The sequence below is a fragment of the Monomorium pharaonis genome, chromosome 3 (assembly GCF_013373865.1).
Source record: "Monomorium pharaonis isolate MP-MQ-018 chromosome 3, ASM1337386v2, whole genome shotgun sequence".
In the NCBI taxonomy this organism is placed as follows: domain Eukaryota; kingdom Metazoa; phylum Arthropoda; class Insecta; order Hymenoptera; family Formicidae; genus Monomorium; species Monomorium pharaonis.
In genome coordinates this window covers 20,763,415-20,835,503 of record NC_050469.1, presented here as the reverse complement: position 1 = coordinate 20,835,503, position 72,089 = coordinate 20,763,415, and the positions used below count along the sequence as shown (strand labels likewise).

General features: G+C 33.8%; 2 protein-coding genes across 4 annotated transcripts; both read left to right on the top strand.

Moving 5' to 3' along the window:
• The first annotated feature begins 13,590 nt into the window (after positions 1-13,590).
• Positions 13,591-48,742, top strand: LOC114254240. The gene is made up of 4 exons (XM_028189996.2): positions 13,591-13,803; positions 27,267-27,440; positions 46,623-46,715; positions 48,296-48,742. The coding sequence occupies exons 1-4, from the start codon at positions 13,684-13,686 to the stop codon at positions 48,338-48,340; spliced, it is 432 nt and encodes a 143-aa protein (XP_028045797.1). The 5' UTR covers positions 13,591-13,683; the 3' UTR covers positions 48,341-48,742.
• LOC105834511 (homeobox protein abdominal-B) lies at positions 46,710-65,574 on the top strand. Of its 3 annotated transcripts, XM_012677051.3 has the most exons (3): positions 46,710-48,336; positions 53,252-54,271; positions 59,511-65,574. In XM_012677051.3, the coding sequence occupies exons 2-3, from the start codon at positions 53,293-53,295 to the stop codon at positions 60,002-60,004; spliced, it is 1,473 nt and encodes a 490-aa protein (XP_012532505.1). In that variant the 5' UTR covers positions 46,710-48,336; positions 53,252-53,292; the 3' UTR covers positions 60,005-65,574. The 3 variants fall into 3 exon arrangements, with proteins under 3 accessions (XP_012532505.1, XP_012532504.1, XP_012532503.1); XM_012677050.3 differs by lacking the exon at positions 46,710-48,336 and having other exon boundaries at positions 50,945-54,271; positions 59,550-65,574; XM_012677049.3 differs by lacking the exon at positions 46,710-48,336 and having other exon boundaries at positions 50,946-54,271.
• The last annotated feature ends 6,515 nt before the right edge of the window (positions 65,575-72,089 follow it).

Below are 72,089 nucleotides of genomic sequence, written 5' to 3'. Positions count from 1 at the left end.
AGCTTTTAAACAGGAATGTATGAAATCTTTATTGCCATCAGTGGAATAATAAATGATTCGCGGTTCGTGATGAAAATTATCTTTAATCTTTGCACGCGATGTCCGTATGCAACTCCATATTTATATTTAGGCGTGCAACAAGAAGTTTGTACATATATATATATATATATATATATATATATATATATTTCTATGTTAAACATTCTTCCTCCTAACCGAACAATAATTATGTCACATAAAGGTATGAAATCGCGCGATTAAAAGAGCCGTAAAGTGTTTTGCACAACATCAATTATACTGCTCACTTGTTGATGTCATTTCGGGACGAACAACATGTTGCCACCGAGGTCCCTAGGTCTCAAAGTTATTTCATTCAGTCTTGTATTTTTGTGTCCACATGATAAAGTGATTTGCACGCTTCAGCCATTCAGTATAGTGCACACACCTATTTAGCTCCCCGGTATCGGTAATATATTTGTAGCTTCAATCTCCTATGGGGTCATTCACGAGGATTTAAAGTCAATAATCTTGTTACAACTCACTACCGTTCACTTTTAAGAGAATAGTATACATAACCTCGTGGTAAGAGACACGATAAACCTTAAGTGTCGGTTTGCACGGTAATTCCTTCCTCCGCAACCATTATGAACGGTCGTTATCACATTACCTATTGACCTTATGAACAGGTGAAAGATGATTCTTGTCTCTTGTATTCGTTACATTGAAATCTCATAATAAGAATTTTAATTAATACAATTAATTAAGTCTTTGACAATATATTACTGTAAAATTTTTCAATGTTACTATATTACACAGTAAAAAATATTTTGTTTGTGTTAATATCTTTCAGTGTACAAAATTTTGTGTTAAATTTCTAATACAGTTGTGTATTAATTTAACATATCGTCGTTATGTTATTTAGACTTTTGTAAGTTAAATTAATACTAATTATTTTCAAGAGTTTAAATACAATTAACGTGTAAATTCTTGGTTACACACTTTATATGTTAAAGTGAACATATGAATTGTTACTTTTCTCTTTCAAACAGTTATCATGAGTTAAATGGGCATACTTCTTATGTTATTAGTCATAAAGAGATTACTTTCTTCTATTGTTTGATTCTCGCCAATGTTTTTAATGCAGAGATGTGAATTTAATATTTTAATCATAACATTTTCATTATAACTATAAATGACTATTTTATTCAAATATTAAAATAACATTTATTTAAATTATATTAAACATATGTTAGTTTAACATAAACTTTGGTTTCTGACTCTGTCCAAATGTTATATTTCTATGTTAACTTACATAACAGACAAACAATAGACAACTAAAATTGTTTAAATATTTTATTATGAAGCAAAAATGGATCTATTTTTAATTCCAATGCATTTTTAATAAAAATTTATTTTAAATAAAACATATTATGACCCAATTGTAACTTTAATTTAGCTAAATTTATTTATAAACAAAAAATGAGCCTTGATTATATCTAAAACTATTTTGTTAGGGTAAGGAGATTATTTACAGTGTTTAAATTGAATTATAATGATTGTTTATATTTTTTAAATAATATATATATAATACACACATACAAACAACAGAATTACAAAATTGTAACAATACTTTACATTTATTCACTTTGATTTTCATATTTTTCAGAGAATCGTAATTTTAATAAAAATATTTTAAGAAATGCTTAAATTACAATAGAGATTAAAACTTTTTAAATTAAAATAGTATTGAAATTATCAGCATATTACACATTATGTACATCTACTTTAATTGTTCTACATTAATGTGTCTTACACCTTACTTTTTCCAAAAGTAATACACGTAGTGAAACAAAGTCTAGTATAGCTCACTATCTTATAGCAGCCATGCTGAAATCCATGATGGCTGCCTTGCATTTTATGAATGCCGCACCCCCATGAATCCTACCAATAGCGTTTGCGAAACTTCCATTTGCCCATCCCTACTCTAAATCTACACTTTAGTGGCAACTCCCACTCTCTGTCTCCGTCTTAACACAGCCTCTTTTTTCATCAGACCATCTTTGGCGGCCATCATGGATACGTGCGCGCGCATATCTGATTCACTAGCTTCAGAAGATAGTGTCAATGTATAGGATTTATAAGTAGACTTTATAGGTGTGTGCATTGAGTTAAAAATTTTTAATTATATTTTTAAACCAAGGAAAATATAAATTTTAAAAATGAAACATATATAAATATTAATTCTCATTTTATACATTGCATTACTAATCAATATTGATTATTTCACAAAATAATTTTTATTGATTAATAATTATTTGCAAATACTTAATATTTGCTATATTAATAGTAAATTTCTTGCTTTATTGATAAGCATATAAATTCGTTTGATTAGTTTTGATAATAATCTTTTTATTATATTTTTTATTATTAACGTAATTGCTATATACTAAAAAATTATTATCTGGAAAATCTATATATTTGTATAAAAAATAAGCTTATGAGGTAATAAATTAGGTCTTATTTTCTATATAAATTTTTGTTATCTATTACTATTATTTTTTTCTTTTAATTTGTAAATTATTTTATGAATAACGCATAATTTATATAATTTGCATTTTACTATATAAACTTAAATGTATTAATAAGAATAGTATTTTAAAATTTTTAACTTTGTTTTTTAAATGTGATATTAGTTTAGTATTATGTTTATTTAATAAATATTAATTATTTTATTACTTAATAAAAATGTAAATGCATAAATGGCATAAACAATATTGATATTCTAGATAACTAATTTATCGACTTATCATATATGTAACATATATTTCCAAAGCATAAGATATTCATATTTACACTCTTATAAAGATAAGTAAAAGTTTTTTATAGCTTATTTTAAATATTATGTTTGATATCAAATCAGCAATAGGTAAAAATGCGTAAATATTTAAATTATAAAATTATACCTGCTGGTAAAGAAGGAAATAATATTCGTAGTCTCTGTACCGACATCACCAACTTCTCATATCAACTGAGATGTTTGTCATTTAGTTACGAAATGTACCACAAGTCGCTAGGGTCATATTATATATAATCACGTTATACATATATGAGACATACATACTCCGATAGGAAGATTTTGCAAACATTGCACAATAACGGCATCAAAGATTGTGCTAAGATAACTCGCCATAACGCAACAGTTTTGTCGGAATATAATTCTTAAATAATATTTGTCAAAGATTAGACAAATATAATTTAAAACAAATATTTTGCAATTATTTCAACATTTAAAATTATTAGGTACATTATAATATTCAATATTTTTACAATAAAATGTAACAATAATGTAGCAATAATATTGTGCAATATTTACAGAATTTAATCTTTAATATTTAATTCAAAATTAATATGAAAAAGTATTACAACAAATTTAACAAATATTGTTTATTTAACATACATTTAATAAACAATAAAAAAGGGGCACTTTATTTGACACATTATGTTTATCGGAAGATTATATCCATCGGAAAGTTAATAGTAACGCAAATTCTCGTAAGGGTAGCTTTAAGTATCTTGTCATTAGTATTACAATAGCGTCCCGAAACTCTTAAATTATTTTTATATTATAATGCACAAATATTACAACATAAAATATTACACATCTCATGTTTCAATAATTATGTATCATAATTTAAAAATAATTGTGAAATAATTTGAGTCTTTCGTGCATAATTATATTTCTAAATGTTTTAAACATGTTACGACGGAAATATTTTTCTCAATTATTGCACAATTTATTTCTGAATTTAATTTTGCAACTGTGCTGTTAAGATGATTCGCCATATCAATATTATTATGCCAACATACCATTTCAAAATTTAATTGCGCAAACATTTATTAATGTTTTATAGATTAATGTTTCTTTTATACATTTTTTATGACATTTTTTTTCTTAAATATATCCTTATAATAACGGATTAAAATTTTTTAACAATATTTTGTCATATAATTTTATAAATCTTTTTCTCTCAGGGTATGCAAACATATATATTAGTTATGTATCATATACATTTGTAATATTAAATAAAAAATATTTTTTGTTTATACAAACTTATCCATAAAAAATTGATATGCTTTATAAAAATGATAAAATATAATTAATAATAGTATTAAAAATAGTTTTAAAATTGCAATATCTAAAATAATGATATATTCATTATTAAAACTATAATAAAATTCTATAATAAAAATTGTATGTAAAATAGAAAAAAATATAGCGTCATTCTATGGAAATTATAATGTATTCTTTCTGCGGCCACTTTCTTGTACGCAGAGCTCAGGCATACGGAAGCAAAAAAATCCTTTGCTGCGTTTTTACTGAGAAACTCGTTTCTTATTAGCTTACAACTTGCGCATTTCCATCCTGTATAATTTCAGCATTATATAACGCGCAGAGATGCAGCTGGCAACTATGTGCGCGTCCACGATCTTAACTAGTGAACGTAGCAAGTTTTCAATCCATGCGACGTACACACAGGTTGTTAGACGTGTATAGCAAACTGGCTAACTAACCGGCATGTGCGAGGATAATTATTGAGCTCGTGGAGCGCGATGTGGCTGACGTTATCAGGCATTCGCCTGGTCGATGGTAGCATGTGTACATGAGCGTGTCCACGTTCACATACGTACATACGCGTACACATGCACACACCGTACGTATCACATTCGGAAGAGTAACGCGGGGGGAAAGAGAAAGGCATGGTATGTTCTCTGGTCCCTCATACCGCTCGTACACCATGTCTGTGAAGGAGGGAATAGCACGGGGAATGAGAGATGTGATGTCGAGTCGCGGAAGGGTATGAGAGGGAATGTGAGGCGTCGGCTTGAGAAGGGAATTGGTCGGAGGGAACGTTGGGGTGAGAGAAAAAGAGAGAGAGAGAGAGAGAGAGAGAGAGAGAGAGAGAAAAAAAGGAGAAAGGGAGACGGAAGATTCCAGCGAGTCCACGGTTAATTTGTAGCAGTGCGCACCTCTACATCTCTTGTATATATATTTTTCCGGCGGATCGTGCATCCACGTTCACGCGTGCACGGGTGTTTGTGATTCCCACGTGTTTTATGCTCCGTGGTTTCGCGTTTGCGCGCCGCGATTCGTCGGGAAGCAACGACTGCGGGGGTGACGGCAGAGTGGGAAAGAGGGAAGAGGGGACCACCCAGGAACCGCGAGCCTTTCCTATTCGCGCATTTCCGCACGACGATATCTCAGAGTGTTCACGTTCTTCCCTCGGGCTCGTATCTCACCCTCCTGCCAGTCTTGTAACTCTGATGAAACCGACAGCTCGCCGAGATGAATGTTGATGCTTAGAAATTGATGACTAACGGTACTTTGGGGAATAATACATACATTATCCTATAAATAATAATCATGCAATGCAAAATTGAAAAATTAATCTAGGAACGTTATAACTTGGGACTAGAACGTGAATTATTCACAAAAATTGCATATGCGGTTGACGGTTAAAAACAATTTATTGCCGCCATTAAAATATAAAATACTAAGAGAGCAGCGTTTTTAATTAAAGAAAGAATTGTCTAAGTATTTTACAATTTTTTAACGGATTATTATAAATATAAGAATCTGCTATAAATTCACTACATAAAATATACATATATATGTATATAGAAATTAATTAATGATTACAAGATATACTAATATGATATTCTTTAAAATATAATTAATATAATATGATTTAATCTTATTATTTAATGAAATTTTTTTATACGAAATGTAAATCTCCTTTTTGGAATTTGTGTTCACAATTTTGATAGTTCATAAGTTTGAAAAAATATGCGTCTCACTATAAATATTACGATTTTCCTTTGCTTTTTTTAATCCTTTTATCGTTTAACTATATCGTGACTGGAACCAGGCAGCTAGCTGCTGCCATCGATTTCTGGGCACCATAGGCGCGCACGCGCAAGTAGGGACTCTCCTGCTTAGGTATTCTTGTCTTAACATCAGTATTGAAGTCACCAATATCTGCGCGAGAAATTGAAGTTGTATAAATTATGCCTGATGTATTTAATATTTACGATTTTTTAATTTAGATTTAAATTTAGATATACGTGGATAACATTGATAAAATTTAAATATGTACACGATTTCCAATTGCTCTTCCTATAAATTTTTTGAAGAGAGACTCTATTGAATATTAATATCTTTATTAATTATTATTCCTCAAGATCGATTGTAGAAGTGATAAGTCTACGTAAATATACGTATATATTGTACTATCTACTAAATATACATATAACACCATATTAAAAGAATATTAATATCAGGTTATTTACGTATCCATTTTAAACAAGCAGATAAAATTTTTTGCCTATTTTAGCTTACATAGAGATAGGAATGTACGTGATGTTAAGACTGTCCGATCAAAAGCGGTATCAATTCGAACTAGCCAACCCTTTTAACGCTAGTAATTCCTGTACCCTCCATGCGGGCGTTCCATTATCTAACCATCTTTATTCACCTCCGCACTGGGATCGGGAACCGAACAGAAGTGTAAGAGAGATAAAGGGAGCGTGGGTGAGAGAGGATGAGACAGAACGAGAGAGTAAGAGGCGGAGGATGATGTGAGGTGGGCCAGGATCGAGGTGGGTTTTATGAGCGCGCACAAATCTCCTCATCAAGCTCCCGCAGGATCCAACGCCCGACATGGGGGCTGGAAATTGCAGGGCGGGTTTTGCCATCGTTTCGGGGGAGGAAGAGGGAAAGAGGGAGGGAGGGTCGCCGGGCACACAAATGAGGCAGCTTGATTCCAATTATTCAGTAAATTAAATACGGGGGGAGTTGGACTTTACGGGCGTTCCTCTGAGTTTCAGCGTTATTGTACAGGGTGGCGAATTCTGACGGGGGTGGAAAGAAAGGGTTGAAACCGCACGCCGCTATTGTATCTCGTCGCGAGGGTTACCCAGGACGAGCTGCAGTTATCTATGGTTAATACCCGCCGTTGGGATGAATATGCGTAAGCGAAGGGTTTTAGCCTTGTACTGTTTTCATATGGGGAAAACTTTCGGTAATTTACCGTAACTGTTTTTTTCACATTGTTGCTATGTTCTCTCCAAATTCGTTTATACAAAGTTGACTTCGCGATCTTGCATGCTGAAGTGCATGATGAACTAATTAAAAGTAAATAATTACTTATTTCTTAATTTTTTTATCCATGCTTACAAAATTTCTATATTATTTTGTTAATAATATACATATAATGGCAAAGGATGAATAATGTGAGAAGTATGCAAACCAATTATTACAACTAAAAATATTTATTCTACTGTTCGTGATTATTTACAAACATAAATATTGCCGTTTTGTTGCCATTTGCGACGTCCACTCGTCATTTTTCCGGGCGATTATATAAAAGTTTTCTCGATTACCGGCTAGCTGCTTTAATTCGTATTTTCTTTGGGGACTACGCTTCGTCTTTTACGAGCGCGTATTTCTCTTCCCTATCCTACAGTTGGAAACGAGCTGAGTTTTCCTCCTCTTTTTCCCCTGCTACCTCTCGCCTTTACTCTACCTTCTTCCAAATCGCCCTTGTGCAGTTCCGCCGAGCACTCATCATTTTCGTTCTTCTGTTTGCTTCCTGTTATTTTATCAGCCAGACATTTTAACAAAGGTCTTAGAATTTGTGGAGCAAGATGCGATTAGGATCTACAAGACATAAAAAAAAGGTGAATAAATTGTTGGCAAATTGTAAACGCCTAAATGTTTCACAAATCGGCAAAATTTCTCTCGCGTTTTGTTTTACATTTTAAATATGCTTATATAAATTTATAAATGAATATTTTATGAAAATGCCTTTGTGCAAACGTTCACATATATATGAGCACAATCCTATTACGTAGTAGGCTTTATTTTGATGGCAGACATAAATTTAAGTGCGTAGCTTCGGATCGCGGAAGCATAAATTGTTTCGTAAAGAGGGATTGCCTGACAAAATTCTTCAAGCTCGAGCGGACATTTTGTAGGAACGCGCGTAAGGGACGAAGGCGTGTTTAACACTTGTAAAATATGAGATGCAACTAGAGACACAGTTGCTCGGCCCGACGTCCGGAGGGTGACGTTTCTCCAAACATCGTATAATCGTATTCACATGGACCCCCACGACAAAGGGGAAGCGCGATCGAAGTCGCACGGGAGAATTTCGTAGGAGAGGGCGTCCGGGGCGGTTCCGCGGTGACTGAAGAAGTTTATAATCCATGACGTTTCCGGCTCTGCGAGGGAGCGAAGGGACTCTCTCTCTTACATCTCCCGCGAGCTCGGGCAACGAAGGACAACGAAGCGCCTCGGATTATGGCCAGCTGCATCCGCGTGCATCCTGAGACGAGAAGCGCCGGGCCGCGGAGTACGAGTTAGGATCATTTTTAAAAATGGCCACCACAACCCCCGAGATGCCGTTTGCGTTCGCTGGGAGTTTCGTCCTTTTCTTCGAGGACGGGAGCGATAAACACTGAGATTATCTGCATCCTCCTTAACGATGGGACATCTTTCGTTGGAGCTGCGTGTTGGTCGGGCCGGCTGAGAAATGCGTTGCATTCCATTCGGAGAAGCACTTGTACACCAACACACAAGCCGTCCGATGTGACATGCGTACGAGCTGGCAGCGTCGTATATTCGGAAGAATATTTCCGTCGGTGCACGCTTATGCCAGCGGAATCGCCGACGCGACGCCACGCTGCACAAAATGAATGCTGCACCTAGTACTGAAATATGTTATCCCTTAAAGATAACCGTGCCTGTTTTTCGTTTCGTCCAGATTCGGTTATGTATTTCGTCCGTATGTTTCGTGAACGTCTGGATTGGACACTTGGGCCGATAACAGCTAATTTCTTCTTATCGAAAATACAGGGTGACTCCGACGAGAAAAAATTTGGACCCGTCGCTATCTCCATAACGCTATCTCAGTGTCAGGACATAATTTAGCGTCAGGTTTCGAAGCTACTAAGATAATTGTGTCGGAACTGAAACCTACATGTATAACTGTATTTAAAGAGAAATATATTATTGTTGGATAGAAATATCTAAGAGAAGATCTCGCTGAAAATTCGCGCGCACGCGAACGAAACTCAATTTCGCGAGTTCTCGCGGAAACGTTCGTTGGTACATTATATGACTACACACGATATCCTCGTCAGGCGTTTCCATACTCTTCCTACCGTCGGCGAGGTTCTCGGATTTTTCGAATATTCCATCAACGTACGGAAGTCGTATATTACGAACCGAGAAATGTACGCGCCGCCAGGGTTCGAGGCGTGCTTCGCATGCTAGCGATTACTTTTACCTTCGTCCTTTCGTTCTAGCAGGCGGCAAACGAGCAAGCGGTCCTACCTTTGGCCTGCCCTCCGTGGGGCTCTAGGTCCTCCCTTTTTCGTTTCCTCCTATCCAACCGTCGTTCTTTTCCTTTCCCCGGTTCACGTCTACCTGCATTCTTACTATCGAATCAACGGATTGGTGTAGTCGATTATTGATGCCTCAAGCTTATAGTAGGTGAAAACAGCTGACAGCATGTCTGCTCGCATTATAAATTTCATATGTGTAATGTGCAACAAAGTGAAATTTTATTCATCATTATTAGTGCCAAAACATAGCAGATGCACGTCTCTTCGCAAATCCTAAATTTTCTTTGAAGTTTTCCTCCAAGTCGCATTTTAACAGTTCTGAAGTAATACAATTTAAATAATACACGTGGAGAATTTAAATAATACATCGGAGAATGAATAAATACATAAAATAAAAATAAATTTTAATTTTTGAAAAATTAACCGTAAATTATTTTAACATTTTTTTGAGTCTTTAGTCGTCTACTTCATTACACTTTTTACAGAGCATCAATTCGCATTCGATTTACTGCCCAGTTTCTTTTACCTGCCGCTATTACACAAACTAATCCCGCAATCGCGTAGATCTGGCGCCAATAAGTAGACTAAAATGAAAGATTGACATAAAAGTAACGTACGTCTCAGGCGCCGTCTACTGTCGCGATGGTATTATGGCCTTTCGATTTATGACGTCACATGCGAAAGGATGATTGCCTTCTGCGATGAGTGGATGTGAGGGGAAACATTGAACGGAGTGACAAAATTTTTCTTCATTTTACGAATCAGACATATAAAGTAGGAAAATAAGTAAACCAAATGATTACTTTGTTATGAAAATACGTGAATATTTGATTAAAAATATACATGTTTTCTTAAAGCTGAACAATATTTAATTTCTTTATTTATGCAATTTTTTACGAAAGAGTTGCTAAATGCGTACTATGTAAATTATTTCTTATTATATTTTTCTATTTGGTATTGATTTGTACGTAAATGAATATTGAAGATTGTAGCTTCATGTTTGAAATACCTATTACTGCAATGTTCAACCCTTTACAATAACAAATTAATTTATTATAAGTCTTTTAGCAACATGCTACCAAGTTTGATTCTTGACGGTCAACTAGTTTTTGTAATTAACATATTTTTATTCATAGTAATTATTAGTTTTACTATAGTGAATCAGTAATGCCTCTTTCAAAGAAAAGTCAATTATTATTTGGAACGCAACGTATTAAATTTTAATTAAAAAATTTTGAATATATAGTCACTCTTCTCCTATCGCGTAATTATTTTTCACTCACATCTCTCTGGCGTTATTTAAAAAAATGCTGAAAAATAAAATAATATATAATAAAACAGTCATTATAATTTAAAGACAATTTATTGTTAAAAACATTTATAGACACAAATACATTTCGTATATCCATGTTTTTGGATATACAAAATAAAATAATCGTTTGGCTGTGATGAACAGAATTTTAATACTATTTTTTCATATTTTAATTGTCTTGTCAATTGAAATTTTTGATACAAAAATCTGGCATCGGATATAATTTTATTATTTAATATTTTTGTTAAATCTAATTTCTTTAATACGACAAATAATCAAATATTAGCAAAAATTGATATGGTTTTAATCTAAAATGTAATATATTTAGTTAATTTTTGTCATAAATGTACTAATTGTTACGACAATGCCAATTTGTTACTTTGCTAGTATGTAACTACACCAATTTTCGGTAGAATATTTTCTCTTTGTATTATTAATTATCAGTTTTACGTTATAATATTGTTTATTATTTACATAATAAAATTTAAATAGTATAAAATTTCATAAATTTGATAAAAATATCAATTTAATCTCATAATAACTGCAAATATGTATACATAGTCAATGTAAAAATTTAATAAACTTATTTTAATAAAAATATAAAAATTTTGTGTAAAAATGTACAATTACATTTTATTAGCTATATAAATTAACAAAAAATCAAAATTAATTGTATCAGATTTTTAAAATGTTATTAAAACAAGGTATTAATCTGTTAAATTTTTGTCTATATTTTTATTTTTTATTTATTTTACAATTTTGTCATTAAATGTTACTTACATTGAATAACACATTGATAAGGTACAATTTAAGCGATGTATTTAGTTTTATATTTTCTATTTTATTTGTTATACCACTGACGTGCTTTACTAATTTTGTTTTATTAACGAAGCATATTACACTTGTTACATTTATTAATACTTTATAAAACATTTTTCTTGATTATAAGACATATTCTTAACATTGTTTGATGGCTACATTTATTCTATTAATATTTAAATTTTACATTGTAAACAATTTACAAAATTATTTACACACGTTGACAATAATTTATTGTTTTAAATGTGTTCAAACAATTTACAGTAACTTTGTAAGCTTACAATATAAATTTTGAGATAATTATTTAGTTATATATTAGTAAATTATTAATAACTATAATCTATAGAATTTCAATTAATAAGTGTATTTGATTGCATTATACGGTCGGAATATTAGCATGAGCGGCACGTAACTCATGTCCTTCCGTAATAAATTCCCGTAAAAATATCTTACTGCAAGTACATTATGATATATTCCAATTAGAAACGCAAATAAATGTTAAGTTATATATACAATAGCAAACAGCGCGTGCCAATCATTGTCCGTCGGACAACGTTAAAATGGCGACGCGCGAGACTCAATTAAAAATATCCTTACTTTCCTTACATTATTTATCTTAGATTTTGCGATATTAATTTAATATTGCTTCTAAGTTGCAACATTATGCTATTACTAAAAATATACATTTAAAAAAATATTAAATAGCATATATTAAACTTCAAAAAATTAAAACTAATATTATTTTATAAAAGAGAGAGAAAGAAAGAGAGAGAGAGAGAGAGAGAGAGAGAGAGAGAGAAGTACACGTAAGTAACTTCAAATTTTGTGTACTTTCTCGTGAGTAATGTAATTACATTATGATATAATATAAACAACAATAGAATAAGATATAAAAGTAAAATTTAAATTGTTAATGACATTTGGCCGACGGTACTTTGTTCCGAAAGAAATGTGAGAATTAAACTTAAATTTATTTTAAAAAATTTATTTATATTATATATTTATATAAATATATCTATATATTTATTATATCTATATAAAATACAGTGAAAGTTTAATTGTTAAGTATGGATGCAATAACATAACTACAATCTAGTCGATTATACGTTTAAAAAAAAAAATTATTTAATAATAATTATTAATTTTAACCATTGTATTATGGAATTTAAAATGTGCAACTATCTGCAGTTGGATGTCAAATCTACAGTGTTTGTCAAGAATATTTCAAAAGACGCGTGCTCCGATGAAGGAAGTTGTTCTCATTAAATTCTTCGTGCTGAAGGCCGAACAGGCCATCGAGAAATCGCCATAAATCACGAATTTTTTCCACTTCTACAAAGAGGATCCTTCCGCCAATACTCCAATTTTTTTCTAATAACCCGCGCTTACCGAAGCGAATAGAGATTCAAGGACTTTTCGCAGCAACATTGCGTTGATTCTTTCTGTCGTCATGTCTCATCGACTTGTTTTGAAAAACAGTTCTCAGTTTTCGTTTTGGCAGCACGGCACGCTGACGGATCTTGACATAAGCTTTCGATAAAATATTGTGAACACGTTTATGTATAAATAATAAAAAGCATTTTTGTGTCTTGCTATGTTTGTGAGTGCTGTCAGGTTCCGACGGCTTTTTAGTTCGTCGATAATATTTGTTATTCAGGTAATTCATTTATCATTAAATTAAAATATCTATGTAGGCTTGTACTTAGTTAATTATATGTTATATAATTAATTTTAAAGATAGATATTGTAAATCAAAAATCTTATGCAAAAGTAATAAATTATTGAAAATAAAAAGAGAATATAAGTTTATAAAATTAAGTTAAAATTATTTTTAAACAATAAATATAATAAATTATACGTATATAAATTGTTTATTAAAATGTTTGTAAGCACTTTTTATTGGTTAGTAAAATTAAATTTGAATTTGAAGTATAAACATTCTATGACAATTATATATTTCCAACAAATTTGATGTGTTTTTATATTAATGTATCCTACAATAATAGTTACAATAAATAGTTATTACTTTGTGAAAGAAAATAGTCAATCTTTTTAATAGTTAAGATGCATTTTTTATTTTTAGTCAAACATTATTTTTATTAATTAAAGTTTAATGTTATCAATGTGTTTGCGGAATTTATTGATGAATGCCGATTAAGCGTGGAGAACATTCGTGTATTAATACTCAGTTTTTATTGCAGGATTCCTCATGTGGCGAAGAAGAATTATCGCCATTGGTTCACCACCCCACTTGCGGCTTATCAAAGGTAAATGTATATAAGAAATAATTTATAACTCAGCCATACAAAGTAACGGAGGGTGAACTAATCGTAACTAATTACAAAAAAGAGTTAAATTCCCTTGTCGATCCTTACGAAACAAGAATTACAGTACGTTATAATGACATGGAAACATACTATCTACGAATAATACTGATATACTTATTAATTAATGATTATTAATTGGAACACTATGATCATATCGATATAATTGATTCAATACTTGTTACTTTCAATTATGTGAGTAACAGTGCATGTAATTAGAGTTTTATATATTTAATTATATATAAAAGATTATGAACAACACAAAAAGAGACACAAAAAGAGATAGATGATAAGAGATAGTTTATTACTAGATTTATTAAACACGTGTAAAAAAAATTTATTTTGCTGCATGTATTTATACATATACGTATGAAAATTTGATAGACATTATTGTTATGATATTATTTATGACTGAAAATAATTCTGAAAGTGTATATTGAGATATATGTTACAATAGAAAGTGCAACTTGTTGTTTGCAAGGAGAACTTGCGGCGCAATACAGGATAAGACGATTATTCTTTGGAGGAAATTATAGTAATAAAGAGATAAACACGCGCACAAAGATAAAAAGAAGAATCATTATTTCTGACAGCAATTAGGCAAACAGCTAGCAAAAAAAATGAAACGAAATTGAGAAACATGGACGCTCACAATAGAAAATTTCTAACAAGCGCATTACACTTTCTAGCTAACGTTATACTTTCATTATATTCCATTAAGGTATTCCATAGCAACGCATTTATACACAGAAAAAAAGTAATATAGCCAATAACATATGTAATTGCGGGCAACTACATAAAATACTCAATACAATAATATTTATTGTTAATGCAAGTACAATGTTGATACTGCAATAGCATACATTATTGTATTGAGTATATCTGTAGTTGGCAGCCCGCAACTACATATCTTATTGAATATATTGCATTTTTTTTTCAGTGTACAATACGATACAATATCTTTTATTGTTGAAAATTCGAATAATCTTTTTCGAATAAATATAATAATATTTCTATATTTTTTAGTTTATAGACATTTCTGAGGAAATAGTTATAATAGTAAAAAAATTTCAAGTTTAAAAATAAATTGTTATTTATACAATTTTTTCATTTTACTTCTTTTTAAAATTTTAATACGGAATTTGGTCATAAATATTTCGAGTTAAAACTTGAATTTTTTAAGAAACAATATTTAAGAAAATTTGTCCACTTGAGGAGAAAAATATGATCATCTTTACATCAAATATTGCAATGTGTAAAAACATCATAAAATTTTTGGAGCAATCTCGAAATTATCCCGATAAGCGGATGTGGCTTATTTATAGCCGCATCTTTCCACCAGTCATATCTTTCCTTCCCTTGGTACTAAAATCATTAAATTAATCCGAGGAGGAGAAATATATGACGCATCGAATTGCACTATTATATTACGGGGAGAGAGAGGGATTTAATAATATACCTTGAAGGCATATAACGTTTTTAGAAAAATATTGCATGTATTTATACATAAATGCATTTATTCTAGTAAATAACAAACCTGAAACTTTTTTTATTAATGCATTTCTTAATTTCCTAATAATTTTTTTAATAATTTAATTTTGTTCCAATTATTGAATCTCAATAAAATCACAAAGCCATACAATTCCCTTACTTGACGTTGATCGTATAATCGATAACTTATAAAATAATGAAAAATATATTGCATGCACATCATGTCACATTCCGTAATGCATCAAATAATTTTTCTAAAACTTTAGACAATAGGGATGTAGTATATATTTATGAATAATTGTCTTATCCTGTATTGCACCACAAGTTCTCCTTGCAAACAACAAAGTTGCACGTTCTGTCGTAAAACATATCTCAATATACATGTTCAGAATGATTTTCAGTCGTAAATAATATTATACAAAAAAAGTATGTTTTTTTTATCATGCTATTATTAATGTTTGTCACTTACTTAAAAGAGCATCAGGAAAGGTAATAAGTCCCGTTTCTTAAAAAAAATTCGATCGTGCTTTGATTCTCCACCTCCGGGGGACGCTAAAGGGATCTTATCGTCGACTGGACGCGTCGGCCGCGATCAGAGTGCAATTTCGTTTCGCGGCACACGCGTATCACGTTCAGCACGTTGTGTGTCTCTTCCTCGAGAAAGACCGTCGACCATTATTTACGCCCGCGCGCGAGAGAGTTGCTCGTTTTATAAGGTGATAAAGGCGAGTCTCTTCAACGCGGTTCTCTTTCTCTCTCTCTCTCTCTCTCTCTCTCTCTCTCTCTCTCTCAGGCGCGCGAGAAGCGATGCTGAAAGTGGTCCGAGACACGCGAACCGACGTGCAAAACTCAGCTCCGAGTATATGCGCATATACGAACCGTCGGACGTTGGACATCGTTCCTGGCGCACTTGCACACGCCGTAGGAGAGGACCGCTTAAAGTGTATTCATTACGGCGGACGACGCGGCTCTCGTCGAGTCTTGCGAACGCGCGGCAGTCGGTTCTGCTTGTCCCACGAATGGCTATCATGAAGCCATTAACTTTATTATACCGAGCCATTAACTTAAATATTACGACTCGCGTGTCGCGTAGCTTTGGGCTCTCTGATTTATCGCCCGGGGAAGATCGTGATGTAACCTAAACGCCCGGTACGTTTTTGTCGCGCCCGCCGTCGCCGTCGTGTTTCACCTGTCGGACGCTGACGAGAGGTGGTGAGATCTAGGCGCTCGCGCGGTGCCGCGACGTGGCACTGCGCGATCGATTGAGGACGGTCATGTTACGTAATATTTCATGAGAAACCATCATGCGGGAATCAGTGATTGGTTCACTTCTTCGATTCAGATCGGAGGATCTTATCGGTTGTTGCATGGCGGCTTCAGCACCATGGGACTCTTGAATACCCAACCCCGTCGGTTCAACCGTTGATATCGATCTCAAGTTTGAGAAATTTTTCGAGCATGCGATAGGAAAGATTCGATAAGAAAGAATAAATTATGGATGCATAATACAAGTGTTATAATTCTAATACGAAGAGAGAGAGAGAGAGAGAGAGAGAAGTCGACTGAGATTATATCAGACACAGTCAACGTGAACAAAGAAGCGGGTACCTGGTCGGAGATGGAGTCCGTAAAAGAAAAAAATTGCAAAAGAGGGTGACATGTTTCGCTGAAATGGTGGGGTGTCCAGCGCGATGGGATTTTATATGAGAGTCAAGTCAAGATTCGAAATGAGGATTTACGAGCGGGACGCGAGATACAACATTGTTTCAAATAAGACGTCTTCGGCCTAACCTTCGAATCCTATCTACCTACCTACCAGTAGTGATCGTTTATACGCCGCTTGGAGAGAAGACGCCACCATTACATGTAAAACTGCTTCACAGGAGTGGTGTGTGTGTGTGTGTGTGTGTGTGTGTGTGTGTGTGTGTGTGTGTGTGTGTGTGTGTGTGTGTGTGTGTATGCTGGGAAGAGAGATAGCGCAAAGATCAAGAGATAGTTGGTAGAAAAGACGCGCGTGAGAAAGAATAAAAATGAAAGAAGAGAATTAAGGCGGGGATAAGGAAGGCAGAAACCGTGCGGGAGAGATCGAGAAACGAAGAGGATGGTCCCTTAACAAAGAACGAAAGGGAGCCTGAAAACAAAGAGGACGATCTGTGAGAGGAGGACAAGAGGACAGAGGGGGCGAGCCAATGAATATGGCAGAGGAACGATGGGAAGGGTTTTCCTTCGTGACCATGCGGGGCCTATAAGTATGTAAATGGACTATATTATATTCCAACCGACGTGTGCCGGTGTGCATCATTCAAAGATCCCTTCGTAGCGGTGCCGTGCGTGTGCGCGCATGCGCATCAACATCTTCATGAACTTGTTATTATACCAACCAGGATAATCAAAGAGCGGCTCCTATGTGCGGCCGCTCGTCGTAGTTAGTGGCCTTTCCTTGTTTCTTCGGCTTTCTCCTCGCCATCCTGTGCGCCACCGCTCCTCCGCCGGTCGACCGATCGCGGTGTATCATTTTATCGCGGCTCTTCCGCTTGCAATTTACATTCTTGTTATCCTCTCTCGAATACTTTTCTCTGCACTATAAATTCTTAAAAAGTTGAATCAGCGTTTACTACAATTCACTCACGCTAACGCAATCTTTGTTTTCCATTAGATCCACGTAAAAGATTTGTTAAATGTAATTACCGCGAGAAGAAACCATTTGAAATAAATCTTTTATTTATCTTAAGTCAATGCAAAAAGTTACATATACATGTTTTCATTCAAGTTTATTTTGCCGCTAGTTGTAGACTGAATAACTGTAGACTTATTTATAACTACACTGTTAAAAGAGACTATTATTACTTATGCAAGTATATTGTACAAAATATCAAGTTCATTGTTTGATTATTTAAATCTATACGGAAAACGATCGTTCGAGATAACACACACGACAGAATTTTTTGAAGTAAGAAACGGAAATAATAATTGAGTGGAAAGTACTGCGAAGAATTTTGTACATCTTTTATTTAATAGAAACAATAAACATTTTTTATTGCAGCTAAATCAAGTAGCTAGTTAAATTTGGCATAATCAAGTGTTTTTCATATATGACGTTTTGTAAATTTTCCAACAATAGTTTCAATGCAGCAATTTATAATAGAAACTCCCCACTCTTAGCTTAAGTTTGTTGCACCAAGTGTATACATCACTTATTTGCTGACTTATTTACGGTCCGCTTGGTACTACAAACGCTTCGAAGTGTTTTTTGATTGATCAATTTATAACGCTTTTTATTCCGATTGGTCAACAAAATGCTTCAAAACGTTTGTAGCGTCAAGTGAACTGCAGTCTTAATAACAAGGCCTGCAGAACAAAACAACTCATGAAATCCGTATTCATTTCATACGTGCAAAAGAGTATCAAATTCTACAGATTTTATGTTTCAGTAAACATTGTCACTGTTACATTTTGCCTTGACGCATTAATAGAACTGTTTTTTTTTTTAATTATTGAGACAAGATTTATTTGACATCGATTCTTGCAAGAAAAATTTTTCTTTTGTTTCAACTTTGTATAAAACTACAAGTGCATTTCTATCATGGTTCTTCACGATCACCTTCACGCTTATCTTATCATCGGTAACTTTCGATAACATGATTACTTTCCACGTTGCATAATTTTTGATGTATAAAATTAGGAACCACGGTACGCGTTGACATAATATAGTAGTTGAACTTTGAACACTTATTTGACGGCAAGATGGCGCGGCGCATTAATAAGGAACTGCTCTTGATGAGAAAAGTTTTCATTACAGTGAGCATTTAAAATTAAAGTGGTCTACCTGTCCATACATACACCTTGCTCCGCTAAGGTTTCTTACCCCGACGGGATTCCGTGCTTCTCATGCTTCCACCACTCCGTGTCTTCTCGTTCCTATATCGACCTTTCGAGGTTGGCGTTTGGAGGCCGAGCGGCGGCCATGTTTTCGTCGACTAACAGGGAAGGTTGCAGGAGTATAAGTCGACATCTGAATTTCATCTTATGACCAAAAGGAGAATGCGCATTATTCTTGATTCGTGGAATTTCATGGAGGCGTTTTCACATTTGCAATCGATTTTTCCATTAATGTCCATTTTTCAAACTACGCATTTACGTTGTCTAAATAATATATTTAAATATTCTTATATATTTAATCTTTCTTATAATTGATTAAAAAATTTATTTGCGATATTATTTGTATTTATAAATACAAGTTACAGCTTAACTATGTGTAATTTTAAATACATTTTTTTAACTTTAATTAGAAACAAGTAAAGAATCTTTATTATAAAAATTTTAATGCATTTATTTTTGAAAAATTACGCAAGATGTTTGTAAAATTTATAATTGTCGAATATTAATACAAAGAATTTTAATCGTGTTTAGAAAACGATTAGGAATAGTTAGTCTTTCTCGTAAATTCTAAGTTTGTTTTTCTCAACATTGTATTTTCTAGCTTTCCCCGGCTTCTAGCTACGGTATGGCTGTTGTTAGGGATGGCTCGGGATATTGATCGGTTCGAGTAGAACTCGGGGTGGAGCCGCTTCGCCCTAAGGGTAGTTTTTACCCCACCACCGCTCAGGAGTCTCCGATTGGACGAGAAAGAAAAGATGGCCGCCTAGGCACGTACTGGAAACGTGATGCCCCGATATAGTCAGATGAGGGCTTTCCTTTGGCTTTTCTCTCCTTCCTCCTTCGTTCTGCAAGAAATAAGCTCTGCAACCAAGACTGGACCAAGCGAGCGAGAACCTTTGCCGTATCTTCCTCCCTCTCCGTCGGCTTTTTGCGAAATTTATTACAGCGATATATTCACATCCATTAGATACCTCACTTCTTTCGCCCGCATCTTGCCCTGCGTCTTTTTCCTCCCCCGCTCCGTCCCGCCCTCCACCCTCTTCTTTTTTTTTCCTCTTTCCCAGCCTCCATAACTGAATGCACTCTACCGAGATCCGAGCATCCTTTTCATTCCAGTCGGCTGCATGCAAAGCCCTTTAAATCATGGCCAAATGCTCTTTTAGGGCTTTGTTTAAATCCGATTTAATATTTCGTCTAAAATGCACGTCAGACGAAGCGACTCGTTGCCGACAAATTATGTCGAGACGTAATATTTCATTTTGCACGTAAAGTATAATTTTCAATTAACGATTTTTTGTACTAATTTGTGTTAACAATTTGGTCTAACTACTGTTTGTTTTAATTGTGTCACATAGTCGAATTAATGATGATGATGATAATGATGAATTATATTGCGTTATTCTTAGTAGCATTATTTTAGTTCTAACTTGATTGATTGATTTGTAATTTGTTTAAACACAAAATTACAAAAAATTTATAAATATTTTATAACATTTCAGTATTTATCCATTATATTTGTTTGATACATCTGTTTTTTTTTATTGCTTCATTCAGCATTGCTGTAACTATCCAAAATACATTTGCCTCGATTTTATATCCCGCAGCGTTTCGCTTATCGTGTTACTCGCTTGAGCTGCGAAAGGGTGAAGGGGTCGTGAATCCTGAAGGCTGTTTGAACTATAGAAGGAACAAGAAACTTGGAGGTTGAGACGGTTTGGCCTCTGGGAATCGCGGTCGATACCGCAACTCTGCAGGGAAGGCAACGTTGCCAGTCGGTTTGCTTGGAATTTGCACTTTCTTAGCAGACTACAATTTTCAGTGTAAACCTATGTTTTGAAAATTTCTGAAGATATCCATTTGTTGCTCTAAATTAAATTATTAAGCATCCTAGGCAATGTCTAGTATATTTCTTAAATATCTATTACTAAAAATGTTATAAACTAAACGTCCATGCAGAGTTTATTATGTGTACATGTTGTGTACATAAAAAGTTTATTTTAATCGAAATTAATTGCACATAAGAAATTATAAAAATTTTTTTTCTTTTGAAGACGGTTGATTAATTAATGTTTTTCCTCTATTCTGATTAATATGTCTGCAATGAAATATCTTAATTTGAGTTTAATATATTTCGTTTCTTGATAAAATATTTGTGAATTGCAGATTAGATCGCATAAAGTTTACAAATACAGACATAATGAGGAATAGAATAAAATATCAAGGATGGATGTCAATAAATTGAAGAAAATTAATTTTAGATATATCAAAAACGATTCACCATATCACAGAAGTCTGTCTACTCAAGAGTGTTTTTGCAGACACCAATAAACGGTTTATGGGACTTTTGACCTTTCGTCGAAACCTTATAGCTTGAATCATTTCGGCATTTACAGGCAGGAGAAAAAAAATTGTATCGTGACGAATTCAAGGAGAAACATTGCCTAAAGCAATAAACAGATCTTTAAGAACGTAATTTTTTTTAACTCTTTTTTTTATATAATTTTAATAATGGGAAAACGAGGATACATTGAAAGGTATTGTGCCTATAGCTATAGGGTTTTAGGTACTTGTTACTAAATAGTATTAAATCAAATAAATACGTTGTCTCAAGATGGATTGTGTAAAGCAAGGTTTCAAAGGTAATGAGAGGGAAAGAAAGAGAAATCACTTTTGTTGCAAACTTACGATCCGGCACGTTTATTCGGGAAAATATACGGTTACGTTACAGAATGTGCAATGATTACAGAATGTATAACACTGTAGAAATTTTGGTGAAATAAATGCTAATAGAGCTAGAGCAGGATAGTTTGCTTATAATATTATAATATGTATTTCGTAGAAAGACTACTCTAATTATAGACGTTTCGGCGCATTGGTTTCGGCCATCTTCAGTGCATAATAATTTTCAACTATACATCAGTACGTGATTGGAGAATCGTTATTTTGAATGTAGAGTCATTTGTTTCAATTTTGTAAAGCTACACAGAAAAAAAAGTAATATAGTCAATAACATATGTGTTTGCGGGCTGCCAACTACATAAAATACTCAATACAATAATATATGCTATTGCAGTATCAACATTGTACTTGCATTAATAGCAAATATTATTGTATTGAGTATTTTATGTAGTTGGCAGCCCGCAATAACATATCTTATTGAATATATTACATATTTTTTTCAGTGTACTAAAACTGTCGTGCAACGTATAAATCTGTAGAAATTAGTAGTGTAAGTAAAATATTATATAATAGAGAGAAAACAAGAAAGAAAGACTGAACATTTTTTTTTCTATTATTTAATCACAAAAAGAGTATTTAATTAGTAAAAATTAACTGGAGTTTACTACTTATTTTATGCCAAGATCAACTTTAATTTAATCTTAAAAATAATATGCTTTAATTAAAATTACAAATAATAAAAAAAGGAGAGAAGTAAGTGTAAAGGGATTAGAAGAAACGGGATATGCACTTTTTATCGATAACGCACTCGCAAATGAGTACCAATGTGACGAACAAAATCTCGCAGTAGTTGAAGCACGTGCTTCCGCTCGTTCACTCTCGATTTCAATGTGTTTTTATTGCGTCTCTTAAATTCGCATTTATGAGCTCTTATGTTCTCCCCCGTCTTCCCTTTTCTTCTATCGGTGTGACTGGACCGAGCTGTAAAGCGTTGCGCTATGTCGAAGACAAATCGTCCGGCGCGAAGTTAAATAGGTGATAATTGTGGCTGATATCCCATAACAATTGCAATCATAAATACTTTAATGAGCGAAACGACCTTGACGATTTTATTGGCTCTTCTTATAACACATGATAGTTCAACTCGGTGATCAATCACTTTATTATATAATGTCTATTTATATAGCATTAAAGGCTGCAGGTCACACGCAGTAGCTTTAAGAATACTGCGAATAGGCCGATACTTTCAGCGTACAGAAGAAACACTATTATATTGCCGATTTAAAAAATCGGTAATATAAATTTCACAATATTTTAACATATATTTAAAACAATGATTCATTTTTTATTGTTTTATAAATCCTATGTTAATTAGTTATTATTTAACCCACGTATTAAGCTGGTTTTTGCTTCTGTAGAACAATGTGCAATATTGTCAAATTCCCATAAACAAAATTCTAATCTGTTATGTCACAAAATTATAAACTTTATGTCCACTGTCATCATGTGTTTAATAAGACTTAATTTATTTTTCCTTTAATTAGAAAAGTTAAATGCAACTTCTTTTTGCATATATCTTTAATTTTCTTTTTCTTTAAAAAGAAATCATCACTTATTTTACTTTAGATAGTACGACTTAAAAAAAAATATCGGCACGTATATTTTATATAAAATATAAATAATATGAAATGAAATATACGCTATGTAATTTACTTGAAGACTATTTGTTAAATATCCTCCAACAATAATAATCGTAAAAATTTTGATGAATGAAAAAGTTTTGTTAATTTTATTAGCTATTTCTACATAACATTTAACGCTTAAGTTGATGACCTTATCATCTCCGTTTCTGTGCATGATTATAGCCGCTTGAAATGACGGTATACGCGGATTAACCTAGTTTCACGCATTATGTATTACAGGCGAAAAAGCGCGTAAGAAATCGCGAACGTAAATCATTATGACGCCGAAACAAGCCGAAAGTGCTGCGCTCTCGGTGTTTTTCTTTTTTTTTTTAGGATCGAGTCATAATTTGTGTAGATAATAAATTCTCTTCGAGGACTTAGTTCATTAAATAGCAGACATACATAATATTTCCATAATGAAAGTTTCTAGCGCGGGTTTCTGCCGTCTGATCCGAGGTCTTAGAGATCAAAGAATATACAACGATACGGTTACGTGGGTATATCCTTATGGATATCTGTTACAAATGTACGTTATAAGTTTTATGCTTTGGTTTTGGAGGTTGTAAATTTATTGCCTCGCGTAGGTTCGAACTTTGTGTGCCCGATGGCCTTTTTGATGAACGATGATCAACGATAAATTACGACTTCACAAACCCATCGAGCGCCGTTATTTAAACACGGTGGCCGCCTATTTAAGTCTAACTGCCTACAGATTACATCGCTATAAAATAATAAACATAAAAGGTACTAAATGCACTCGAACAGAAGTGCCTGATCGTTCGCTGTTCCTCGTGCTAAGTTCTTCGGTTTCGAATTTCGAACTTGCAGTCGCGACGTCACGTGATGAATCTGTTACGTTGCAACATGATGACGGGATATAAAACGTAAAGGCTAGTAATTCTAACGAGGAATAATCGTTACTCATGCGTCGGAAACCGTTGTGAAACCGATAAATAAATTTAGATAATTAATTATAAAGCCATTCGCAGTTTTTATGTACTTTACAACTAGAACTAATTCGAGAATTCGAATTGTAGAGGCGTATTAGTATTAATAAGAACAGTGAGATTCGCGTTGTGAATTATAACCGCCGGCATAAGATGGTCGTTCAAAACGAAACAGGATCCCTACGAGCAAACAGACGGCCATGACGCGATTCAAGTAGAAGGCAATCTATTAAGATATCGTGGGCTGGACCTAAGATCTCGAAACAACCCGAGTTAACCAATCGTGGACATCAACATCGGATCTGCTCCTTCCACGACGCCGCTATTTTAGAATTCACGCCGCCATCCGCTTCTTTCACGACGCACGCTTGTTGTGTGCCCGAAGTATTTTAATTAAAAGTTCTTAAAGCCCCAAAAGCCGCGCCGCCGTAAGTGATAAAGATACTTGACGTTTTTATCGTCTGTCCTAAACGCAGTCGATGAAGATGAGCTGCCGCGACTTAATATTACGCGAAAACCGGATATGTTTATAAATTAGTGTATTAATTCGGGGGACCTAAGTGAGTGGATCGAATGAGACATATTATTATACCTGCAAATACGACTAACAATTGAGTGTAAATGTGACGAAATCGCGTTACCGACTTCAATATAAGGCCAACAAATTTTTGTTAACGTAACAATTGTGCAATTAACAATTCTGCGGATATCGTGCGGATATTCTTATATTTATAAGTGCAATCAGATATCTCGCTGAAATGTATAGAGCGACATTGTTTCACGACTGAATTGCAGAATGTTCATTTGTAGCGAACGTTTCCGCGAAATTTTCACAGGCTACGTTAGACGAGCGTACGCCGTACATTCTTCACGCTAGCAATCATGAAGCTAGCAATGAAAATGATGACGGCAGGGAATAATGACGGGAGATAATGAGAGGTTTTGACAGGTTCGCTAGTACCGCGAGAAAACGCGGCATTTCTATCGCTAGGGATGCCCAAGTGAACGTCTTAAATGTTTCCAAGAGACTAGCAAGTTTAATCAATGGCGGACCTTTTGTTTCGCATTTGCGGGAGAGCGTTAAGAGCCAATAACAGGTACCGAAATAAAACCGGCTAGTGACTCAATCTGCGGTACTCCGCTTCGTGGCATAGTGACTCGCTTCTTTCCACGGTCATCTTGAAATTCCAAGTGGGAGATGGAGCGTCGACAAATTGTCTTCACGGATTCGTTGGTAAATTGCCTTTTGCGCGTTACCTCGGCATGTAATGATGTCAGCGTTTTGATCAAGGTAGAGAAAGAAAAGAGAAAGAAAGAAAGAAAGAGATTTTGATATTAGTTCTGTCGACAAGTGCTGCTCCCCAGAACCATTATATTCATCTGCATGCTGTTTGTGTGCGCCAAAAAAACTTTTTGTTGATGTACCGTTGATAAATTGACTTGGCAATCGCCGTGCGTACAACACGCGAATACATCAGGACCAGCCAGTTGGCTTCGCGTGGTAAGCCAATCTTGGCGCAAAGAAACGCAGAAGCGGCGAAAGAGGAAAGGGGTTAGAGCCAAGGCGGGCCGCGGACGATCTGTCATCGACGCGAGCCGGCATTTTACAAAGTATAAGGCTGAGGCATATTGCCTGCAGGTGCTACACAGAAGGCAGTCCGCAGGTAGATACGCTGGGCGCCTGATTGGCCTGCTTCGACCTGACTCCATCCTACGGTTTTGCGACGGCAGTGTGCGAGGTAAAGAGGCGGTCGTTGTTACGTGTCGCTTGCAACAACTCGTCTTGCTGCGCTGGCCTCTTGTGCCTCAACCGACGGAGCGAGGAAGAGAGAAGGAGAGAAAGAAAGAACGAAAGAGAGAGGGAAAGAGAAAGAGACAGAGAAGTAGAGAGAGAGAGACGGCTGGTACAGTTCAAGCATAGTAAATCCCGTTGGCCGGTACCTACGGTCTCTCTGGTCTTGGCTACACGCGTCTGTCGCGTAGTGCTGTTGCCAAGCTTTGGCAGCGAGCTAACTCGTTCGGTTCGTGGTGTATATTTCCGTTGCGTTCACCAACATTTGCCTCGCCTTAGCCGCCGTGGTTGCCAGCCGTGGTCGAAATCCCGACGACGCGATGCGTTTTGCCTACGATCTCACGTGTCGACACGATTTGAACGGTCGTATCCGATGATTGCTCTCTTGTTGTTTTCTCACCCGTTTTTTATGTGTCGAACGATCGATATAGAACGTATTGAACGATCATTGTGCGCAGTATAGTGTGAGCGTTGTTGTGTTAGCATCATCGTTTCTTCTTGTGTACTCGCGAAAAAAAGAAGCGATGAAGAAAAAACTCTTTCATTAACGCATTTCACATAATATGTTAACATAAACTGTAAAATTGAAAGCAAGTTTTCAATAAGCAGACTGTGAATTATAGTTGAAAATTTGTGCTTCTTCTGTCTCAATATCTCGTTACCGTGAGTGTCTTAACGAAAGTTACTGCGGAAATTCGACTGGCCGAAAGTAACATGGTGATTTGTGTTTTGTGTCTGCTCCAAGAACAAATTTCACCGAAACGCTCATCAGTAACATTGCAATCCCTATTATAGCAAGGATTATTGACATTTTTATATAACCCTCGTGCCGAATAAGAACAATGCTCGTGAAATTTCGCACAAATAACATATCCGATGTCCCTGTTTTTTATCAGCTGTGTTAAACGCGAATCCAATGTGTGGCTGTTTCAGCAGTTGAAAAACGGATCGGCATGGAGTAGCCACTCGGATCACAGAGACCCTTGGAAGGGAAAAGGGCAAAAGTGTCCTCTCCCTACGCCCTTCTGCCGCCACGACGCACGACGACATTGGATTGTCGTCGTACCGCAGCGACCTCTGCGTCATTATTATTATTATAGCCGCAAGGTGAGTCGAAATGTCACTTTGCAATTACATTAGAATAATCTTTCTGAGTCGATTGTGTGCGCCTCAGAACGGCATTAACATGTATCGCGTAGGTTTCGTGCAAAAAGATATACGCAGAAGGAAAGATTTCATCGAATTTGTTCAAATCGTTTCGTCATTTGAATTTTATTGAACTAGATAAAATTTTAGCTTTACGTTCGTTGCATGTTTTACTAATCCTGCTATATGCACACCAAAGCGCTCTTGCTGTTGAATGTATTAAATTCTTTATTTCGTTAATACGAGAAAATGATATGAAATATAATGTTTAACACAGCACTAAAAATTTTTTAATGAACATAAAAACAACTACGGCCCTGGAAAACTAATAAAATTAGTTAAAGAGCCCAATTGTATAGAATTAATACGCGGCACATAATTTTTACTTTTAGGACGTCACATGCTATATTATCGCGATGGTACTCTAACGTAATTTGTCCGCTCGTATAGATACGATCATCATTAGACTATCGAGATTTCTGCGATGGCAAGACAGTCTCATTAGGCAATAGTGCTGCAGAAAGAAACCCATGCCAGGAACTCTTGCGATTCGATCCCCTTCGTTTTACGACCCTCCAATGGCGCGCATGTTCAGCATTATTTTGTTCTTCCCTGCACGAATACCTACGCTTTTTACCCTTCCATCGTATCAACGTACACAACGCATCCATATCTTATGACCAGGCAAACCTGTGGGCCCGAGAGATATAAAGTATATAAAGTATATAAAATAATCGCTATCTAAATTACCCATCATTGATTATACATTTGAGCATCGCTAAGTCCGAAAATTTTATCTCCCAACATGTATATTTGTGATCTTTGCGAACATATTTTGATATATTTTTATAAGTTTTGTTTATAATAATTATTTAATGCAGTTATGAATATTATTAGATGTAAATTGTAGCCCGTTTTTCAATTTATTCATTTTAATGTGACGGTAAAAGTAAACCTTTGATATGAATATCTGATTTTAACGTTGGCAAAAAGACGCTAGATACATATAAATAGATCTTGTATTGGACATTAAAAAGTTTAGACGTATGTTTTTTTTTTTTAAAGAGGGAGCTAGCACAATTGCTTTTGTTAAGATAGGATTTACTCGAAATTAGATGTTAAATGGTATTATTCTCTCACAATCAGTTGAATCGTTCACGTCTATAAATTCTGGAGAAAATGCATCGTGATCGGAATATCTCGTAGAATGCAGTGGCATGCTTCTGATTTTACCGCATACGCACTTCAAGCGTGCGGTATCTTTTCGTGATAAAACGGACAGGGATCTCTCGTATTCGGTTCCGATGCAGGTAAAACGCGTAGGTATAAAGACACGAAGCAACGGCACGGTGCGAAGCGGACTAAATAAAATTCAGAATTTATGGAAAGCGAGGGGGAGCAAAAAAAAAAAAGAGAACGTGAGTGCGGCGAACGGGTGGAGAGGAGGAGCGCGCCGGTAACGGGCGGACTGGGAGTACCTACTCGCGCGGAGGAGCTTCCCAATGAATTTGAATAAAAATGGGATGGAGAAAAGGTGGAGATACACGAGGGAAGAGAGTGAGAGGGGAAGAAGAAATAACCGGAAAAGAAGAGAGAAAGAGCGAGAGAAAGAGAGAGAAGAGAGAGGTGGGGGATGAGGCGAGATGAGAAAGATGCAGTATATTCTCGGGGTGGTCGAACGGGTAGGCGGTTATGGTGCGTTGAGTTTCTGCTCGCATGAGAAACCTAGATACTGTAAATATTCGTAGTGTGTAATTCATGATTGACTCGCACGATTGATTGGTTTTCAATTGAAAGCTTATCGTTTATTTAATACATCGCTCTACGTGCAGTAAACTCGGGTATGATGGCCATAGTTTTGCAAAATGCAAAAAAATGTACTCTTATTTATATTATTTTATAATAGCGTTTGGTATATTAGTTTACTAAAATTTAAAGGATGTAACATTATCGATGTGATATAATAGCCACAATATTGTAGTTTTGAATAGTATATACACATTAATTACGGCGAATATCGGTTATCTTTGAACATAATTACAAGAACACATTTATTTAGCAATTATTGGAGAAATTATGGCCATTGGTCATCTTTTCCATATGGCCATTATAGCCTAAATCAGTAACATAATTCTTATAGGTTCGGCCATTTGTCTAGTTCTGTTAATGTAAACGTATTTCATTCGCCAAATCGTACTATATTCGATAAAAGTTTAGATTTAGTTTTACCATTCTTCGGAATAGAATGGCTGATAGGAGGAGAATATCGAAGTATAGAGAGAGCATGGCTGCCGTCGGACACGATGGCGTGGAGCGCGGCATGGCCGCTTGCAAGTCAGCAGTTTCGATTTTCCACTTTTAAATATTTTATTACTGTATGTCGTATTTGAATTTTTATTTCGTCATTGTATTGAATTTTTAATTCGTGATTTATATAATCGTGTTTTAAATGTCGCGATGTACATCTGATAGAGTATTAAATATTATGTCCATATATAAATATTATTTTAATCCTGAATGGGTTTTTTGAGACTTATGCATCTCAACATGTTTGTGAATATTGTTCTTTACACGTAAAACATGAAATAGTTACTTTAACTTTTTGTTTTTACTCATTACTGTAATAAAAATTATTTTATTTTTAATTATCAATAATTGTCAATAATTTTAGTCTTGTTTAATAATTATTGAATTTATAAAATAGTTTTTGATTAATGGTTTAACTTTATCTGAAATATTTAAATTAAATTAAGAAGAAAATAAAGAAGAAAAGGAAATTATCTCTTTTTATTCTATCAAAAAATTTATTTTCTTATTTTTTATTTATTAAGATATTTTTGTTATAAAGATATCTTTGTCATAAAGAACACACTTTCATTATTTATGTATTAGATGATTATCATAAACAGAATAATGTGACACATAGATTTAACATGTTTAATATGGCAGTTAAAATTTATGTGTTTTTAACATATTTATGTGTTTATATTATTACATGACAATCAAATACTTTTCTTGAAAAGTTAAAGATTCCATCTTAAGAGTTAATTAATACACAATTTATTTCTCTAATAGAGTAGTTAAATTTTAATTTTCAAACTAATTTAGAACCTGGAGAAAATAAGAAGAATGTAGTTTCGATTGTTCGATTTTGTCGAGTTGGAGAATCATGATGGCCGCAAGTGACGCTCTTCAGCGACATACACGTGCCACGAGCGCGAGATGGTGTTGCCGATGAATTGCCCACGCATAGCGGCTCGCGCGATCCCGCCGACAGCCATTTTGAATTCCAAGACTCTTTCTGCAGCAAACTCGCCGGTCTGGAGAGCGGAACCCCGCCAGAAGGATAGGAGAACCTTCTGCTGCGGATACCGTCCTCGTCTTATTTTTCGCGTGTCAAAAGACCGAGACCGTGAGCAATATTGTTGATACTTGATGTTGCAGCCGCATACCCTCGTCTCTCCCGTCTCCTGTATATTCCGCTTGGCAGGAGGCCGCCTGTATTTTTGTAGATTTTTTACTTCACATGCCTTGTGTTTCGAGTCTCTCTCTCTCTCTCTCTCTCTCTCTCTCTCTCTCTCTCTCTCTTCTCTCTCTCTCTCTCTCGTTAACTTTATTTTTTCTTATAATATATACAGAGTATTCATTTTATATCTTGCGATATATACAGAGTGTTCAAGAACAAACGGATGCTGTAAAGTAAACAAATATGATAATTTTTCAATGAAAACGGATAAATTCAAAATAATTTTTATTAAAAATTATACCTTTTTTTTTATTTTTTTACGTTTACACTTTTTTCCTAATTATTTTAATCTTTAATTTGTTAGGAAACTCTTCAATGCACACACAGATAATCTGCGTCTCGAATCTGCAGGGATTATTTGTTTTACAAGAATAGACTTCTATATCAACTTCCTATGTGTGTGTTTAGGCTCGCGAATACAAAGTCGGTGGATCGTTCCGGTGATATGTAAACGTTCTACTTTATGACTGACGACAAGTTTATGTTGATTGCTCGTTATAGTCATTCTTCTTTTCTTTAGTTAAATCTGTTCATTAGATCCAGCTTATCCTATTAATACCTAATCTTAATTAATTTTGTTTCTTGTTAATTGTTTTTTTTTCTTTTAGCATATAAGTATTACTATTTAATATTTTTCTTGTATATTTTATATTACATTTTATATGATTATCCAACTCTTATACTTCATGCCGACTATATTGACTTGATATATTTGTATTAAATTTAATAATAATTGAATAAAAAGAGTTAATCACTCATTATAATGAGTTAAATTTAAATATATTATGTATGTATTCTCTTATGCATTATAATTATTGAGTATTAATTAAATTTATTTAGATAAAGAAAAGTTAAATATGAACAATATATCATATTATATATATTAAAGGAAGTTTTTCCTCCTTTTCTGATTCATCATATAGTCTTTTGAATTCATTCAATAAAATACAAGATAGGGCTGATGTCATGTTTGACTAATGTAATCTCAACTCCCTTTTGAACCCTTCTTTGTTTATGCTGGACTGGCAGAAATTTATGAAACCACTTACTCTCCGCCCGGAAAAATAACTTTTCATATTCCTAGCGGCATCACCCTCTTGTATCATCGTTTCTTTCATCGTCCCCTTACCCATCCGCACTTTTATATGTTCCGTAATTTTCCGAGGTAGAAATATTCTCATTTCAGCTTGGAGATTATACCGACTCGCCCTTTTCTGTTTTATCGACTTAGTCTGGTTTAACCTTCAGCAGTTTTACAGAGATGGCGTCCATATCAAACTAAAATTTTATTTAATCAAAATTCGTTAAAAAATTCTTAGAAATAAATTTTAGATATATTTTAAATTTTTAACATTAAAAAGGATAATCACAATTTAATAGTCATTATTTTTAAAACTATTATTTTTTGAACAATAAAACTAATGAGAATATGATATAGTTATAAGTGTAAAATATATAATTAATTGCTATGATCATGCAATAATTATAAAAAAATATTTAATAATGATTAAATAAAAACAAATATGTATATTTACATAAATAAGGAAAATTTTTATTTCTTTCTGTATTTATTTTAATATTTTATTTTATTTATTAATTTTATACATTACAGTGAATTTCTTTAAATTGTTACTACGTAATAGAATATTCTTTATATAATATTTTTTTATATTGTTATTATTTTTTGTACGACAGGTATAGTGTTTTTATTTTTATAATAAAGTCAACTATGTAAAATAAATTTACAATAGTAAATTTTTAATAAAATTTGATATTTGAGAATTTAGATTTCTTAAAATAATAATAAATTATTACGCGCGAAAGTAATATTTTTATAATTTATTTTAAATTATTGAAATCTCCGAATAGTACGCTATTTAACATATGTTGTATGTCTTGTATGTTGTCTCTTTTACATAGTTTATTTTTTATGTTTCTCATTTTTATCTTCCATTCCATTTGCTTCCTGAAGATTTTAACGTGGATCCTCATCTATTTTCTGTAACAATAATTTCAAGGGCTTCTCCTTCTAGGACCCTTACATTACCTACCACCCTAAATCCTTTTTCCAATAGAAGTACCCTTCAAAGAACTATTTCGTCTCACTTTTTCGCCGTGACCGATCTACCGACAAAAAATGCGAAGTGGTGTGCTCGACATTATTTATCACCCACTTCTATCTTCTTTATTTTCTTCAAATCTTTAGTTAGATCTTAATTTCAATAATCTTATTTCACAGTATTAAAATATGTTTCACATTTTTTTATATTTTGCTGTATATTTTTTAAAACAAATATGCATAGTTGTACAACATATATATATATGTTTATTTATTGTATAGATTATTGAAAGTTATCGTAAAAAATATATATTTGTAAAAAATAAAGCGTAACTTGTAATTTGAGAGCCTTATTGATGCACACACATATCTATTAATATTGGAGCTTTTTGAAGATAATCATTGTATAATTACCGAGTATTCGTTAGACTGTCTAAAATGTTTCTATTAAAGCTGAATCTTAGATTAATTGATCGAAGCTTGAGTGATTTACAAGCACGAGAATGGATGTTATAAAATCTTTTAGGTTCGAATCTGTTTTATATTTACTTCACGATTACTACACGAGATGATTTGAAAAGAGTATTATTAATTTGAGTTGTGTGTAAATGATTTAAATCAATGTTTTAATGTATTATTTTGTACAAAATTAATATTTTAATAATTTTGTATATTGAAATAAAGATAAAAACAATTAATAAAAAATATAAAGACAAAAAATATCTTAGTAAAAAGATTAACTAGTATTATAAGCAAGTATTAAGCAATGGTTATATTGAGATTCCAAAAATATGAAGTTACAAAAATCAAACCAGTTATTATCGTATATAATACAAATCTACTTGAGAATTTTTCAGGCTAATTAAGAACTACGAACAGTTAAGTAAACTGTGCCATTTAATGCAGCTGACGAGCAAATGTAGTAATATAAACACAGATTCGCAATACATAAACGAAGATTTCTCGACAACCAAGCGTAAACGTCGACATATGCGTGCGATTCGTAGAATCTGGTTTGCCGCCACAAATCTGGATCAGGGGTCTACAGAAAAAAGTCATCGTTTTTGTAAATTGTGACTTATATTAAGAACGAAGTGAAAAACATCGTAACTTCTTGGACTTTTTCCATCACGAGGGATAAAATAAATATCAATTTCGGAATATTTTTTGACTATTGTAGATTAGAACAGGAACTATATATAGTCTTATCTGGAATTTTTATTATAGCGTTAGATGGACCGAAGGGGCGGGTTTTTAGAAAGAGCAGATGTTAGCCGGGCGAAGTCTAGGAAAAGTGGGGAGGGGAAATATGGAACTGAGTGAAGAAGAGCGTGGTAGTATATGCCGCCCGACGAGATGGAGGCGGAGAATAGGACGAGAAATACCAGGGGTGGATCAGACTGCCTCTCATTAAGTTAAATTGTCTTTTAGGATGAGCTTCCTTAATTACTTAGCTTCCTCTACGGTTCTCCGCACCTCATATACCTTTCTAGTGCGTGTAACAATCAAGTGATAAGACATTATCCATTGGCATTTCGATAAACAATTGAGAATGTTATAATTCTATGATGATACATGATTGCGTCACACTGTGAGAGAGAGAGAGAGAGAGAGAGATTAATTATGAATAATCTCTGAAAAAGTTATGTCAAAAATGTTTTTCCCGTCGAGATAATGTATTTACCTGCACCGTATTCTACCTTATGAGATACGAGGGATGCGCAACGGTTGACAGACTTTAGAGTGGTGGAAGACAGGGAGGATGAAGTAAGGGATGATAGGTGGGGCTAAGAGAAGAAAGAGGGGAAAACAGTCTCTAAATATGCTAATACCCGCGCCACGGAGTAATGAGTTTCTCGCGCTACCGCGATTCACCGGATTGCCATGCATATATATTCAGCTATAAACACAACTTAGATTACTATATGTAGCGTCAACTGCCGCGACACTGGCGTATCAATCCTTTTATCCCACGTCTTTTGATCTTACCGTAAGACACTTAACATATGATCTAACATGTCAAATATAAAACTCAAAATAGAATTGAAAATTTCTTTCATCCAAACATTACGTCATGTAACGTAAATTTATTTTTACGTTTACGTATACGCATGTGTGTAAAATGCTGCAGTAAATTTTAGTTGTAATCGAATACTTGTAGGCGACACGTTGATTCGCGAATGCAACTTTCTTAATTTCCGTAAATTTCCACCTCCATCCCAATTTCCGGATCACCATCTCCATCTCCTGTGCCCCGTCGTCCATCACATTTTCAATTTCCACCACGTTTCCCGTTTCCTGCTTCAGGACTGCTTCGGCTTACTTCGATCATAGCTGGGTACCTTGGCGGTGCCGTTTCATTGGCCGTCGAAAAGCCATCAGCCTCACCGTCGGCGGTGGTAACTGATTCAGTCGTGGCAATGAGTTTCAAGTTTCGTTTCAAGCTATATAACTTAACATTCAAACAAACTTTACATATAAATTCTTCGAGAAATTCAAGACCAATTTTCGTCAACGAAGCTCCATGTAGACATCATCTGTCTTCATCGTTTTACAATTGTGAAATACTTTAGCGATAATAAATATTCTACAAGTAACATTGCAGTTATCCTATAATCGCGTCGATTTCGACGAGCAGCCAACTGCACGTTGGTTGAACTGACGTTCCAAGTAACATTGCGCGCGTGTTACGCTTCACGGAGGTTAAAAAGACGTAAATCCGAGCATGATGGAGCGATGTTTAGGAAATCGTGGTCATGAAATGTCAAGGAGGCGCGTGGCCTGTGCCGACGACGGATGACGATGCCCTGGGAAAAACTAGACTAGGCGTTTTTATGGGCCATCAAATTACACCGACCACCCCATAAAATGTTTAAGCGGGCTTCCGTGTAAGATACACAAGCGGCGACTAGGATAATGCTCTTTGGTAAAAGTGCATCTACTCACCTGTCCAGTGTAAACCTGATTTCGGGAGGATCTCATTGTGTATTCTTTCCGTTTATACTCAGCTTATTTTTTTTTTTAGTAGCCGTCTCTCTGCTGCTGCATGTCGACTCGCCTAAAACATTTTGTCCGTCTATTAAGAAAGTCCTTCATCAGTTTTTGTCTGTCATCTTAAAAAGAGGCGCAGATCCTGTATAGCCTTTAATTTTGCATGCGAACTGTTTCATGCGACAATTAACGTAAATTCTTACCTAAGCGTAACTACGTAACTATCAAAGACCCGACAAGTAATGATACACGGAGAAATTTATTGCGTCGCGTTTCTCTCTTTCTCTTTTGTAATATTTCCCTCGTTGTGACTCGAGAGAATGAAGACATCAAAAGTACAGATGGATTTGTTCCCAACGGAAGCTTTACGCATTTGACTTTTACTAATCCAATGTCTGACTTTGTGAATGAACGCATAAACGGCAACAGGCTACGTCGTTAATATTGCGTGACAAGAATAAACGTCGCCCATAATTCAATATTATAATTATACCCTCGTAAGAGGCTTTATTGTCCTAATTAATATGCATCGTTAAAGTAATTGCTGGTAGTGTAGATTAATCCTCCTATCTATTATGAACATTTAGTCATCTTAAACGAATGCTACCGTACAGTTTTGTGATATAAAGATTTGTGATCATCATACATTAATCTTTCGAAAGAAATTATTTTTGATTTAAACGCTTATAAATTACTTCCCGATTTTTCTAAAATATTTAAATAGTTATACTTTTATGTATTACTGCATTCACTGTTTTTGCTGAATCATGTCTGTTTTAATTTACGATGTATTATCGTTTCAATGATATATCCCAGACAATACCGTGTCCAAAAAGGCACATTAAATGCCTTAACTACGACTTAAGTCATATAATGCTGAAAGACGTAAAGATTTTCCGACTTTAAACATTCATGCTCTTTGTCTAGGACATTTTTTCTAAGTAATTATTTTTGTGCACATAAACAATTTTTAATTGAACACATCATAAAACCACGATCAGAAAATGCGCGTTTCGATAGAGACGACCTTTTTGTTAAGGCACAGATCTTTTATTGCGGACATGTAAAGATAAGTGTAAGTGAAAAATCGATGCGCATACGTGTACGTGCACATTAGCCGGCTCTCACGTCCGTCCCTCCGTAAGTATCATCGATGATAGCGCAACGACGACTCGCCTCTCCACGTTCCGATGACACGGCGGTCATTTTAAACGGGGATTCACGTGTCGGGACCACCCACCTCACGGAATTGGCTGATTACACATTCCTTAACTTCGGTGTTTTCGGCATCTCGTTTTAACATTCGCCAGAAAAATTCGAATAGAGCCCGCGCCGGCTGATTCGTGAAGTTCGTTTCGGAGATTACCGCAAGTTTGTGGCTTGGCGACTTCTTTCTTCGGGTTTTTACCGGTCCTTTTTTTCATACCGCAGGGTAGGTATGTTTCTGGATCTACTAATTGGTCGTAAAGGGAATGATGTTCGGGATGAGAGTCGTTTCAAAATGTTCTTCGCGGGACGCCTTTGCAACTCGGGTTGTACTGATGAGTGACTTCTTTATCGAGGTCTTCTGTTCTAGAAATTAGCATTTAAAATCCTATTATATATATATATTTGTTTCCAAGAGAATATATTAAATATATTAAATTTGTAATTATATATATATATATATAATTTTTTCTCGTAATGGATAAATTATTATAGTAATGTATAATATAATATACTTAATAAAAAAATGTACTTCCATATGAATAGCAGATGACATTTATGAAATATGGAATTCCAACAAATAATTTATTACTAATAATTTTTATATTATACTTCCAAAATATTTTGATACAGCTTTGATTGTATCGATTAATTTGTGCACCTCAATTTTTCCTGGTTAAGTGGATATTTGAAGAAACGGTGATACTTAAATTTTCAAATTTAACAAAGTTTTTACATAAAACTTAATTACCTACTTTCTGATTAATTGAATGTAAACTGTGTAGCCCTTTATGATTTTACCACTTTTTTAATGATAAATCCTCAGACTTCTGTTTTCTCCGTTTGTAAAGAAGTAAGTGTTTTTACAGCAAGAAGATCCTTTTCATGTAAACGTTTCTCCGTTCGTTAGGCTCGAGATGCCTGCAGAACTTGTACGTTTACAAAATTTCACCCCGTGGTTTGCAACCGTTTCTTCGTCGACAGCAATGCCGATGTCGTTGGTGGTGGCGGTGGTGGCAAATATATTATGTCTCTCGTAAAATTAAGTTTTTACGATCATTTTATGGTCGCGCGCGGCCCGTCGATGCTTAGTACCTATAGGTGTGCATTTCTCACAGCTGCGCTAGGGGCTCGTGCCGACTCGTCACGGATCTCTTTCATCATACGCGTCGGTAGAACATTGTAACTATTTTTATAGACCGCAGATTTGGCCACTGAGCACCTCGACAGGTACAGCTCGAGTTGAAGGAGTTTGGACGCCTATTTTAAGTAAAAAGTAAATTTTGCCTCAATAATGATGATACACCTTATCAATAAATATTTTATATCTATTTTTGAGAGTTTTTTATTTTTTAAAGATCAAGAATAAGTGATAATGAGGATGATATTCAGTAAAGCCTTTGAAATACATTATATCTTTACACACATGTATTTAATAATATTTCTAAATTATCGTAAAAAAAGAAATATATATGAAACGTATTAACAGATAGTATTACAATGACGTATTTTTTTAAATAGACAAAACAAAAATTTATTAATTTCTAAATTATTTGATGTGAATAAGGTATAGTTCTCAATAAAAAATACTTTTGATAATGATATTTTATTGTAAATTGAAAAAATAGGTACTTACCTCTTTATTTCTTTCTTTTATTTCCATGAGGAATACAGCTGTAATATATCCAAGTATACAAACACTTTAAAACAAAAATATATTTAAATTAATTCGTATTTTTATCAAAAATTTTTTGAATTAATTGGACCAACATTTTCTCTCGGAGGACAAGTACAGACTGAAGCTTCACATAAGGATGTTGGGTTATTCTCAACCAGTTGCTACTTTCACTTTGTATAAAAAAACTTGTCGAGCAAACTTGAAAGGAAATTCATTGAATTTTGGGTCACGTTGTGAAAATTTCATAAAAACCATTTTCTTAACCTCATTGGTAGAAATATATGCAGTTTTCTTAGACATCTATTCAGTCATTGTCTAGTATTCTTATTAGAGGAAATGGAGAAGAGCTCGGTAAAGTTTCAGTCAGTGCAATCATTGAAGCAATTTTTTTGATAAAAATATGTATAAACACCTACAATTATTGTCCTAATAATAATAAGTATCAATAGACAGACCTTCAAAAACAGATCTTGTGTTTAGTTAACTGAGAAATCCATTTATTGTATTGTTGTTGTTCAATAAATGGATTCAGATTTTGTGCATTTTTTGTACGCAGTACAGTTTTAACTGCAGGCAAAACATCTTGATTGAAAACCTATATGCTTTTTTAAATCATTAGACAGGAGTAATATAATTATCAGTAAATGCATAAAAAGTACATGAAATTTTTACCAGACCTACATTATCCCCTAAATGTAGAAAAGTACAGGTACTATTAAAAAAATAAAATTTATATCTCTGGTAACGTACAGAAATGTTATTTAAAGATAACATAATATAGAATGTAATTTCGTAAAACATACACACATATTTTGCCAAGATAATTATTAGAAATCATATTAAAATATGCTACTCTTTGCAAAAAAAAATAAAAAGACATAACCAATAAGTATTAAATTTATAAATGTAATTTAATTATTCAGCGATATGTTATGTTCGCATATCGTGTAATTTATAATAAAACATGTTTTTTTTGTAAATTTTTATTTCACATTGCTTTTTTGCGCCGCATGTAAATCATAATGTCAATTTTATCAGGGTCTGCGATCTTAGGATTTGACATTCATCTATGTGTAAACATGTATGTATATATACATACATATATATTATATATAAGCTACAGCTTGTTGTGGATGCATGCATGCATTAATATAAGTAATGTATGCACTCGTCGTTTCCGCGAAGGTGAGCAAAATATGAATATATTCGCATACGCGATAAGAATACATATCGTATTCGAATAATATTCCCTCTAAAATTATTAATGTTAGTGAATTTTATTTCTTTTCTTAGAATTTTTTTGATGGTAACGAAATTGTCTCTTTATAATTTTCAGTTGTACATGCATTATATTTAATTTAATATATTTATTTGTAATTTTAACATATTTGTTGATTTTACAATTATTGGAGTTATAAAAAAAATTTATGTTTCTATAACATTTAACTTTTACAACATTTAACTATGAATGTAATTCCTGTTGAGATTAATATCTGATTCATGTATTACAACGTAAAATTTAAATGCAGAAGAATTTATTATCTTATATTACGAGATATTTTCTTTATTTCACAACTAAAAATGAAAAGAAAAGCTTTGCCGAGTTGCGACATTGATATGAGCGTTCACATGTTCGCCTCACGTATAATCTAGCGACGGTTATGGTATTTACCCGCATCGGTGAAAGCCGAGGTTGAATTCTAAGGAGAGATCGTGTCTGGAACCATATTATTTTAGTTGAATTATTTATGGAACATTGCCATAGGGAAAAACACAACGGCTATACATGTACAGAATGCGATGTCATGTTTTTTGTAAGCTTGAACAGCCAGATTTATTCAGCCAAGTGTGATTTTAACGCTTTTGTTTTTGTTTTAAGAATACTGCACTCGTCTAGTTATAAATCAAACAGTAAAATTGTCAAATTGATCGAAAGGCTGAGGACAACAATCATAGCCATAAAGTCAGTAGACAAACACCTGAATAAATCTATGGATCATTAACGATCTCATATGTGTTTTCTTTTCTACCATGCTCGTTGTAGCTCGACGGAGTCTCGAGTAATTAAAAAAAACTGTGATGTAATAGCAAAAAGAGAGAGGGGAAAAAGGAAGGAGAAAGAGAAAGAAAGAGAGAGAGAGAAAGAAAGAGAGAGAGAGAAAGAGAGGAAGAGAAGAAAAATTTAGTAATATTAGGAACCTATAAAAGTCCTTAATCGAGTTTGATATTTGATTCCGAAAATGTTTTTTAGCTGATTTGAATATTTCTACACTTTGTGGTATCAAGAATTATTAATCAGAAAATTTTTTGATTACAGAAATTAATTATTATTTAGTCAGAATATACATGAGTTATTTAATTAAGATTCACCAGCAGTTATAAATATATATATATATATACATATAATTTGAATAAAATTTATTAATTTAAAATAGAATATAATAGAAGAAAAATATATTCGGATTCATAAGTAAATATAAATTATAAGCGTTGTACATAATTTTTTATAAAATTACAGGCAGGTTATTTCGAATACTTTTTATTGTACTGTTAATCACCTTCTTTGCGATACATTAAATACTTTGCGCCGAACAAAATTAGAAAATTAAGACTCAGCGCCATGTTAATCTTAGAATTCCTTATCACAGGTATAACAAGAAATCAGGACTCTTTGGGGAAAATAAAAGTCACGAATTCAGTCTCTTAAGTATCTGTATATATACGTGTGTGGGAGAGAGTATACATATACAGTGTCCTAAATCGCGCAGAAACCGTGGATAGCGTTGTGTCGTAATGTATTCAAAATGAACTGAGATAAGGTAGAGTCGACCGGGGTAAAATCGTGGACGGGGCTTTGGGGATGAGGCTAATGCTTTGGCATCTGGATATCTCTCGCGAGGCGTGGTTGCCGGATAGCTTTCTATCTATAGCACCGCTTCCATGCGGCCCCAATCTCTTCGAGTACTTAACGGGAGGAAAATACCTCGCGACACGCTACATCGCTTCACTTACTTTATTACACCGGGTACGCGGAAGATTGATTACGTCCAATTAAGTATACGTATGACAATGTTGCTTTTATTACAATTGCTTTTTATTACATTGCATCAATTATAATTTTAGCATGTAATAGCCATAGTATAAATTTTATGCACTTTTTGCAACAGTCACTGGACAGTTATATTACTTATTCTATTTAGTAACTGAGTAAAACTACTTCAATCAAAGAATTCAATTAAGATGTAGCACTTATCCCGCAGTTCCTGTGCACAAAAGATGCGCAAGATCTTAATTTATTTCAACAACAGGACAATAAATAGATTAATCAATAAATTAAAAGCAATCCCGAAGATATCAACCTATTAATATTAGGCGATAATTGCGAAAGTGTTTAATTATTTTATTTTTAGGAAATAAATTACTTCAGTCACTAAATAAAACTATCAAGTTCTTGTCTATTTCTTACGCACTAATAATATAGTAATATTAGTCTAATTAAATAGCCTAGAAAACTACTTACATTTCTACCAGGGAATAATCATAATATGTATTAGTTATGTATTATAAGAATTGAATTTCTATAGAAATTGATAATAATACGAGATAAATGAAGTAGTTTAAAATAATTTATTCAGTAGATTATAAATTTATCCAATTATGTAATCATATCGATGAAGATATTTTCATAATAAGCGACATTTTCATAATAATATTAACGGTAAAGAGCATGAAATGTCTTATCGCGGAATTTTTTGAATGCGCTTCAACGATAGACGCGTGCATGTTACCCAGGTAAAACGATGCAAAGTAGGCCGGCATGCGAAATACATAGGGGGCGACAATAGCGTGGAAGGGCGACAGAACCGAAAGAATGGAGAAAAATCCTGAGAGACTTTGCCTGATGAGGATGGTTCCCATGACGACGCAACCCCAGGAACACGAAATGGTCTAGCCCATTCTTGACTCAATACCGAGCCGCCATACATTCACGTAGTCTATGTGCTCAAGCTCACCACTACCTTCTCAGTTTTCAAGCCCTCTTAAGCTCTCTCTTCTCCCTCCCCCCCATTCTTCGTCTGTTGTCTTCCGCATCTTTCTTGCTCCTCCTCTATTCTTACACAAATAGAAAACCCCGCGTTTATATTTTCTTCTGTTTGTAGGTCTATACGATGAATGAAATACAAATTAGCTCAACAAAAAAAAAGTCAGTACAATCTTAAGGCTTGGGTAACTCTATCAAGAGATACATTGTGATTCGTTATCTGATGAATTAGTAGCTACGTGTTTGAAACAGCCACAGTCATGCGTCTCTTAAGAAAATGAAAAACGGACAATAACTAAGAATTATGTTACTGCGTGAATTTTGCATAAATTAACTGTGACTTCTTGCGAGTTATCCTTGAAAGATCTTACGTGAAATTTGTATATGCAATTAAACAACATAATACATTATTAATGAAAAAAGAGAATATACATTAATTTGCACCTTAATAATCGAGACTTGTAATGTATTTGTGTAGAAAAAAACAGTATGCCATTCGTTTTCAAAAGCACTGCAGGATAAATTCAAAAATCTTCACTATGATATATTGCAATTGATTAATTAATATTATATGACAAACAACACATGGAAATTAACAAAGTGGCTTGGCAAAGACAGACTCCACTTGTCGCTTTCATCAGACATAGTATGCCAGTTTCTCGTCCCGCTGGGCGCACGCCACTGCCATATTGGAAGCGCTTCACGAACCGCCGACCAGGATTGGTCGTTCGGCCATAGCGTCTGCCTCCGAAACGAGAGGGCGTCCCGGTGCCGGCAGCGCATTGAAGCGCCGAAAGGCGTCTCGACGCCCCGCTGGAACTGGCACGCGTCGCGTCATACGGTTATGAGACGCGATATTCCGCTCTTTCGACCCTCTGCGCTCCGCAACCCTCGCGAGCTACTTCGCGTACCGGACGTACTTTCAACGTCTGTATCACTTAAAACGTACGGCTAAAATGAGATGACATATGTCTTAATTAGGGCGAGACTTTTCATGCCTCGAAGGCACTGTTTGGATACGTGTAATAAAATAATACATACTTAAACGAAGAATGAAATTATGATTTATATACGTATGATTTATATATGTAGGCTATTGTTGTTTTACATATATTATTATTCTATGTTAGTATTTTAGACCTGTGAATTGTTCTTGAAATATAGTATCACCCTAAATACTATATATTTCAATTTCACCGTCTGGTGGGAATTGAGATTTCTTTATTGTGTAGAAGGGTTGAATTTTTTTAATCATCTCGGAGGAATTAAATCTGACGCCATGTTATGCTTAGGGTTACCGTCTGACAACGTAAATGAGAGACAGGGCGAGAGAGAAATAGCACCAGAGATTAATACAAACTTTTTTGCCGTACAAAAGATTCAAATTGAAATAATACTATAAAATATACATTTGGTTAAAAAAAATTTTAATTGCATTTACAGTTTTTTACTTACATTTTTTAATTTTAAATTACATATTTTTAAATAGATTTTATTTTTATTTTTATATAGCTAGATTTAAAAGCGTACAGAAATATCAAAGACAATTGACTTATCGCTTCAGAAACATATTCTTTAAACATCGAATGCCGGGGATGCAGTGAAACTCAATTTCAACTTGAAACTAGAAATGGAAGTAGAGATAAGAGAGAGAAAAGGCGCTATAGAGATAATAAAAATGGTGAAGAGCTGTCCCCCTTAGTGCATTACTGTGTCTGTCGCGTAATGAAATGCTAGGAAAATATATGAACTTCTTAAATTACTTTATTCGTCTGTAGAGAATCTCATTAAAAATGTTTGTTTGTAATAGGAACTAGAGCTTTACTGGAGTTATTAGCAATAGTACTTATTGTATACAGATGCGCTTATAATTTATTACGATATTTGTTTTATCTTAGGAAAACTTACACAGAAAAAACGGTTTTGCTGAAATATTTAAAAAATTAGTTGGACATAGGTATAAAAATAATTTTGTTAGACTCATAATAATTAGAATGTTCAAGCCGGTTACTAAAATATTAAAACTTTTTGCAACTTTGCTAATTATGCTTAAATTATTTTTCATAATTGGGTTTCATAATTTCATGATAATTTTAATAATCGAACAAAATTATTTTGAGATTAGTAATTAAATTTTTAGATACTTCAGCAAAATTGTACTCTCTATGTAGTTTTGTCTTTTATCTGTAACACAAAATATTAATTTTTTAACATGTATAATGACATTATTACATATTTTTTAGTAGTTTAGAGTATTATTAATTTTCTTTTATTTACAATATTTATTGTTTGATTTTTGTTGACAAATCTCTTCAATTTATATAATTTATTTGAAAACAATGTTTAAAAAATGGTGTTTAATTGCCGAGAAACATACAAGTTTTGATTTGATTTTACGGGTAAGTGTCCATGCTTAAAAGGAGTTGGATAACATGAATGATAAATGGACCAGTTCTTCCAAATGTTTTACCCGAGTGGATCGTGCGTGTGAGTCCGCGAGTGTAGTAACGTCACCCCCTTGGTGACGAAAGGAATGGCAGGGAACCGAGAGCTTTCTCGTGTCTCTCTCTCCGATTGTTGTGCGCCCTCGACCAATCTCCTCTGGTTTACACAGGCTGAGTTTGCCAAACGCGTTTTTCGACCTTCCACCGTCCCCTTATTGTTCAACCTTAAAAGTAATATCCTCGTCCACGTAGCACGTCCTGCCCACATTTCGCCGACATCATTTCTCCCTTGACCGGGAAAACGAAACTTTTTGCTCGTTTAGAACGTTTACAACATTTAGAAAGAGAATAAATGTCTTTATTATACGGCAGATTTTTCTATTGCCTATATATAATATACAATTGTATATTTTTAAATATACAATTTTGCTAAAATTAATATTTAATATTTAATACACAAAACCGTTTTTGAGAATAATTTTTGTTATCTAAAAATTTAAGTAGATCTGAAAATAATTTTGTTGGATTATCAAAGTGATTAATGTAGGACAAGCATGATAAATAATACTGCAAAAAATTTTTTCATTTTTTTTATTTTCATACATTTCTTTAAAAAGTATTTTTTTACTTTTTTATTTTTGATACGAGTTGTCATTGAAACTTGTCGTAGTAAATCAAAATTGATAAATATAAATTGACTTTTCTATCTCGGAGAGATCGTAATTAATTTAATTTCAACATTTGCTTTTTTGCATGGAAATTCTAATTTTTTGATACTCGTAACATTTATTCTTAAATGTTCTAGTTGTATAATTAAAATCATTGTATATATAAAAATTATTGCATATGAAATAAATTGAATTATTTGAATACTTGTTGAGTTTTGGGCAATGTAAGAATATTTCTGAAATATCGAATTGTTTCTCAATTACATATAACATTTATTTCACTAAAGTAGGTAATGGACGTTTTTAAGTAGTTCGGTAAAGTTAAATCTCCCAGTAGAAGCTGGAACGAAGTACGGTTTCGTTATGGAACAGCGTCGCATTAATGGTTGTACAAGGTAGAGAACTTTATACCTACCGTGATAGAAGCTATTAAAAATCATATAAAACTCATGGTGACACGGCCCGTTATGAAAGGCAGTTATCAACCAACAGACCATTTAATTTGCGCTTCCGGCTTTTTCATTCACAGGCTGACGTTTTTCCTTTTGGACTTGTAAATAAAAGGCCTCAAAGTGTACGGCGCCGTGGAGAAGACGTTTCACCCGTTCGAGCTGAGCAGCAGGTTCGTCTTTTTTAAATTGTTAACTTTCCATTATTACGCATTGTTTTGCATCTATTAATATAGGGAAAGGTTTTTGAAATTGCACCGATTACTAAATCGCACATTATCTCATCTGAAAATACAAACATTGTACTTGTACGATTTTTATAGGATTGTTTGAGAACTATACAAATAGCACTGCCATGATGAATCATGATATTCTATTTTTTTACACATTTTGTAGCTGAATTTTAGAAGAAATAAGATAAATAGTTTACATTTGGATCATTTGTGATTCCAGTGAATTTTTTATAATAAAATTATGTATAATTGATTAATAATTTATTGTTTATTGTTTACTCTATTTTATAAATTATATATAACATAATTTATTTTAATAATAGAATTAGATTAATAATTTTTTGTTCTTGTTTGTAGATTAGATAAATGAAGTTTTACGCTTTAGACTTATAAATCGTATTACATATTTCCTAAATCGCGATTTTTACTATGAAATAAACGGTTCTTTATACAACGGACAAAAAATGGCTGAAAAAGAATTTGAAAAGTGATATCCAGAATATATAAGTGGTCTGAAATGATAGAGAAATTATAAAATAAGATTGAATGAAATGAAAAGGAAATACATTTCTGTAAAAAATATTTTTGCGATATTTATTAAAATGTAGTTTGACATGGAATAAACGAGCTAATGAAAACTCCGTGAGCGGACATAAAGAACCACTGTAATTTTGACAAATTATTGTGCAATTTGTAAAAACTGTTGTCTCATCTTACTACATTTGCAAGATTAACCATTTGTAAGGTCTTCTTAAAAGTCTTTGTAAAATCTTAAAAAAATATATAATAATGCAAAAATTATCAAAAAATTACATAAAAAAGGGAAGATATTGTATTTTATTATTATGCAAATAACTTAAAAACATTTTTAAGAATTTCCGTTGTAAGCTTTTATGTAAAAAATGATCTTTATTTGGGAACAATAGTATTAACCGAGGTAAAGGGATAGTGACCTAGAGAGCATTTTTTGTGATATTTTTTTCAATGTTTTGTGCATGCAGTACTGTGCGATTTCTGCAATTTTTTTTTATTTAGGGACAGCAGTGTTAACCGTTAACCCGAGAAAAGGGATAGTGACCTAGAGAGCATTCTTTGCGATAATTTTTTTGAACGTTTTTTGCATATGGTATTGTGAAATTGAATTCTTTGAATGGATGACTTTGCCGAGTTTTACTATTGTTTTCTCTTAAATTAAAATTTGCATTTTATTAAAAAAATTTTTTTAAAGAGTAACGGAGGCATTTGAAGCTCGATGCTCGATTACGTAGCAGATGCTTTCTGCAAATAAGGATTAAATTATTCATAATTTGGTTAAAAGAAGAAAAATATATATATATACATTTGCACACATACACATATATATCTATATATATTCATGTACATGTATATACCCATGTGCATAAAATAAAACTCCGATACTTTATATGCATTTTTTTATTATATACTTTTTACTTACAAAAATTTAGAAATTTTACAAATAGCGCATGTAATTTATAATTGCAATCTATTTAATATTGCAGGCTTTCCCGCGTGTTCCCCGGAACACTGCCCGGTATACAAGGTGAGTTACATTTATTTTATTTGTATTTATTCTTTTATTTTTCCATAACGTTAATTTGCCTTAATTGATTAAAAGATATCTACATTATCTCTTTACAAGTTTCAAATTATTTTCAATATTAATTTAATATTAATTAAAATGTGCAAAAATATAAAATTGTTAAATCAAAGAAATCAACTTTGCAATTACAGTACAATATTTATATGTATGCGTATATTTATAATGTTTACTATAATAAAAAATTAGTTTTAAACATATGCTATGTGAAGTATTAAATGACAAATGAATAAAATATGAAATTTGAATATATATTAAGTTCAGAACACTAATGACACTTGGCAATCAATTGATACGATGGCAACAAACGTATACACCGAAGAAATCCAACTTATAGAAATATATATATATATATATATATATATATATATATATATATCAAGACAATGATTTCTTTCGCATCAATGTCTGTAGGTTAGCCATATTAATTTAGTGAATGATCAGCTTTGAAAGCCCGAATGAAAATCTGGCCGTAAACCTATCCATTTCCTAGGTACGTACTTGCAGTAAACAGAGGATTGTATACAACCGCGTCGCACTAAGCCCATAGCTACTAAACCGCGCGCATACTACCTATAAATGGGCGGGCTGCTATAAAGTCCATTCATGATCGCGTCGCCTGTACAACAAACGTCGGGTGGCTCGCGCCTCCCGCGCGATTTATTACACTCGTATTCAAGCGCGAGTTGTGTTTCCTACTTAGTACACGTGTACCGACACGATCGCGAGTCGAAATCGTCCTATTGTCTGGTTCGACGCTGACAGACTAATCGACCCCGTTTTCGTCGGAGTATCACATTAATATTCTGTTGAATATGTAATTATATACACTGAACGTCACGGAAATTTTTATATTTACCGATATATTTTCTAGACAAATTTTTGGGGGGAAAAAAAACGTCATTCTAAAGAGTAATTTTTTCTAATTGAATTTAAAAATATATGTAATTTAATTTTTTTTTGTAAATTAGATTAAATCTGGAAAGGAATTCATTTATTTTATTAAAACTAGTACTAAAATAGCTTCTTTTAAAACACAATAAGATTTATTTTGTTCAATAACTTTCTTGTGGAATTATTTAATTATTTATTATACAATTTGATCGATTATTTAATTGTAAATTCTTATTTGTATAATATTCGTATAATAAAAAATTATGAAAATTAATAAGATTTAAATCTATCCAATCTAATATCTTAAAATTTGCCCCTAATTATCGCGAAATTTTTTAAAAAATTGAAGACTCTTACAGTTTTAATTACTAATATGTGTTCATTAAGCATGATTCTCTCGTGAGTAACACAGTCTGATGGCACACGACACTGATGGACAGACAGATGGAAAGCGTGTGTGCTACCGGAGTTGTTGTCAGACCGTTTTACTTTACTGCCCATAAAAGTACCGAGATTTAGACTGCAATACTGCCATGACGTATTGCTCGTGCTGCGTGTACATGCACGAATATACACTATCAAAGATGACTCCGGCTGTCGCCAGACGTGATCCACGAGAACATTTTATCAACCACGTGACATTTCGTGGGATAGAAGGCGAAAAATTTGGATGTATTCCTAATAAGTTTCGATAGTTCACACATTCGTTAAATTATCATAACTAAAAATTGTAACAGTGAATAAGGAAATTGAACAGAAAGATAGATACGCGAGCTTAGGCCGGTATTCATAGTCAAATCTCAGATTTAAAACCATCTTAAGTACTGTCTTAAGATGTCATCAACCAAAACCGTATTAGTATCTTAAGACATTACTTGAGATTTTAAAATAAGACTCGACTATGAATACCGGTCTTAGAATCAAGAAGAAGAGAATCTTTCCATAAAGATAGCGCGTGATATAAACATCGCAGAATAGTTACTTATAAAGAAATTTAGCTATCTGAAATTAACAAATCGGTCTCTGATAAACATACATACACTATCCGACAATGATTCGTTCCTAGACACCCTCTCGCGAGGTAAGGAGGACGTAGACTTCTCTCGATCTAGCGATTATATTGCAATAATTTGATTGATAAATATGTCCAGTCAATCGCTGCTGGGTGATAGCACTATAAATACTTTTTATGTTCCCCTTACCTCACAAAGTGTGCTTAAGAACGAATCGTTGTCGGACAGTATACATACATTAGACTTGTTAAAAAAAATATTATTTTTGCATCAAAATACAAAAAAAATAAATATTTTTTAATGATATTTGTTTTCTCTATGTGATCAATATTTTCATGTGCTCGAATAATTATTCTTTTTGGAAAGTTTAGAATTTTCATATTTTTTTCAAAGATTTAAACTAGAAAACCTAAGAATTATTTTTACATGCATATATTATAAAAAGTTACAATTATTTATTACAAAAAGTTGTAATAAAATCAAGTTAAAAAGTTTTTGCAATTTTCTAATTTAAATTATTTTTTATCCTATTTGTGATTAATATTTAGTAATTAAATTGTACATTTTTTTCCGAAATAAAGTACAGATATTTATTTTAAAAACTTGAAAATGTGTTCAGAAATTTTGACAAATATTTTTTAATTTTTAATTTAAATAAATGAAAACTGAGATAGTAAGCTAAAGTCAGTTTGACGTTAAAAATGCATTGAGACATTAAAAATAAACAACAATTAAATAACGTCAGCTTGTTACATGAGAAGGTAGTTGGACAATCCATCCATAGATGATTATATCAAGAAATATATTTTTTACATACTTTAAAGGATAAAAAAATGCTTTTTTGATATTCATATGATACTTTAATATTATTACAAAGGAAAAGAATTTAAATCTCTCAATTTAGTAGTATAAGATTTGTTAATAGAAGAAACTATAATTAACGGTATCTAGCAAACGCACTTTCTTATTAAGTAACTGAAAATAATTGCTATTGGTTCGTCTAGCTCAGTTTGTAATTGTCTTGTTTTTTCCCCGAGTCGACCGCGGGAAAAAGCAACGGAATTGAGATTCGATGGTTCGCAATACTTGTCGAAAGCCAAGAAAGAACAGCCTCTCCGCGTAAAATAGTCGGTATGTCGCGCTTGCTGGCCTGCGACGGCGGAGAAGAGGAAGAAAAGCAGATTAGAGCGTGCGTGGTAGGGGTTTGGGGGGAGAACGGCGAGAAACGCGCGCGAGAGAGAGAAGCGGTCGCATGAGGAGGGTGGGAGACGAGTCCGTCCGGGCTTCGCTTGCCAAACGATCCGAGAGATCGCGCTCGCGTCACTTTCGGCCCGTTCGACTCCAAGCGGCGGGCAGAGCTCTCAGTTGACGCTCAGTTCGGCTCAGCGAGGCCAGCAAGAAGAAAGGGGGTTATTCCATATGTGTGTGAACATCGTGCGTGTGTGTATTGGCGCACGATCTTCGGAACTGAAGAGGCGCTCTGCTACCTGCCGCGAGTCCTTCGGCCGCATTACGCTTGATACCAAGGGGTGATTCTACCTGACCTGACTGACCTGAAGACAAAATACGAGAGAGATAAAGGGATTCCGTTCTAATCTCGGGAACCTTGTTCCTATTCTCAGATGACTTCGCGACAACTTTAATGCTTGAATTGTTGTTATTAGTGGATTTTGTGACTGGATAGATCGCGGCATTTAACGCGCGAGCAAAACGTTTGATGAAACGCGCTCGCAACCCCTTCGCGATGGGGATGACAGTACTCGCTGATGACAGAGACGGGGCGACATACGGCTCGTGTATGGTAGGACACGGGACGATCATAGCGCAATCAGTCGCGCAGTGAGTTACTACTGCCGAGAGATCGACGATTGTCAAGTGTCATAGCTGGTGCTCGTATTAGATTTGCGCGTAGATTTTAACGTTTCCATCTCAACGCGCGGCGATCAGGCGCAATTGCCGCTCCTAGCTGTCGCGATCCGAACGATGCATTATCGCTAAATCGCGTTGTGTCATTCTGTTTTCGTTTCAACCCTCACCCCGCATCGTTGGATTGGCCGATTGGACAACCGCATAATATCCACACGAATTGCTACTAATCGACTCTACATCGGCGACGTTCGCACGTGGCTTGCTCGCCGCTGTCACATCGATCATCCTACCCGACGTCGTCAACATCGTCATCATCGTTGTCGTCGCTGTCCTCGTTGCCGCGTGTGGTCTTCTCATCCGCGGATTTGCCACGCACTTTATCGCGCCCCCGTCTATCCCTCACGTTCTGCCCGTGCCTCTTCGCTTCCCTGTCCCACGTTTATCTTCACCCCTCCACCTGTCTGCTGCGGCGCTGCACACCCTCTCTCCCGCCACCAACCCCTCGTCGGTCGACGCGCGTACTCGCACGATTTTCGCTATCCCCACCCGCCTTCTCCGCTTACTCCTCGCCCGCGCCTCCGCTTACCTTCTGCACACGCTTTCTTTATTTACTCCGTGAATTCACGGACCAACGCGACTGGCAACTCGATCCACGATGAACGCTCCGTTTTTCCACTCTCGGTGAAAATTCTCGGCGCGTACGTTCATTCTGCCGGATTCGTTCACGATCTGCGCAACGTTTTGAACATTGAAAATATTGCTATCACTACTACTTGTTATCACGATGCTTATGCGACGACTTCCGTATTTTGGATAAACTCTGGTCGACCTGTGCTTGACGTATTGCGCGAATCCGTGATTATCTCTAAACTTATACAACGGTCACGGGACCATCACCTACGCCGATTGGCGCGGATATTTGGCATAAATATTGTTCTAACACCGGCAAAAAACCGTCATCATCTGCACCATCGCCGATCACGTGGCTTGCTCGACGGCGACGCTGTACGATAATGTTCACGCCGCGCCGCTATGTGGCTCCGGCGTGGGCCACCCTGGTTCCGTCACGCCGATGGGAACAGCAACCGGAGCGGGGAATTCCACCGGGGTGACCTGGTGGGCCATGATGAACGGTTCCCTCTACGAGGACAGCCCGCCGCCAGTTCCACCAACAGCCTCGACCCTTGTATCGATTCAACAAACATCAACACCAGGTTCTCATCAACAAGCGACAACACCGACTTCACCTGGTGCACCGGTGTCATCGGCAACGACAGCGCCACCGGCGCCTACAGCGAGCGCCAGTTCAACTTCGCCAAGCGCTTCTTCGGTAGCGAGCAACAGCGCAGCTGGGCCACTACACATACCCGCCAAGAGATTAACAGCGACTCCAGGAGGCGGTGGTACTTACGGAGAAGTAGCCTGCGTGGAGTCATCAGGCACGCCAGGCGGTGCGAGCGCGGCAGGTGTGATACGGCACTCTCACTCGGCAGGGTCTCAAGGCGGCTGGAGTTACAGTCCGCATCATCCCCAGGACTCCCACTACTCGTCCACGGCGGGCGAATCGTTGAACCATCATCAGACTTACGGGGGTAATAATCCCCCTACGTACTACAATCTGGCGGCCGATCCCACCTCGACCTCCGGTTCCTCCAGGGACAACCGGAAAGCCGGGCTTTTTTGGTCGCCCGCGGCTGCTACCGCTGGATCAGCCAGCACCGCCGGTTCTTCCTCGGATTACAAGTCCTACAACTCGGCCGGCGCGGCGACTACGACGTCGTCCACCGGTGGGTCCACCACTGGTGCTACCGGCGCCGCCGATCCGGCCGTGTCGTCCTGCCATCAGAGCTTCTCCCAGAGCTGGTGCAATTATGCGCCGTACACAACAACGAGGCATCACCATCCCGTCGACACGGCTGGACATCATCATCCTCATTCGCAGGCGGGGGTACCGTATTTGGCGCCATCCGCGGCAGATGACCGTGGTAGGGTCGCTGCCGCTATGGTCGCTGCAGAAGGTGCCTTTCCTCACGATGGATACGGTGGCCTGAGAAACTATGGAGCGCCCGAACCTGTTACTTCAAGTCCCTACCCACCTCCAGGTAAGGATCTACTCCGACTTGTCAACTTATGGTTTTTTCTTTTCTAACAATTGGTTTTGAATTCATATAATGATTTCTATGCAAACGATAGTTTTTTTTTTGTGGAAAGATATTTATAGTTGACACTTTTATTTGTATTAGTTTTGAAATATCACAGAATGTGAAAGAAAAATTGATTTATTGTAAAATTCATTCTTACGTTTGTAATATAGCAAAACCATTGTTTACGCTTCTATACAATGAGGAATTGTAAACCTCAGGTAGTTTTCTATTTTCTTAGATGCCATAAATTGGCATAATATTCCTCGACTTTAGACGTAATGTTTGACGATACAGAAGATTGGTTGAATTTACAATAAAACCATGACCTTTACAATTAATTCCTTAGCCTAATGACTGAACGAAGACATTGAGAAAAACAACATAAGTAGCACATGCTGCGACAAAAAGATTGCAAATAATTGAAACTAATCAAGACTTCCTAAAATAGTTGGTCTCGGCTATTTCATGATATTCTTGATGAACTTATTCGACAAGTGAAGACCGCAGTCATCGTTCATTCACATCGTTCTCTTTTGTGCTTCCTCCCTTCTCTCTGTCCTTTTCTCGGGACCCTGCAACCCATGAAACGTCGCATGAGCAACAACGAACGGCGGCGGGTTTATTGGCGGCCGTAACTCGTAAACTCTGGCGCGCGCCTCCGATCAGCTGATCCGTTCCATGACCCGTGCAGGCGTTCAGTCATTCCGGCTAACGGCTGTTTCGCGCGCTTGTATTGTCGCGACTATCTCCCCATTATTTTACTTTCGAACGATAATTTTTTCTCTGTCAACTAACGCTCCCTTAAAGAAGTTAAGTATTCTAGACGCGTTCTGCTGCTTGGTAATAAGTTTGTTTGTGGCAGGAAAATATTCGTGACAATAGAATTATTGCGGACGCTTATGAAAATAAAAGATATTAACTATTTAGTAAACATTAAATATATACTTTGTTAAATGAGTCATTAATTTTCTTATTTTTTAATATTTGTTTCGAGACATCAATGACTTGATGACATAAATCACCGAAGTAATAAAATACATATAAAAATGGCATTAATATATATCTCTTATTACGAAACAGTTGATATCCAACAGATTGTAAATTAAATTCAACATAATTATATCGCGATAGCGATGCCATGTTTTCGTCCACGTGGGAATATTTGAATTTCATATCAGGCATGTAAAAAGAGAAGGTGTGTATCTCATCGATCGTTGGCGTTTGTCCGCCGCGTCCTTCTGAAAAAGCTCGCAGTGTATCGCTTGCCGCATGCGGCACGACGCTCGTTGTCGCGATTTATCGTTACTTTGTTGCTCGTGCGAGCACCATCGACGCCGCTCTGATAACCGAGATAACATTCGCGTGATCAACCGCAAGCTAATCATATGCGCACGAAGGGAGGAGTGTGTGTGCGCGCAAGCGTCTGTACATATAAAATAGTGAAACGCGGCCGCGCACCCGCGTGTAGTTTAAGCGTAACCCAATAGATGGCAGCTCTATTATCTTTGCCCGTTCGCTCAGCACCAGAGAGTGCGCCGCTTGCCCTGTATCGCGCCAAACCATCCCATATTAGTCCGGGTAATCTCCGAGGAATCACAATGTCGGCCAGGTGTCCCTGGCACAAGTCGATCTCTCTCGTGAGATATTATCTCCGCATCATCGAAAGAACGCCAGGCCGTTTATCGGTCCGCATTTATTACCGCGGATTGCTGTCCACGCTTAATTAGGCCTTTGAGGCCTACCGGTCATCATTATGCGCACTTATATCACGGACCGGAATAAATTTAGCATAAAGTATGGCTTTATCAAGTCCACCGGTTCCACCTGTGAAATAAAGTATTTCGTCCGTTTGTACGAATAGTAAAATTCAAATGACCCCTTTGAAATTCACGTACTTTTTATTTAAAAGAACATATATATATTTTTTAAATATATATATATTTAAACAAAATATATATATTTTTTAAGTATATACACATATATATAGCATATATATATATTTACATATTTATTACATATTTATTTACATATTTATTCATTTTATGATTTTATTCTTTAATATAAAATTACGGCATTAAGTAAAAAGTTAATTAAATAAGTGATTAGTTTTCTAATCTTTTAAACATTCAAAATAAGTCGAATAAATTGTACAATTAGTAACAGAATTTCCATAACATTGTTTAATATTTACAATATAATATCACAATGTACATTATATTTTTTAAAATGTTAAAATATTTTTTGATTTATTAATTTGTGTATTTAAATTTACATTTAGAAATTAACAATAAAATTACGATAGATGAAAGAAGTCGAATGTTCCCAATCAATACTCCTGTTACATGTGACAACCCCTTGTGAATCCTTCGACTATTTCTATCAGAAATCGTATATCAATTCCGGAAACTTGCTACAATTTCTAAACGCTCACAGACATCTTTCAATCTCTCTGCTTTATATCATCCTTTTTATTATTCTTTTTATAAGCAGCATGACCTACTTTGTTTTAATTCTCAATATTTTATAGAATGTACATACATTGTTTTTAAGTATAAATAATATATTTTAATTTCTTATAATATTTTATTAATTATAATGAATATATAAAAAAACGTTTTTATTACAACTTATCATAATATCAATTTCAAAAAGGATATTGTTTTCGATAATAAAAAAATACTGTTATAAATTATTTTAATGTACAAATAAGTGCAAAAATTTTAAGATTATTGTATTAAATTATTAAAATTTAAGATTAAAAAATATATTTAAATAAAAATTAGATTAATAATTATCTGTAAATCATTTAAAAACTTGAATTTGTATGTTTTTTTTGTTAGAATATTTGTCCTGAAATTTATAAAATATAGAACTGATGTTTAACGATACGTCATTAATTGATAATTAATACGTTTAATATACATGTTCTTTATCTTTATTCGTTTTACATTGAAAATGGAGTTTGGTAATAATAATTAAACTTGAATAATAGTACCAAGCTTTTACAAAATGTTATAATTTTATTTAAATATGTTTGATCAATATAATTAAATATTTAATAATATTTAGTATCCGTTTTAATAATTATTTAGTAAACAATATCGCGTCGTGGCAACAAAAGAACATATTAAAAAAGAAAAGAGGATAGAGAAAGGACAGAATCGTGGAAAATTTGAAAATTGAATTGGAGTAAAAATCGAGAAATAAAATTTATTATTTGTTCGTATTAAACAGGTATTTTATCGATGAAGATATATAAGATATCAAAGTATTTTAATAATTTGCATGTTAAGTGACTTGTTTATGTGTTTTATGGCAGTCAAGTTGGAAGAGTAATTATATCTAATAGTAATAAATCTAGACAACTGTCAACTCTTTGGAATTTATAAAAATACTTGCGTGACATCTAAGATAATACAACATTGCACCGAATAACGTCCATCGCATGCATACGTTCCGACGGATCAAACAATATTACGGTGTAAGCCCGGTAGCAGTGTTTACCCAGATAGGCTAAAGATAGATCCGATCGTTTTGACTAAAAAGTTTTTGTAAACCAGAATTTTTTATTATTAATTAATTATTATTTTTATATATATTATAATGATGAGAGAAACAATTTGACAATTTCATTCAACATACATATAATATAGCAACTCCAAGGAATAACGTCCTCCCTTCTTTTTTTTTTTCATATGCGACAAACATGAAATATCATTAGATAACCCGCCAAATAGAAATGATTTTGTTACATTCGCGTCTATACCAAGAAGACGTTTATCCAGTCCATGGCTGGGTTAAAGATAGACAGATGAGTCGCGGGCTTTCGTAATCGCTCCATTCCGCTGGCGCGGCTTTGCCGTATGTACCTTGCACCATCCCATCGTATATTCCGCTTTAACAAATGCATTCGCGTCGCTCCACATTCCCTCGGTTTGCAACGGAGCATAGTGTGCCCTGTTAAAAACCACCGACCAGTCGAGACGCTCTAGAGAACGAGCCTAACAACGGTTCCGCGCTAACTCCGGCTTCATGTTTTTCGTGCGGTTAGTAGAACCGGTCCAATTATATCATACCACTGTGCCAGGAACGGCCACGGTAACCCTCGTGCGCATGTTGTACATGTGTACATATACGCGTGTATATGTACGAATAACGTTGCGCACGCACATGCAGCCGAAGTGCATGCTTTGACATTCGGAGAGTTACATCAGGCGCGGATTTAGTCACCGACGTTCCCTACGCAGATCTACTAGTTTCCCGCGTAGAATCCTGACTTGTAAGAGAGCAATGGAGAACGAAAAGATCGAGAATGAGAAAACATCAAATTGTACCTTTCGATACCAACTGTCAAATTATTGATATTTTTTCGATAAAATTTCAATTATTACACTTTCTAATATAACATTTGTTGACGAAGTAATAAAAAAATAAAAAAAAAAATCTTTCAGAATATATTGTTCGAGAATTAATTATAAGAATTTGAAAATGTGTGATGCGTTCCTGTATCCGCAATTAGTGGCGATCCGAACATTTTAATTAATACTGGATGTCTGCTTTCCTTTTTCTTAAAGACTTGCAGTTTCTGTAAAATCACGGCAGTGAGTATATCTGTCATTTCAACAGTTCTTCTGAATTGATGTGTTTACATATCACGAAATGATAATGATTCGCAATAAGTAAACATAATTTGCGTTTATTAATTTATTATACGATCCAGATGGCAGAATTATTTATAATGAACGATTACGGAACGTTTATTAAAAAAGAAAGAATAACGGTATCGGTTACGCGCCGATGCACCAACTAACGAACCGATGTATTTGCGCTCATTTCTGCCAGTCACTTCGCAGTAACGAATGGTAGTGATTGCGGTGGTTGAAAAAAAAGAACAGATACAACTTTCTTCATTCAAAATCCGCTTGAATATACCAGCGACTAAACTAGGAATTAATCTACAGACAGAGTTACAAACTTATCTATAATATTTAGTTTATGTTATTTATTCTTTTGGATTGATTTGATTATTGAGCTTAATCAGATTGATCTAATCTAAATTCAACTATAATCAAAAGCAGAAGTGATATAAAACCCACCATGGGTATTGATACTGTGGCCTTTGAGACGAAATTTCCTTACTGAATATTACTAGCTAGCAGCTAGGTTGTTTTATCATCGGCAAACTAATTGTGTTAAGTGATGTGGGGTTCCTCCCCATCTTCCTTGTTTCCCGCAGGTTCGCTTGCGGGTGTGGGTGTCGGGGTTGGCGTAGCCGGAATGGGCGTCGGGTGCGGCAGTTCCAACCCCCTGGAATGGACGGGCCAGGTGACGGTACGGAAGAAACGCAAACCATACTCCAAGTTCCAAACTCTCGAGCTGGAGAAGGAGTTCCTCTTCAACGCTTACGTGTCGAAACAGAAGCGGTGGGAACTTGCGCGCAACCTCAATCTGACCGAGCGCCAAGTCAAGATCTGGTTTCAAAACCGTCGGATGAAGAACAAGAAGAACAGCCAGCGGCAGACCCAGCAGCAAAATAACAACAACAATAACAGTAGCAGCGCTAACAACGCGAATCATCACGCGGCGACCGGCAGTCATCACCATCCAAGTACCGCGCACGCACCACCCTCGAGTCACCACGTGGTCGCGCAAGCGCATCACGCGAATGGCTCGACGAAACATCATCAGTGACCCGTGGCCTTCTCTGGGGTCGTCTTCGGGCATCATCATCACAGTCATACCTCATCCAGCAGCGGTGGCAGCCACGGGGGTAGCCATAGCAGCCTGGTAGCAGGTCACAGCCATAGCCTCCATGCACCGCAGTCCCAGACGCCGTTGCCGCCGATTCACGTGTCGTCATCGGGCACCGTAACGCCCGCTACGGCCGTAGTCCATCCACATACACATACACACGCACACTCTGGCAGCCATCATCATCAGCTGGCGCACGTGGCTCAACAGTATCCCGCTCTCCTACATCAAACGCCTCACGGCTTGGCCGCCTGAACGCACCGAACGCCCCAGAGAAAACCCATCGAGACGCCTTGAATAAACTGAGGTGATCTCACTAAACCGTCGATCAATATCCACGTCCACGGGAATTCGATGAAAACTCATGGACTCTGTCGAGCAGCCGTTTAAAGACTGCCTCTAATAAGGAAAGATAAAGCTCGCGCGTAGTATATTATTATTAATTATTAATTATATAATTAATTATTAATTATATATTATTATTATTCAATCAAGCGAAAATTTCGCTATTGTATAGAAAGGGCGCGTTTGGGGCCACCTTCAAGCGGCCCGAAGACTCTTTTCGAGTGTCGGTGTCCGATGCCGGTATTCTTTGAATAGTACGTGCTATCGGGCGACACCAAGCAATCTGTCCAATTCGTAATTCGTAGTATTTTCTCCAGTTATATATATATACATATATATATATACATAAAGTAAAGAGGTAATTAATGTCACTTAGTGTACCCCTATTCCTCCCACCGCCCCAGAACCTCCTCTTTCCTCTTCCAGTCGCATCGTGTGTTTATTCCGTCTCACATCCCCGTCTATTATCGGGCCTGGGTCGCACATTTGGAGATTGGAACGTATCGTTGCAGTTACACCCGGGGCTGATTCAATCAGACGTCATTGATTTTGCAGTTAGGGCTGGACGGTTCGTCGAGAATCGCAAGTTGTAAAGCGGATGGGTCGCTTTTAGGGGTAAGTGGACTCACTGATCTCGCGTAAGTGCATGTGTATCGCTCTTTAAATTAAATTTTCACTTCGGTATGGGTTATATATGACCGCGTTAAAGATCTGCAAATCTTGTCGACTACCTACCTACCGTACAACTAGGCAATACTAAAAAGTTAGCATTAGCAAAAAGTTTATTATTACTCGTCGTTCACGCTCTTATGCCTATTTCTTTTTGAATATTTTTTTGAAACGTTAATTTATTATAAAATGGAGATTATAAAAATTTTATTGATAGACTCGAAGCAAATATTTATTCATCTGTAATTTAAATTTAATGTTAATTATCTTCAGTAATGTCAGTAAATGATTTTAACAAACTCGCAGCGCTGTCCACATTTATCGAAATATTTGTTTTTTATAATGACGATTCTCGACTCGAAGAAGGAAAGTCTAAAGCAATTTGCAACATAACTACTTTCTTTTTTTGTTGTTCAATTGTTTTTTTATCGTGACAAATTAAAGAGTGTGGTAAATTTTGAAGTCAGTGTAGAATACGAGCGCATCCTAGAAGATAGGTAATTACGTCCACAATGTCGTATTAATTGCCTACCAGGATCGCAAATTAGTATAATTCTTATAATAGTATTGAAGGAAAACGATTTATATTAAAAATATACCAAGTAGCCAGGCTAGTGGTCGATTGTAGGCCATTCTAGGCTGAGTTTGGGATCTTCATGAAAATTATGTTACGCTGGATCAAGATCGTACGCTCAGTATTTTCATCTTTGTGCGCGAATGAATTCTTGCCGTGAAAGGAACAAAGGGTTTTAATACTTAACGCTCTCAACTTTACCGTTAACTTGTTGACGAGTTAGCATAACTCTATTATTTTTATCATATTCTCTAAATCAATGAAAAATCATTGATACTTGACTTTCAGTGATATAATTATCCGATGGTTATCAGTTAGTGAAATAAATACACCAATTTTTCAATGATAATACATTAATTTCTGCAGTTAAAATTACTAAAAGACAGTAAATACTCGCCGGTTATCACAGCTAAGTATACTACTGCAAGTTAGTGAATATACACTGATTACTATTATTTAGAGAATAATAATGTCGATGACACGTGATAAAAGCTTTTTGATTTAAGTTGCTAAAAAATCGGTATCAAATTTATTTTGATAAATTTTTGCATATATGGTATCTATAAGGTCTATTCTTATCTTTATATTTCAGGAACGATTTATAATTATGCAAAAACATATATTTTATTTCGAGGGACTACTCTTTTAAAAGAGTAAAGTAGTTCCTGAAAATGACCGAACATATATTTCGCGGTTTTTCATAATTTTGTGCCATTTCTGAAATGTAGGGGATGGGAATAGACTTTCTAGATATTTTGTATAACAATATTATGTTTCATTGCCATTAGATATTCTAAGTATTCGTCGACAAAAACTAGACGTAATATCGATTGGTATCCTAAGTTGACATTCGTTAAATTTTAATATTAAAAATTAATTAATATTGAACATAATTATTAAATCAATATGTTTTTATTGATTATATTTTATGCTTTTGGCTAGACTCAAATATTTGAGAAGAAAATATTTGTTGATCAATAATTATCAATAACAATAAATATAAATTATCATTGATAATTTTTTAAATTATATATACGTATATGTATATATTAATAAAAATATGTATTTTTTGCGTTCAGTGAATGTATTGATTTTTGTAATTATCCAATGGATACGTTATTGACAAATGTTTTCCGGTCGTTTTATTTGTTTTTTTTTTTTTTTTTGTTTGAAACTCGTGCTCATGTCTTTCACGACGAGAAGCGAACGTAGTAAGAGAAAATCGATCTCGGATGAACGAAGTCCTAAGCGGCCAGAATACAATTATGAACAGGACATCAGCGAGTAAAGTTAGCGGTACACGATACTTGTTTTCGTACAGGATTGCTTGCTGGATGGAAATATTCTGTTCATTCATATTGATGCATTTCTGAAGATGGATAAAATTGCAACAATCGGAATAGAGTATTTCCATTCGGTAAGCATTCCAGCACAAAAACAAGCATTTTGTGCCGCTGGCTTAAGTAGGTAATCAGATGTTAACTGAAAAAAAAGAAACTATCCCACAGGATCTCTATTCTAAGGTGCAACATTATCTAAATTATGGAGGACTACTAAGTCCGCGCGAATGGCTACAACATATTATATACGTGTATTTTGTGTATGCGTGTATTCGATGGGCGCATGTGTATGTGTGTGTGCATATATGTACGTGTAGATATATATTCACGTACGTATATGCATGTATGTGTTCTGTAAGCAAGAGTGCATGTGTCTCGTGTGTGCTGTACGAACGTGTCACACGGCTGTGGATACGGATGTATGTTTTGTGGTACAAAATAAAAAATAGACGCGCTTTGCACTGGAAAAATTAATCGGGAGAGAGAGCGAGAACAAGAGGGGAAAGAGAAAGAGAAAGAGAGATTAGAAGATCGAGCGCAAGAAAAGAGAAGAGAAATAAAAATGGGATAATCGCAAATTGGAAATTCTCTTTTAAGCGTGTAGGATAGCCGCGAACGCGGTGGCAGCAGACAAACGCTCGAGTCGAGAAATAAAGGTAGCGCGACGATCGAACGCGGCTGATATAGAGTGAATTTGAACTCGTGAGAGACTGAGTTCCGGACAACTGTATAGTTCTGCCACGGTACTGTAACAGTTAATGTAACGACGATAATATAATACAATATAAATGATAACAAAATACATAATTTCAAGTGGAATGATTAAATGTGGAAAATTTTGATCGGACAGTAGCGATCCTGTTGCGTTTACCGTGCTGTCCGAAGCTTTACTGCAAGTTGATTGTAATTAGTTATTAAATGTACCACTGATGATGTTTATTATGACTATTAAAAAATTCTTAAGATTATTATTATATTATATTATATTATTAATATTATTATCATTATTATTGTGAGCGTCACGTTAATATTATGTTATTGTTTTTATTGTGTGTTGTTTTGTATGTACCTATCAGAAGAGCCTATAATAATAACATTATTACAATAATCTATACACACGCGCACACAAACACAGTAGAGGAACGGGGAAAGAAAGTACGCATTATTATCTTTGTCCGCTCTAAATACTGACTTGATTTCCGATCCTCAAATTTATGGTGCCCCTTAAGAGAAATTTCTAATTTCTTAACATACAACCAGAAATTTTATGTTTTCTAATTTGTGAAAAATTTTATAATGCTTGAAGATTGTACTAATTTTAATCGATAGTCTGAATTATTTGGAGAATAATTTAAAACTAAAGTTATATATATATTATGTGGTTCGGGTGCTAAAAAAGGAAAGTGGGATATTTGAGAGATAGCACCTTTTTATTTAAAAAATTGTTTTATATAAAGATGTTTTTAAATATTTTTGTGACTTAATTGCTAAAATATTTTTCTGTTATTTTTATATATGTGACGACAAAGCTATAACGCACCAAGTTATTACTGACACATGTGAAATAATTGTAAAAATCACAATTGTACTATTTATGTTGTCTAATATTGTTCTTCATGCAGTAAAGAACTGTTAAATTATCTTTCTCTTGATTTATCACTTCACATTGTATATTATCATGCGCTATATCTGTAAATTATATGCGTAAATATTAATTGTTTAATATTCCGTTTAAAAGTCTCCATCCTTATATCACATATGACAAAAGCATATAACAAAATATTACAAATAAATCGTCATGTTTTTTTATCAAATTAATTTTATGTTTAACCTGTTATGCACGCAAAAATAATGAAGAAAAATATTTTTGCAATCCTTTTGTAATACATTTTAACAGATGTACATTAAATATAATGCAAATTTTTTTATATAAGCTAAAACTTCACATAATATGTTTGAAATTATTATAATTTTTTAATACCTGAAAGTTACGAAAGGTACGATATAGTTTATTTAAAAGTACTCAGGATATTACAAAATTTTTAATTTACTTTTGTACAATATTTCAGTATTGTCCACATAAAAGTTACGCACTTTTATTTTTGTATTCAACATTTGTTAGCAAATCTTGCAATAATTTTCTATGTTTATATTGATTATATCATTTTTATGAGTTTAAACAACTTTTTATTTGACAAATTTTTGTGGCGCTAAATGCATTACGGTTAAAAATAAAAACAATAACGCGTATAAGTTAAAACTGCTATTTAGTAGATCAACATATCAAAGTTAAATAATACAGTAATGTTTTTAAATATTTCCAATATATCTCTGAAATATATTATTTAAAAAATATATTGTACACATACTCTATTCAGCATTTGATGTGCTTGTTAAAACGTAATGCTATTTAAATCCACGAAAATTTTTAAAACTTTATTTAAAGTTGTTCTTAATTTTTTACAAATTTAGAGAATATTTAATCTATAATTTTATTATTATTAATACTTTCTAATAACGTGTCTAGAACTTGAGAAAATTATAACATGCAGTAAATACATTTTGTTTCCGTTGTTTTTAAACATTTTTCAAAATGTGCATTTTATTCAATTTTTTCCATTCCTATATTTTAATTGTATTTGTATGATACTAAGATATGTCCGTAAGGTAGAAATTATATGCTACTTGTACATAAAATTACAAGATTATTCCTGTATCGAAGTGCAATAATAAAATATGTTATATTAGTGCCAAAGTAATTGCAGAGAGAAAAGCATGAGTTCCCTCCGTATCAAGCTAGAGTATACAATAGTTAATCAAAATTTACTTTTTTTCAATTTATTTCACAAAGTAAGTAGTTTTATTGTATTTATACAAATTTTTATAATTTTGTAATAATAATTTTAAATTAAAAACTCTTACTTGAGAATTATTTAAATATGTAATTATGGATTATTTTTATATGTTTAATTTGACAATGGTAAATATTCTTATAATATGTAATTATTTAGTAGAGTAGAATACGTGTATACATGCATATATATATATTTTTTTTTACATATTTGTGCTTTAAATACTTTTGTACGCACAATTAAAAAATTATTTTATTATGATTATTATTATTAAGTATTGGTAGAGAGGTATAAATTTCTATTCAAAATTGAGAATTTAGATAATATTTACAAATATCTTGAATATAAAGCATTCTTTGTTATTGTGTATTTTTACAAGCTTTGAAATTTAGAAAATTTAGAAAGTATAATATTTTTAGATATTAAATTAATTATTATGTAAAATTGTGTAAATTATGACATCCAAATAAATCTAAAATAGATATATTTAGTATTTAAACATATAAAATATAGGATTTTATTATCTTTAGTCGTAGAAATGCTATAATATTATAATTTTGTAGAGTTTATTGAAAAGGACCAAAAATTTGTTGGTAAGTATTAAACACATAATACAACATATTATTTGTATTTTACAAAATAATTATATATATATAAGATATGTACGGTTAATTAAAAGAAATTAAACGTAATTTGAAAAAATGCACAGTAATTAATAAATCCAATAGTATACAGAAAATTGGTTAAATTATTTTTTTACACAAAATATTAACAACTATATAAACAAACATTAGTAGAAAAAGATTTGTTGGATAAAATAAAATTTAGAATAATTGTAAAAATAAATGTTTAAATAATAAATTGTTTTAACAAAATAAGTGTATTAAAGAAAAATGAAATTTTTGTTTTACGTATATTATTTATTGTTTAATTACATTCTTAATATTTAATTAATTTTTTAATAACTATTTTTGAATTATTAAAATATGTTTTCAATGCAACCCGTTTAATAGTTTCCAAGCACATAGTATGTATATTGAGTGAAACAAGTTGAAAAAGTTTCTTTATTGCGAACTATTGTGCCATTCATTGAATCGAGTGTCCAACTTTCCAATGATAAAAAAAATTGGGTCTAAGCTAAATCACCCGATGTTTTTCCAGCAGTGAACAATGACAAAATTCTTCGAAATTTTGTCCCTCCACTAATACAAAAAGGATTAGACCTTTTGTTGTAGCTTTCTAATACTGCCGTAGCTTCACTCATGTCTACAGTTACGTGTGATCCTGCGACGTGTAATAATATAACATTTGTGTTCGAGATTCATTAAATTTTTGTTATAAAGTTTTTGTTTATAACTAATAATTTGTGTCGATCAATTATGTGACCACACTGACATGTGAATAATGTGTGATGAGTTTTTATAATAACAATTTTTTAATTTATTTCTTGAGCCATCATCAGACTATCTCATAAATTATATAAACTTTCATATTTTTAGAAATAAATGTTCAGATAATTATAGAATAATGCAGTTTGTTGAGAAGTGATAATTGCACACACAAATACATATATGTTAAGTACAAATGATAAATATGTTTGAATGACTCCAGAAAATAAATGCTGATTAAGATAATCATAATTGTCTAAACACGGTTTGTAGATATATGATTACTTTATCTACTTATTATTTAATTTACAAATGTCGAAAATATTAATTATAATAATTTATTTTTAATAAAAAGGGCTAGAATCATATTAAGTAAATGTTATTAAGTTTATATACTCATGTGTAAATATTTTATAAATATTTGTTTCAAAGACCTGTGTTAATATTAAAACTTTATTGTTAATCTTAAAAATATTTAAATATAGTGCATCTTCAAATACAATTACTTTTCATGTTTTTTGTTTTGATTAATTTATATTAGTTTCTATTAATTTTATCATAATTATATTTAACATATTTGTCTGTTATTAATGTGTTTCCTATTAATTCAATCAAAAACGGAATTCCACAAATATTGTTAAAAAATTTAATTGTTTTTCTGTTTTTAATTACATTATCTATCACACGAAGGTTCAGACAGTCTTCCATTTGTCATAATTAATTTATATTAGCTTCCTATCGATTTCTTTATTTAATATCATATTTGCGTGTTCCCTATTATTCTAACTAAAAATGGAATTTTACAAATATTGCAAGAAAAGTTTAATTGTTTCTCTGTATTTAATTACGTCGTCTAACACGCGAAGTTTCAGACAGTCTTTCATTTGTCATCGCTTCTAACAATGTTTTCTTCGTTTTTTGTGAGGCACTATATCTCACAGTGAGACAATCTCCATCATCTAAGCTATATAATTATGATGACAAAGTGGTTATTTTTCTCAGAACAATCAGTTATACATAATATTTCTAAGTAACTTTGTATGAATAGTTATTTCCAAACTACTCGTTATTTCCAAAATAATTTTGTTAAAAAAATAATTTGAATTTGTCTAACATTGAACGCAAAAGTATATTCCGGAAAGTACAAAAATACTACAAAGTAGTTATTGCCGGTTGTTTCTATACAAACAAGCTAATAAATATTTTATGATGATAGACGTACGTATTAATTCCCTCGATTTGCATTAATCAGCAGATGAAATTCGAATAAATTTCTTTGTACCGCGCCGAAAGACGATTTGTATTATACGAATGGGAGTTCCGATGTGCAACATTGTCCGTAAAACGACCAATAAGAGAAGCCCCCGGGTCCTGTCCTAATAAAAGGTTGACGGGACGTCCTTCTCTTGGCAATTCGGTGGAGCCAGTTCTAACAGCAAGAGAAATATCCGCCCCTCGCGTTACCTCCTATTCGGCGCCAACTTGGTGGAACCACCAGACGTTCGAAGAGAGACGAAGACCCGATCTATCTGCAGCTCAGTTTTGTCGTTTCACTCAAATTGAATTCCACGTTACGAGTTGACTCGTGCGCTGACTTTTCCATCCCTCGGGGATTAGCGCAAACCTTGACTTCGTCGTATTCACGTAAAAGTACGAAAAGATAAAAGTTTTTTGACGCAAAAAAAAAGAAAAAAATATAATCTCAAGTTCCCATGTTTCTTTGCGACACTGTATCGCGGCTTGATGCAATTTTGCCATTTCGTCCGGATTGCGCGTTAGTCTGGAAAAGCAATTTTCCGCTTGGATTATAAAGCGGGAGAAAGTAGAAGATATATCGCGACATTTTTGCGGCTTGATGGAATTTTTGAGGTTGTTGCGAAGTGTGATACATTTTGCATTTTTTATTTGAATGCAGCTCCTGCTACGCACTGTAATCTACATGATAAAACTTTTATTAGGTAACTTGCATAATTATTTTATAATTGTAATTTATGATGTCTTAACATGCAAAAACATTTTAAATTTTTAATACTTGTATTAAAACAAAGTTATTAATTAAAGAAATAAAGAAATCTTAATTAAAAAATAACATAATGAATTGCTTACTATTTCTTTTAATAATCTATTATAAAATAGATTTAATTTCTATTTGTTATAAATATAATAAATGTTTTGCTATTTTTTGTATTTATATATATATTTGTGATATGTGAATAAGCAAGAAAATATTAAAAATAAATGATAACAGTCGGATCTTTTTATTTAATTAAAACAAGAATTACAATTTTTATGGCAAAGAAGGCGAAACTGGCGAAAGCAGAAAGAAATAATGAAGTATAAGGGCATTGTCGTTTCCTTTTGGTAACGTCTTACTATTACTTAAGCTTCGCCCACTTGTGTATGGGGACTGGCAATTCCATTAAGAGATAGACAATTGTCTGGAAGAGAGGTAAAGAGAGGGAAAGAATAATTCGACTATATCTCAAATTCCGGTCGAATGAGTAACGAGCTCAATTGAGATGTTGCTAAAACGCTCTCCAGTTTTCTATCTCTGGTCGACTGGATGAGGGATTACGACTGGTGTTTCGCAGCTTTATTACCATTTGTAAATTGACGCTCGTGTCTGTAAATAAAATTTGAATGAACATGGCATGCGGTTGTTGACGTGAGGATTGCTGGAAAATTCAGGATGTGATCTCAACAAGAGAAACAAAGCGAAAGAAGAATGTTAAATAAGAGATGGATACGATTGCATTAAAAAGAACAAGAAATGTGCAAAAAGATTGAATGTAAAGCTAAAAAATTTTAAATTACGTTTAAAAGTAGTATAAAAAAAGATTTTAATCCTTGTAATAAATTTTTTACAATATTTTAAAATGCCTCTAAGTATTAGTATTAAATTGCTCGTCAATTTAATTTTTGATATTACGTATTTTGATTTTATTTAAGAATGTTTCAAAATTAATGAACATGCGTAGTTTACGTGAACATGAGACAGAAAAAATTTACATAGAAATTATTAATATTATTGTACCAATATTTGCCGAAAATGATTGCAAAATGGCTCTGTTTATGTAAACAAAAATTAGCAGCGGTTTTTTATCTGAATATAATATTATTTCAATAAAAAGTAAATGTGCTCCAATAAAAATATATTAAGAGCTTATTATAAAATTAAACTTAATTTTTTAAATATAAATACTTTAAGTATTCAAGATAAATTATGTACAGTTTTATTGCAGTGCAGAGATTAGTTCTTCTGTAAACAAAATTTGTTTATTTATTTATATAGAACATTTGATTTCTGTATCGCAATAAAACTTTACACAAATTATTTCAACCCTTAAAGAGCACTCTGGGTCCAAATAATCCGAGCAAAAGTTTGTAGTGATTTCTTGACAGGATAATATTTGAAATTGGGACTTGTAGCGCTATTTTTTATTTATTTAAATGTTTTACTTTACAACCAAACATCGACTATTTGGCCTAAGGCCCCAGTGTGCTACCAGTAGCAGTTGAAAGTAGACGCTCATTATCGTCCGGGTCCAATGTGCCCTTCTAGTAATTGATTCTATATTAAAATGCATGGTTTCAAGATTATCCAGTTAAATTTTTAGATAAAAATATTAAAAAATAAAGAAGTTATGCAATTTTAAGTAAAAAAGAAAATTTTTTAAATTTTCTATATTTCAATTTTATAATTTTATAATAAAAAATTGTTTTTGATATTTACAATGATTGAATTTTGTTTTCAAGTAATTAAAGTATATATCAAATTTTTTTGTACATAAAAAATAAGATTATAACCTTCTGAGAAGCAATTGAAATTGCTCGGGTCAATTTGATTCAGTGTGCTCTTTATGTCGCATGCAGATAGTGTGCCCTTTAAGAGTTAAATACTTAAATTATTTATATTTAAAAATTTCCGATTTTTATTACGTATATAATTTTTCTTAATAAATTTTTATTAGAGCATATTTTAATTCTTATTAAAACAATCCAGATAGAAAATTATCGTCTAATTTAATTGTAATGAAAGTATTGTGATAAAAATTAAAATTATTTTTATTGTATAACAATAAAAATAATAAAAAACACAGTACATAAATTATTATATAAAATATATTATGTTTAATAAAAATAGAATATTATACACATAACTTTTATACAGTTTATATAAAGTATAAATAATAAATAATAAAACATTCGCAAAAATGGATAAGACAACGATTATAATAAACTTGCTTAATTATTTGATACTGTTTTTAGAAGTAACTAAAAACATTGATGCATTTTTGAATATTTCTTTCAAAACGATTCTTAGTTTGGTAATGGCTGTTTATTTATGTATTGCGCAGAGGTATAATTTGATCTGAAGGAATGCATTTTCTCGAGTAAAAATATAAATTACGGTGCCATTTAATTGAAAACTTTATAAATAGGAAAAAAATTTATCTCGCTGATATTGACTAATGAATAGAAAAATACACTATTGGGCAAAGCATAATGGGGATTAAGAATTTAATGAATTTTCACTGACACCTGCCATTGCGTGACTCGCGTGAGGCGAAAAATCGTTAATGAAAAGAAGAAATTGGTTAGCACTTTAAATTCCCATATTGTATGGCATTTGCATGTATGTATATTATCTGGGATTTACGGTCAGGGGCGCGATCATACCCGGTTTATCGATTAACCATTTATGCTTCCTTAAAATACACCTCACAACATTCTTAGCTGTCTCTGCTAGGTCTTAAGACATCACGGGGCTCGAAGCTTTCGACAAAACAAAGACTGAAATCTTCTTTCCCGTCATATAACGCGCACCGTATGATCGCCTCCGCGTGACTCTCAGCG

Coding starts and splice junctions, on each gene's coding strand:
- LOC105834511 (XM_012677049.3), top strand. CDS start 53,242: ATGGGAACAGCAACCGGAGCGGGGAATTCCACCGGGGTGACCTGGTGG. Junction 54,272..59,510: donor AAGTCCCTACCCACCTCCAG/GTAAGGATCTAC, acceptor AATTGTGTTAAG/TGATGTGGGGTTCCTCCCCA.
- LOC114254240 (XM_028189996.2), top strand. CDS start 13,684: ATGCCGATTAAGCGTGGAGAACATTCGTGTATTAATACTCAGTTTTTA. Junction 27,441..46,622: donor ATTATTATTATAGCCGCAAG/GTGAGTCGAAAT, acceptor TTTCATTCACAG/GCTGACGTTTTTCCTTTTGG. Junction 46,716..48,295: donor CCGTTCGAGCTGAGCAGCAG/GTTCGTCTTTTT, acceptor TTAATATTGCAG/GCTTTCCCGCGTGTTCCCCG.